The sequence below is a fragment of the Nicotiana sylvestris genome, chromosome 12, assembly GCF_000393655.2.
Source record: "Nicotiana sylvestris chromosome 12, ASM39365v2, whole genome shotgun sequence".
Classification (NCBI taxonomy): Eukaryota; Viridiplantae; Streptophyta; class Magnoliopsida; order Solanales; family Solanaceae; genus Nicotiana; species Nicotiana sylvestris.
Window position 1 is genome coordinate 17,873,068 of NC_091068.1, and position 72,089 is coordinate 17,945,156.

The window sequence follows — 72,089 nt, forward strand, 5'->3', positions numbered from 1 at the left end:
ATGTTCTGCCCAGTTGTTCCGCGTTTGCGGCACAATAGCTGCTTCTACGGTACCGCATATGCGGTCTTTCCTCCGCTTCTGCGGAAATCACTTAATAGGCCAAATCTGCATCTGCGGTCAACTCTCCGCACCTGCGACTCCGCAGGTGCGGTCAAACTACCGCAGCTGCGGTTCCTGACACTTCCTCCCAAATCCGCTTCTACGGCTCCACTTTCGCACGTGCGGCACGCACCTACGGTCCCCAATCCGCAGGTGCAAAAATATCAGAAGCAGCAAATTCAGCAGCTGCAACAAAAATCCAACTTCTCTGTTAACCATCCGAAATCACCCTGAGGCCCCCGGGACCTCAACCAAAAGCACAAACATATCCTAATACCTTATTCAAACTTGTTCCAATCATCAAAACACCTCAAACAACATCAAATCACCCAAAACACATCGGATTTAAGCCAAACTTTCTAAAATCTTCCAAATTACGCTTTTGATAAAAAACCCAACCAAACCACGTCCGAATGACTTGAAATTTTGCACACACATCCCAAATGACACAACGGAACTACGGCAACTCTCGGAATTCCATTCTGACCCCTATTCCAAAATCTCGCCTACCAACCGAAAATCGCCAAAATATCAACTTCGCCAATTCAAGCCTAAATCTACTACAAACCTCCAAAATTCATTCCGATCGTGCTTCTAAGCCACAAATTACCTCCCCAAGCTAACCAAATCATTGGAACTCACATCCGAACCCTCTAACATATAAGTCAACATCTGGTTGACTTTTCCAACTTAAACTCACTCTAAAGAGACTAAGAGTCTCAAACCTTACCAAATCCTTTCCGAACTCGATCCGACCAACCCAATACCACATAACACGGATAAATAAAGCATAACGAAGCAAAAATAGGGAAAATAGAGCCGTAATTCATGAGACGGCTGGCCGGGTCGTCACATCCTCCCCAACTTAAACAAACGTTCGTCCGCAAACGAATCAAGAAACATACCTGAAGCCTCAAACAGGTGAGGATATCTGCTCCGCATCTCCCGCTCGATCTCCCAGGTAGCCTCCTCCATGGGTTGGCCTCTCCACTGCATTTTCACTAAAGCTATATCCTTTGACCTCAACTTTCGAACCTCACGACTCAAAATAGCTACTGGCTCCACATCATAGGTCAAATCATCATCTAAATGAACCGTGATGAAATCTAGAACATGAGACGGATCCCCAATATACTTCCGGAGCATAGAAACATGAAATACCGGATGCACACTCGACAAACTGGGTGGCAAGACAAGCTCATAAGCCACTTCCCCAATCCTCCGAAGCACCTCAAAAGGCCCAATAAACCGCGGACTCAATTTACCTTTCTTTCCAAATATCATAACACCCTCCATGGGGGAAACCTTCAACAGAACCTTCTCGCCAACCATGTAAGACACATCTCAAACCTTCCTGTCAGTATAACTCTTTTGCCTCGACTGCGGTGTACGAAGCCTCTCCTGAATCACCTTCACCTTTTCCAAAGCATCCTACACCAAGTCTGTCCCCAATAGCCTAGCCTCACCGGGCTTAAACCAACCAACGGGAGATCTACACCGCCTCCTATACAAAGTCTCATATGGAGCCATCTGAATATTTGACTAGTAGCTATTGTTATAAGCAAACTCCGCAAGCGGTAGGAACTGATCCCATGACCCTCCAAAATCAATGACACAAGCACGCAACATGTCCTCCAATATCTAAATAGTGCACTCGGACTGCCCGTCTATCTGAGGGTGAAAAATTGTGCTCAACTCAACCTGAGTACCCAACTCTCGCTGCACAGACCTCCAAAACTGCGAAGTAAACTGAGTGCCCCTATCTGAAATGATGGAAACTTGGACACCATGCAACCGAACAATCTCCCGAATATAGATCTCTGCCAACTGCTTTGAAGAATAGGTAGTACACATAGGAATGAAGTACGTGAACTTGGTCAGCCGATACACAATCACCCAAATAGCATCAAACTTCCTCAAAGTCCGTGGAAGTCCAACAACAAAGTCTATAGTGATCCTCTCCCACTTATACTCGGGAATATCCATCTGCTGAAGCAAGCCACCCGATCTCTGATGCTCATATTTCACCTGCTGACAATTGTGACACCGAGCTACAAATCCCACAATGTCTTTCTTCATTCTTCTCCACCAATAATGCTGTCTCAGATCCTGATACATCTTCGTGGCACCCAGATGAATGGAATACCGCTAGTTATGGGCCTCCTGCAGAATCAACTCCCGAAGCCCATCCACATTGGGCACACAAATCCGGCCCTGCATCCTCAACACCCCATCATCACCAATGGTCACGTCTCTGGCATCATCATGCTGAACTCTGTCCTTAAGGACAAGCAAATGCGGATCATCATACTGGCGCTCTCTGATGTGATCATATTAGGAAGACCGAGAAACCACACAAGCCAATACCCGACTGGGCTCCAATATATCTAACCTCACGAACCAATTGGCCAAGGCCTGAACATCAGCTGCAAGAGGTCTCTCCCCAACTGGAATATATGCCAAACTCCCCATACTCACCGCCTTTCAGCTCAAGGCATCGGCCACCACATTGGCCTTTCCCAGATGGTACAATATTGTGATATCATAATCCTTAAGCAACTCCAACCATCTCCACTGCCTCAAATTGAGATCCTTCTGTTTGAACAAATGCTGAAGACTGCGATGATCAATAAACACCTCACAAGATACGCTATACAAGTAATGCCTCCAAATTTTCAACGCGTGAACTATGGCAACCAACTCTAAATCATGAACGGGGTAGTTCTTCTTATGAGGCTTCAACTGATAAGAAGCATAAGCAATAACTCTACCCCCTGCATCAACACACAACCAATCCCAACTCTCGAAGCATCACAATACACAGTATATGAACCTGAAGCTGATGGCAAGACCAACACTGGAGCTTGGTCAAAGGTATCTTGAGCTTCTGAAAGCTCTCCTCACACTCGTCCGACCATACAAATGAAGCACCCTTCTGATTCAACTTGGTCAAGGGCGATGCGATAGATGAGAATCCCTGAACAAAACGGCAATAATAGCCTGCCAAACAAAGAAAGCTGCGAATCTTCGTGGCTAAGGACGGTCTGGGCCAACTCTGAACCGCATCTATCTTCTTCGGATAAACCTGAATACCCTCGCTGGACACCACGTGCCTCAAGAAAGCCACTGAACTGAGCCAAAACTCACACTTAGAGAATTTTGCATAAAGCTTCTCCTCCCTCAATCTCTGCAACACAACTCTTAAATGATCCGCGTGCTCCTCCTGACTACACGAGTACACCAGAATATCATCAATGAAGACTATGAAGAACGAGTCTAAATAAGGCCGGAACACGTTGTTCATCAAATGCATGAACGCTGCTGGGGCATTGGTCGGCCCAAAAGACATCACCAAGAAATCATAATGACCATATCGGGTCCTGAAAGCCGTCTTAAGAATATCTGAATCCCTGATCTTCAACTGGTGATAACCTGAATGGAGATCAATCTTGGAGAACACCCTCGCTCCCTGAAGCTAGTCGAATAAATCATCAATGCGAGGCAAAGGATACTTGTTCTTAATTGTTACCTTGTTCAATTGCCTATAATCAATGCACATTCTCATTGTGCCATCCTTATTCTTCACAAACAGAACCGGCACACCCCAAGGTGACACACTAGGCCGAATGAACCCCTTATCAAGGAGTTCCTAAAGATGCTCATTTAATTTCTTCAACTCCGCTGGTGCCATATGATACGGCGGAATAGAAATGGGCTGAGTGCTCGGCACCAAGTTAATACCAAAATCAATATCCCTGTCCGGTGGCATGCCCGGCAGATCTGCAGGAAATACATCGGGAAAATCCCTCACAACTGGAACAGAGTCAATACTGGGAGCCTCAACTCCGACATCCCTCACAAAGGTTAGATATGAAAGACAACCCTTCCCAACCATACGCTGGGCTTTCAAGAATGAGATCACTCTACTGGGAACATAATCAGTCATACCTCGCCACTCAATCTGTGTGCACACCCGGTATAGCCAATGTGACTGTCTTAGCATGATAGTCTAGAATAGCACGACACGGAGATAACCAATCCATGCCCAAAATGACATTGAAATACACTATACACAATAATAAAAGATCCACACGGGTCTCCAGACCCCCAATAGTCACCACACACGACCGGTACACACGGTTTACAACAATAGTATCTCCCACAAGGGTAGATACATGAACAGGTAAAGCAAGAAACTCACGGGGCATACCCAAATAACGAGCAAAGTATGATGACACATAAGATAAGGTGGAACCGGGATTAAATAATACAGAGGCATCTTTGTGGCAAACTAAAACAATACCTGTAATGACAGCATCTGAAGTAATAGCATTGGGTCTACCTGGGAGTGAATAGAAACGGGACTAACCGCCCCCTGATCGACCTCCCCCTCTAGGGCGACCCCTAGCTAACTGACCTCCACCCCTAGCTGACTGGGCGGGTGGTGGTGAAGTAACTGACGCTGAAGCCGACGACTGACCCCTTTGCTGAGATGAACTCGTAAGACGATGAGGGCATTGCCTCCACATATGACCCATCTCACCACACTCATAACAACTCTTAGGTGCTGGAGAAGGGGACTAAAGGGAACCCCTCGCACCGGAGTGACTAGAAGATGCACTTAGCATAGAAGAGCCTTGAACCAATGGAGCACGAGACGAATTCTGAGCTGGAAGGGCACTAAGTGATGACTGGCCCTACTGGGAACTGTGAAAACCATGACCCGATGATGCCCCACGATAACTTGGGCGAGCAGGTTGAGCATGACTGAATGGACGGCCTCGTTCGTGCTAAAACTGACCTCTCGAAGGAGCACCACTATAACTGCCAGATCCTCGAGGCCTCTTGGCCTCCCTCTCCTTTCACTCCTGGTGACGAACTGACTCAATTTCACGAGCAATATCTACAACTTCCTTGAAAGTAGCACTAGTCACCCTCTCTCTGGTCATTAGAATACGGAGCTGATAAGTAAGACCATCAACAAACTCCTAATCATCGCTCTATCTGTCGGAACCAACCAAATGGCATGATGAGCTAACTCGGAGAAACTCAACTCATACTGCGACACGGTCATCTCCCCTTGACGCAGCCACTCAAACTGCCTACGTAGCTCCATTCTGCGAGACTGCGGCACATACTTCGCCAGAAAGAGAACGAAGAACTGCTGCCAGGTAATGGGTACTATACCAACAGGCATATACCTCTCAAAATCCTCCCACCAAGTGAAATCAACTCCTGAAAATTGATAGGTGGTAAAAGCGACCACGTTGGTCTCCATAATACCTGTTATACGAAGCATCCTCTAACACTTATCCAAAAAGCCCTGGGCATCCTCGCCCTCCGCACCGCTGAAGGTTGGAGGCTGCAATCTACCAAACCTCTCCAACCTATGCTGCTCATCCTCCGGCATGATAGGAACTACATAGTTCTGAGCAGCTGCAACCGGCTGGGCTGGATGTGCCGCCAGCATCTGAAGTCCCTGCATGACCTGCTCAGATGTGCAAGCAACGGGAGTCTGATTGCCTCCCCCGACCTGAGAAGTAGCTGCAGTTGTAGTGGTTGATACCGCCTGAGCTAGGCCAGTGCAAACTGATAAGATCTGGTCCAAGGCCTCCTGAAGACCCGGAATTACAATAGGCACAATGGTGCCTGAGATGGTGCTGCTGGAGCACCCATAACTGGGACCTGATCCTAAACTAGGGTAGTTGGTAGATCCGCAGGTGCTGCCCTAGCTGCTCTGCCCCTACCACGACCATGGCCGCATCCTCGGCCTCTGGTGGCCAAAGTTGGTGGTACTGGTGGTCGTCCATCCTGACTAGTAGCGTGTATACTCACCATTTGGGAGAGAATAGAATAATAGAAGTTTAGTACTCGGATCAACAAATTCGCACGACAAGAATTTCAAGAATATGAAGTTTTTCTTAAAGGTTCTGTAGCCTCTCGAGGATAAATACAGACGTCTCCATACCGATCCGCGAGACTCTACTAAACCTGCTCATGACTCGTGAGACCTATGTAACCTAGGCTCTGATACCAACTTATCACGACCCAAACCCGGACCCGGCCAAGGCCAGCCGACACTTCCCATTTTTCCAATAATTAACAGTTAAGCATTTAAGAAACGGTCTAAACATGATAAAATAAATCCGAAATTATAATGATAACATAAATACGCGGAAGAACACCCATACACGGCCCTAACTGGCGTGTCACTAGTCATGAGCATCTATAAGTCATTATACAAATCCGCTAAGTTAATAAACTAGTACAACTGTCTGAAAGAGATAGAAATGATTTAGAAGTAGAGACATGGGGATGCGGACGCCAACAGCTACCTCGTGAACTCCGAATGTCTACTTGAAGCTGGAGGGATCAACACTCGGGAGTGGAACTAGCTACGCCTGAATCTGCACATAGGGTATAGGGAGTAAAGTGAGTACTCCAACTCAGTGAGTAACAAATGCAAATAAGGACTAAAAGTAAGAAAACATGTCAGGCACAAGACATTCTATAATGAAGCAGTAAAATCATTTAAAAGCAGTAAACCAGTGAAAAGTTAAGTAAACAATCCTTTGTCAACAAGTAAACAGGTCATTGACAGGCAGGTAAGGTAAAGTAAACAAATAGAAGTTCGCCCCTCGTGCACAGTATTAACAAATCCATCCCTCGGGCAACATCTCAGAACAATAACAGCCCCTCAAGCTCAATCTCACATCACAATGGATACCCGCGCTCATTGGGGGTGTGCAGACTCCTGGAGGGGCCCCTTACAGCCCAAGTGCAATATCAAGCCACCTTGTGGAATCATCACTAGGCCCTCGGTCTCATATCAATCAAGCCACCTCGTGGTATACATATATCAGGCCCTCGGCCCCACAATCAGTATCAAATGTTTCCTCACAACATAGGCCATCGGCCTTACTCAGTCAAAAATCCTCACAAGCCACTCGGGCAATAGTAAAACATGATTCTCAGCCCAAAAATATCATTTAAAAGATCATGTAAGTGTTTAAAACAAAGTAAACATGGCTGAGTACGAAAACAGTGAAATATAACATGACTGAATTCAAGTATAAAGTCAAAACAGTGAGGAAATACCAGTAAAAATCCCCGAAGGATTCAAATAGTTGGCACAAGGTCGAAATATGGCATTCATCCCAAATCATGATGATAGCAAATAGATTTCAGGTAAATACGCTGTAAAATAGTCATTCGGGACGGACTAAGTCACAATCCCCAACAGTGCACGACCCCACACTCGTCATCAAGCGTGCGCGTCAATTCAATATAGCACTACGATGTGCAATCCGGGGTTTCAAACCCTCAGAACATCATTTACAATCATTACTTACCTCGAACCGGCTAAATCTCTAGCTTGCGACGCCTTTTCCCCTCGAATCAACCTCCACTCGCGTTGAATCTATCCAAAATCAGAACGAGGACGTCAGAATATGTTAAGGGAACGAAGCCCAAGCAAAAACAATCAATAAAGGGCACAAATCCCGAAATTACCAAAAATTGACCCCGAGCCCACGTCTTGGAATTCAATAATTTTCACATCAATAGGTTCTTTATCTCCCCACGAGTTCATACATATCAAAAGTTCTCAAATCCGACCCCAAATGGTCCTTCAAATCCACAATTAAATGTCTAAGTTTCCAAGCCCTAGTTTCCCCAATTTTAACCTTTGATTTCCATAATTTCTAGCTCTAATCCATGAAATAATAATATAGGAACGAGTTTTAGGTCCAAATTCCTTACCTCAATGAAGTTCTCTTGAAATCCCTCTCTCAAAACGCCCAAAAGGCTCCCAAGCCGAAGTCAAAAATGGTGAAATAACTCAAATTCGCGAAATGAAATAACTTATATGTTTTGCCCAGTTGTTTTGCATCTGCGGTACAATAGCCGCTTCTATAGTACCGCATATGCGGTCTTTCCTCCGCTTCTGCGGAAATCACTTAATGGGCCAAATCCGCATCTGCGGTCAACTCTCCGCATCTGCGGTTCCTGACACTTGCTACCAAATCTGCTTCTGCGGCTCCACTTCTGCACCTGCGGCGCCGCACCTGCGGTCCCCAATCTGCAGGTGCAAAAATATTAGAAGCAGCAAATTCAGCAGCTGCAACAAAAATCCAACTTCTCCGTTAACCATCCGAAATCACCCCGAGGCCCCTGTGACATCAACCAAAAGCACAAACATATCCTAATACCTTATTCAAACTTGTTCCAATCATCAAAACACCTCAAACAACATCAAATCACCCAAAACACATCGGATTCAAGCCAAACTTTCTAAAATCTTCCAAATTACGCTTTCAATCAAAAACCCAACCAAACCACGTCCGAATGACCTGAAATTTTGCACACACATCCCAAATGACACAATGAAACTATTGCAACTCTCGAAATTCCATTCCGACTCCTATATCAAAATCTCGCCTACCAACCGGAAATTGCCAAAATATCAATTTCGCCAGTTCAAGCCTAAATCTACTACGGACCTCCAAAATTCATTTCGATCGCGCTCTTAAGCCACAAATCACCTCCCAAAGCTAACCAAACAATCAGAACTCATATCCGAGCCCTCTAATACATAAGCCAATATCCGGTTGACTTTTCCAACTTAAACTCACTCTAAAGAAACTATGTATCCCAAACCTTACCAAATCTTTTTCGAACTCGATCCGACCAACCCGATACCACATACACGGATAAATAAAGCATAATGAAGCAGAAATTGGGAAAACAAAGCGGTACTTCATGAGACAACTGGCCGGGTCGTCAAACTTCATCACTTTTTGGATCGAATTTTCTAAGGTTATCCTTACCGTTATTGTGAATAAAACACTTACTTCCGAAGGGATGAAAGTAACTGATATTGGAACGTTTACCTTTCCATAATTCATATGGAGTCTTCTTCAGAATAGGCCTTATGAAACATCGGTTGAGAATGTGACATTTTGCACTTACACCTTCTGCCCAAAAGTAATGTTGCAGTGAATGATCTAGTAACATGGTTCTTGCCATATCTTGGAAGGTTCTGTTTTTTCTTTCTACAACCTCATTCTGTTGTGGTGATCATGGTGTAGAGAAATTATGTGTGTATCCTTGGTCATTACAGAAATCTTCAAATGCTCTACTTTCAAATTCTCCTTCATGGTCACTCTAAATTGTTAAGATCAGATATCGTTTTTCTCTTTCAACCTTTTTGAAGAAACTTCAAAATTTCTTAATATTTCATCCTTATGAGATAAGAAAATTACCCAAGTGAAACGTGAATAATCATCAACAATAACAAAAGCATACCTCTTTCCTCCTATACTAGCAGTTCTAGTAGGCCCAAATAAATCCATATGAAGTAATGGCAAGGGTTTGGAAGTAGATACTGTGAGCACGTAATTTTTGCCCTATGAGAATTACTCCCAGAAATTCAAAATAAAACAATTTTCCTTTGTGTGCAATTTTGAGAATTTTTCGTGGCGTTTTTGGTTAATTGTCTGTATTCGGCCGGGCATGTTTATTTTTGTTTTGATTAATGAAAAATACAGAAAAATTACATGTTGCATGTGCATTTAGGATTTAATTTTTACAGATAGGATTAATTAAGTAACTTGTTTTATGAAAATGAGAAATCATAAAAAATAAATGTACTTTGCATTTTTGTTTTAGCATTTAAATGTTGAATTGTGTGATTTTATTATTAATTGGAATTTAATTATATGTGATAAATGTTATTAGTATTTTTAATAAGTTAACTTGGTTTATAATTTTAGAAAATAATTTAGGAAGAAAATAAAAAGAAAAGAAAACAAAAATGAAAAATAGAAGAGAAATCGGACTGGGCCATGTTAATTTTGACCAAATCTAGCCCAAATTTTGTGTCTAACCCGGTCCAACTGATCAGCCCATTCAGACGTCCCAAACGACGTCGTTTATGTCACTTTCAATCAGTGCCGTTAGATTGAATCAATCCAACGACCAGGATCATCTCTCCCTTACCCATTCCCCCAACCCGACCCGTTTACCGAAGATGGATCCGGTCTCAGGAGTGCCTAAACGGCGCCGTTCCACTTAAATGATCAATCTAGGCCGTTGATCTCATCAGATCAAATGGCCAGGATTCGTTTCCCCCTCTAGTATATAAACCTAATCCCTTACCCGTCCCCCCCCTAAGCCAAACCCCTCCCCTTCGTCTCCAAGAACCAGAGACCAAACGACCCCTGAAACCCTAGCCGCCCTCATACCCCTTTGCCTGAAAGCCAGCGGCAACGATGCCGGTGACCACGAAATTCACACCACTGAACCTCCTAACCACCCTCAACATAGATCCCTGCCACTTTAACCTCGAATCATCCCGGTTTGTCTCGAATCTTCAATCGAAGATTCGAGCAAAACCCTAAACCTACCCAACCAGTCCCAAGTTCACACCCCAGCTCCACCTAACCTCCCGCGTCCCTAAACCACCCCTAGTTCCACTCGAATCAAACCAGAGTTTGTCAAATTTCAATTCGAATGAACGAACGCTGAGTTTTCAAATCAAGAGCCTGTATTGAAGATTTGAGGCCGAAATAGGTTTATTCGTGTGTTCTCATTTGAGAACTCGTGATTAAGACCTATTCCTACCAAAATTGAAAGATGCCAGATTTTGTTCAAGCCGAGCTGGTCGTTCATCTTAGGTATTTCTATTACTCTGTTTTATCTCGTTTTTTTAGGCTTCATTCGATATGTGTCTTTTCAGATTAATTTCCTGTCACGTCAATTTGTTTTGGTTTGGTAATTGGTATTGACTCGTTAATTTTAGTCAATTGTTGAAGCTAGTCAGTTTGTCGATTTGTTAGAACATTTTCCAATTTTGCAATCGATAAATTAAGGATTAGTTCATCACAATGTTTGAATCGCTTAGTCAGTCGTCACATTGTTTGGAATTTCTTGGTCAGTTGAAATGCTTTGAAAATACATGAACTTTGTTTTGGTTGTCACCTGAACCTACTGTGTCATTCCCTGTAAGGGTGTTCTGAATCATTAAAATCATTGGCCTTTATTTTGTTGCTATTTGATTCAACCTGGTTCAAGCTTAAGTTGTTGTCGAGTTTGATGAATTGAATCCTACTGTTTAGGGTCTGAAATGAATCTGACGTTGGTATGAATTCAGTGTTGGTATGATAATGTAATTAGATAGTAGTGAGTTATAAGGTTGCATTCAGAACTTAGGAGAATTGGTTATAGCTGCAGTCACAGGGTCTTCAGGGGTATTTTGGGGGTTTAAAAGTTTGGCAAATGGTCTTGCTAAGTAGTCTGTCCAGTAAGTACTAATGTAACATTAAACTAATGCATTTGTTTAGTGTTAGTGGGGAAAAAAACATAATGGTATATGGAGGCTTAAAAGGAATTGATTAAAGTATAGCATTGCCCATACACCTTTGAACTAAATAATGAAATTAGACACTTAGTAGTGGCTGTTTAGGGAATATGATGGGAGACACACATTTTTTAATGATTTAAGTGTTAAAACAGGCTGGAAAAGGGGTCTGCCTGAGGGTAAAATAAACAGGGTAGACCTGAAATGAAAGGGGGGGGGGAATGAAAAGAATAGGGGGAGACCTGAGAAGAGAGGAGCAATCTGAAAAGAGAGAAAAAGATAGAGGAAGAGAAACAGACAGAAAAATAAAAAAAAAATATATCATTGCTCCATCGAGGAAGTTTTCTGACTCTAGTTCGTTTAGGATTAAAATAGCTTAAGTTTCTTGGTATTGTTCTGTAACTAAAACTTGAAAGGTCCAAGAATATGATTTCAAGTTGAATCTGGTTTGTTCGACTGAGTTGGTTGGTTATCTGCTTGGGTTTATTGATTGCTGGGTCGATTCTTGGATTCTTTGGTGTCATTTGTCTTCTGAAAAATCTCCCATTGTCGTTGTTAAACCCTGCTGGATTGGTCATTTGCTGCTACTGTTGCATTGTTGTTGCTAACCTCTTCTTCTTCTCATTCCTTTCTGCCTTCAGGTACACATTCTCAGTTTGAGTTGATGTAGCTCTTTTGGTTCGAAAATGCTGAAATGAAATGATTGCATATTCACCTCTTAACATGTGTGGGTCCAAGTTGTTATGCCAAAAATAGATAATAGTCGATTTGTATTTTCTTAGACTTACTTTAGATTTTACATTGTATAACTGAGCTGAAAATTAGATTGTATAACTTAGACTGATTCTGGACTATAAATTTGGACTACTGGACTCTCATTTGGACTTATATGTTCGTGTTGGTAATTAGGGAGAAATTGAAGTAGTATTAGTACTATTAACAAATCATGTTGAAACTCAGCATAAATGAGAACACTTGTGTCCATACTTTGTCCTTGATAAAAGAGACGAAACAAAATCATCTGTTGAATCAGCTAATGGAGCCATTTAGATCCATTCCTAAGCTTTAACATGGTTAAAATGAATTGATTTCCTCCTTCTTTTAATTGTAATTTTTTGTGAACGAAACTCTTGATAAGGCCCAGTTGTGATGCAATCCATGCCAAGTTGGGGCCAAGAATCACGGTTGGCCAGTTTGAAATTCCGTGGGCCTATACTGAAGTCCAAACGGCCTGAATTCAATTAATGCCACCCCTCTCTTAGATAAAAATATTGATAACTAACTAGGGCCTTTTGTTTTATTTTTAGAGACAAACAAAGATAGAAAACCATAGTCACTCTAGGTTTGCCTTCTAAAATACATTGAGATGAGACTCGCAAAACAAAACACGTAAATTGTGGGGCCCTCGATAATTGTATATATTAAAACACTTAGATTTCGGGACGGGCAGTTTAGCGAATTTCACGGCCTTCCCCAAAATCATAACGCGTTAGTCTCTTAAGGCGCGTATTTTAATAACATTACCTCCCTAAACTCGGATGCGCATTTATGTGACCCAAATCCAAATCCCAACGATGTTAAAGTATGTCCAAAAACTACGGGTGCATTTATGTGACATGGTTCAAGATGTGTTTTAATAACGTTGCAATGTTCTCTAAAAATGAATAAAAGCGGTTAAAGTTTAAATTTACACATAGGTTTATAATTGTTTAAAATCAGATAATTAAGCCGAATATAACAGTTGAGCGACCGTGCTAGAACCACGGAACTCGGGAATGCCTAACACCTTCTCCCGGGTTAACAGAATTCCTTACCCGGATTTCTGTGTTCGCGGACTGTAAAACAGAGTCAACCTTTTCCTTGATTCGGGATTTGAACTGGTGACTTGGGACACCATAAATTATCTCAAGTGGCGACTCTGAATTAAATAATAAATCTCGTTTCGATTGTCCTTTAATTGGAAAAACTCCCCTACACCCTTGCGGGCGCAGGTGAAAAGGAGATGTGACAGCTCTGGCGACTCTGCTGGGGAACGAACCCAGAATCTCTGGTTCAGGGTTCAAGAATTCGAACATAGAATAATTATTATAGTTGGATTTATCCATTATTTGATTTTGTTACATGATCTGGGCCTAATGTGCTAATTGATTGCTTTTACCGCTTTGATATTCCGTGAACTGTATATAAATTATTGTGAAATCCCTCTTCTCTCTGAGTCATCTAAATCATGAAGAAGTGTGCACTTCGTGTGACTTCTTTTCTGTTAGAGTCATATTCTAAATTTAGAACGAGGTTCGGACAAGTTGCAAAGCCGGTGAAGCTTCTGTATTCCCGGTACGCTGCCCCTTTCGGCTCGAGCTGTCCGCTCGGGTAAGCCAGGTCTAGAACAATAAACCCAGGTTTTGAACCTAGAATAACTCAGCTTCATGCCGGATCCATAGTAGGCACGTTTGTTTGCATCATGTGCATTTGACTTTGGAGACTCAACACAGGGGTTGGGTCCGTCTAGGACAAGCAACCTGAAATAAAAAGGACCATCCTGATGCATCCTACTTGTTTTCTGTGCATTTATTTGTTCGGGCTTGCATGCTGACCGGCTTCTGAATCTCGGGAATATCAGAAATTTGAGAAAAGAAAAGAGAGAGAGGAAATAGCAGTGTAGAGAATTAATTACCTATTCTAGAATAAAACCAATGCCAAGTACTGTCAAAACTCTGCCGAAATTTTGAGAAAAACAAAAAGAAAATATTTTATGTTTTTAATTGTTTGTTTTATTCAAAAAAAAAAAAAGCAAATATGCGTGAAAAAAATATATTTTATCTTTGTCTTGTTTTCAAAAACGGAGGAGAAAAATAGTTTGTTTGTTTGTTATAAAAGGGAAAAAGGAAAAAGAATCTTGTTCTAAAAAAATAGCTAGTTTATCGGCCCGAACTACGCCGGTTTGATTCTCACTGGATGTGAGATACGTAGACAACCCTCATCAGGTCCAACCTCCCCTTTTGCAAAAATAGCCAAAAAATATCAAATTTTAATTGTCAACATAAATAAATCGGGTGATGACGTTTTTGTCAAAAATAGCCGAATGTCCCTAAAAGGGACGACGGAAGGCCGATTTTGCATAAATAGCCACCTTTGGTCGTTTTTAAGATTTCGATCGGTTAATCCATATAGCCTTAAAATCCTCGTCTCCGAAGTGCTGAAAGGCCGTATTTGAAAAACCGGGTCCTTCATTTTAGTTTGAAAAAAAAAAAAAAAAAATAGTAGTCTTGTTTTGAATCAAATAAATGTACCTTTTTCTTAATCACCTTAATAAATGTGCAGGATGAGCACAAAGGCAAGCGAATCTTTCACCATACTTAATGAGGTCCCCCTCCAGCTTCACATGTGGTGGAATGATCTAGGAAATGGCAACAAAGAAATAGTGGCTAGAATCCTGGGAGGTCTTGTCGGTCTACTAAATTTCAAGCCAAAGTAGGATGTCATCGAGGCCTTAATACCATTTTGGGACCCGACCCACAATGTGTTTTGCTTTGGGGGTTTTGAGCTTACGCCCACGCTGGAGGAAGTCGCGGGTTATGCGGGTCTGAATGGAAATATGAGGGGTCAGTATTTGTTGTCACCAAGACCGGTATCTCCGCACAAATTTTTGGATTTGCTAAACATCAGCCGGAGTGTTCAGAATGATGATTTGTCGGGAGGATGTTGCACCCTTCAGTTCCTGTATCAGCGTTATGGTAATCCTCGGGGTTTCGAAGAACCAAATCTGGGACTGACCCATGCTGGAAACAGAAGTAAGTGGGAAGCAAGACGAACCTTGGCGTTCATAATGACATTCTTGGGAATCGTGATTTGTCCACGAGAAGATAAGAAAATAGAAGCCGGTCTTGTGGGGATGGTTGATGTTGCGATTAAAAGGGTAGATAGCACTATAGTCCCCTTGATTTTGTCAGAAATTTACCGAGCATTGACTGTGTGCAGGGAGGGAGGAAATTTTTTCCAAGGTTGCAATTTATTACTTTAGTTGTGGATGCAAGAACATCTGTGCCACCGGGCGGGGTACATGAACTATGGGCTGACTGGGTTAAGCTGTATCCAAGAATTTGAAAAGCGGGTAAGGGGTATTGCATTTCCTGAAGGTACCGAAGCTTGGCTCATACGACTGAGGTCATTGACTGCTGATCAAATTGAATGGGCATTTGGGTGGTTGCCCGTTACCGAGGTGCTATATATGTCAGCGGGAGAGTGTCATATTCTTTTAATGGGTGTTCGGAGTATCCAACCGTATGCTCCTCATCAGGTACTACGCCAACTGGGAAGGTTTCAAGTCGTCCCCAAAGATGAAGACTTGAGCAAGCACATCATTGAGTTGAGTCCGAGAGCCGCATTCCCGGAAGATAAAATTCGCAAATTATGGAACGCATGCCGGTTCCTCGAGCCTAATACTATGGTCCGAGATCTGGCTAAAGGTGAGGTGGACCCGAAGTATAATGCGTGGTTTGGGAAAAGGTTTCAGATTCTCCAAAGGCCCGCCAAAAGAGCCCATGTCCAACCGTTTACTAATGATTCACAAGAGCAATGGGGTTGGTTAGCAAAAGAAGAGGGTTACAGGGCAGAAATAGGCAAGCTGAAGCAACAGATTAGAGACCTGGAATTTGAAAATAGTCTGCAAGTTGATGCCGATCAGGGAGAAAAGAACAAATTGGCCCAAGAAAATGAGGCGCTGAAAGCCCAAATTTGACAAATGAGGATAAATGTTGACAACCAACAAAGGAGTCGGTCGGATGAGCGGTTAATAAAAGGGTTGAAAAAGGAAATCAGTGAGTGCCGGGATGATTTGAAGAAATCTGAGGATACCATAGCACAACTCCAGGCACAATGGGCAAAAAGAACAAAAGAGTGCACACAGTACTTACAGCAGGCAAGAAACGATTATGAAAAGACCATTGCCAGTCTAAAAAGGAAGGTGACCACTCTAGAGAGCAAGGTAGCTAAACAAGCCAAGGCTTTTAAAATCGAAAGTAAACACTGCTACAATGTAATGGCCCCGATGGGAGATAAAATACAGCAGTTACAGAAACAACACCTGCATGATTCTCGGGTTTTGAAGGCTGGAGGGGATCAGATAGAACGCCTACTCCTAGAGAAAGATCGAACTAGGGACAAGATTCTGACTATTGCTCATGCTATTACCAGGAAATGTCGGGTGTGTGAAAACATAACCCGCACATCTTTCTTCTCGGCGGTGATGATATTTGTGAAGCAAATCATGTATGAATTGGAACAGCTGGAAAGGAACCTTACACCTAAGCCCGCGGCGAGGTCGAATGACGCCCCGCAGGCACCCAAATTTAAAACTTTAATGTGTTCATAGTTCGAATCTGCATTTTCTTGTTCCTTAGAGTCTGTTGTCTGTTAGAGTCTGTTTTTTCTTTCGCATCAGAGTCTGTCAGAAGTTATTGAGTTCATACTTGGTTTGGTTTTAAGTCTGTTATTTTCCTTTCCAAAAGCGTCTGGTTTGTAATAGAATGTTTATTAATGAAAAATCGAAAATGTCCAAAAATTGTCTCTTTGCTTTTCGCACTTATAGGTCAGAAATACGCACGGTCTGATTCATGCGGGGACATGATACGTAGGCAATCCACATAAGATTCGACCACCATCAAAAAGAAAAAATATATATACATATAGAAAAAATAAAAAATGAGAAAACAAAGAAAATAAAGGAAGGATTGGGAGGCGTTCAAAAGGAGCACAATTATAAGAAGCCGGAATGACGCACGTAACTGAAGCAAATGCATGATAGAAAGGGTTAATTGCCTAGTTGCATTGCATCCTCAATGTGTATTTTCCTATCTGTTGAAAACCCTAACGCTAACAGGTTGCTCCCATTTTGTCCTCTCTCAACTATCCAGAAAGGTGGTTGGTTGTGATTCTAAAGTAACGCTTCCCTGCAACACAAAGGCAAAAGACAATGGCAGAGAACAACAGAACTGAGTGGGTTGGTACCGATGCCCGAAGACAGTTGGTCGAACAGGACTACGGGTTGGTAGAAGAGGTAAAAATGTTGAGACAGCATGTGACAGACATGTATCGGGCATGGATGACTGGGAAAGCACCACCCCCGCCACCGCCTAGCTTCCTGAACTTAATCTTTACCCAAACACCTAACATAATAACGGACGATCCTCCATACTCTCCATATCTACCCACTTATGACAGCTTTCCCAGCCACCCGAGTAGCTCCATCACTCGTCGTTCAACTATATTTTTCCAACGCTACTCCCTTCCCCAACACTACTTCTCTCCACAGGACTCCCAAAAACATGTTTCACTCTCCAAGTACCCAACTCCACAAAATGCCTATCCACCCCTACGAGCACACTAGAAACCCTCTGGATCAGGTTTTAGGCCAAATTAGGCATTTAGGAATGAGAGGTTGCTGAAACGAGAAAAGGCTCTCACCCTTATCGGAGAATCTTATGCAAGTCTGTTTGGAAGACTAAAGTAGGCTGGCCTGATTGAGCCACTCCTCGGATATACTCCAGATCCACGTGCAAGAAGCTTTGATCCTACTACACGATGCGCATACCACTCCAATATCCCAGGGCATAGCATTGAGAGTTGTCATTCGTTGAAAAAGGAAATAGAAAGAATGATTCACAAAGGAGTGATTGCGATCGACTACAGTAATAAAGAGCATGTGAACCTCTTAGGATATTGACTAAAGTTGAAGATGTTGAAGCAGATAGTGGTCTTGATGCGAAGCTCAGTGGCTGAGATGTCGTGCTTGGTAATTGGGAAGACGCTCACTTTCTTGGTCAGCCGGAGCGGAGCTTTGGTGGTTCATTTTGTTGTCATTTTTGTTGTTCGGGTTATTTGCAGCGTTGTAATCCGGACATTGTCTTGTGTCAAACCCTCTTATCCTTCCATTTTTTTCATAGTGGTTTGTTTAGTGTTGTCTAGGTTTGTTCCAAGGTTGTACCCCAGTTGTTTTGCTTGTTTCGTTATACGAACCGTTTCACCGCTTGTCTAATGCAAATTCCGGTCTTTTGTTACCTCCAGTCATCTTCTTTGTTTAGTTCTTTTTATCCTTTTGTTTTGTCTTTGTTCAACGCCAATTCTAGTAACATGACATGCGCGCACAGTTTAGGCCTAATCTTAAAAGTTAATCATAAAGCCATTGGAAGATGATCAGGATACTTAAGGGAAATAAGAACAGTTTGAGATCATTTGAAGCACGAACCATGTGAAACCGTAGGCAGATAAAACATAAACCGTAAAAGCAAAGGTCGTTCATGATAATGAAAGTGAAAGTGTTACCCAAATGGTGATTTATATTTAACAGATGAAGAAAGCAAAGAGGTGGATATGGTTATCAAGTCTGGCACAATCAGAAGATGTGGCGAATGTTTAATTGTGTTGTTTGTGCTTGTCATGTTCTGAAGATTGGAGTGACGAAGGCATTTTATTCTTCTATCTAAACACTTTATCCTTCGTTAACCCTTTGAGCCTTATTGGTTTTCTTTCATACCCCTCATTCGGAATCAGTAGCAAAGACTAGAAAAAGCACGGAAGATAAAGAAAAAAAAAGGAAAAGAAAACAACAGAAACAACAAAACAACAAAAGAGAAAGGAGAAATGAAAAAGAGAACGAAAAATAAAAGAAGATAATAAATAAGTGAAAAGGAAAACAAAAAAAAACAAAAAAAAGGAATTGGGAACTACGTCTGACCTGATTCCTCAAAGAGGATACGTAGGCGCTTCACGGCTCGGTCATAGTGTAACAAAAAATCAAAAATCCCCAAGCAAGAAACTGGGACAGAAGTTGTGTTTGATGTAAAGAAATCTGGTTCCGAAGGTTGTAAATTTTGAACCCAAATTGATTCGTTTTGAGCCGCTAATACTTTCTTTTTTCTAGCCCTATCCAAAATCCCACGTTATGGTTCAAAGAAAGACCTTTTGACCAGTCTTCGAAAGATGTCAAGTCATGCAAATGGAAGTCGAGAATAACACTCTGATCCCCGATAGAAAAGTAATAAAATGAGAGAGTCTTATGGGTGAAAACCTTCACGGGCACCTTGAGGCGGCTATAAGTTGAGAGAAAAACCAAATAAGAGAGGCTTGACAATGAAAACCCTTCGGGCACTACAAGTCGAATAAAGATTGAGAATCAAATAGGAAAGCACCAAACGAAGATTGTGAAAGGCAATTAACGACGGAGGATGGGCCACGTGTGCTTGTCATGGCCAATAGAGTTGGTATCCACATCTGATAGGTTCTACTTTGTAGTTTTCTTGTTAGGAGTCATCTCTTTCTTTTGCCTTTTACTCCGTTCCTTTTACCTTTGTCATTTCCTCTTCTTGAGTCTCTTTGGTCAGAACAAGCGAGAAATGATTTCAAAATTTGCCATCAGCTTTCCAATTATGCAAGACGAAATCTGACTAGTACATCAAAGTGGTATAAGTCAACATGCTTTGAAGTTCGCGCAAAATACCCAAGATTGGTCCATATCACTTTAGGGACAGTGCAACAAAAGGGTGGACCAGTGTCAAGAATGATATCCCCAGCAGAAATCGAGGGTTATAAGGCCAAGGCCAACGGAAAAATCAAGAAAGATCAACGCAGAAAGCAATAGACATAATTGGGAAATTCATAGGAGACTCAAAGGTTGGGGAAATGCTAGTTCACGGACAGTACCACAAAAGAAGATATTGGGTCTGCACCGGAAAAAGATATTTCTGTAACACTGACGATGGAGGAAGTGGTTAATCAATAAACATGCAAGATCTTCAAGTGAAATCAGCTGTCATGAAAAATACATGGGGTCAGATAAGGAGACTGGGAAAATGGTTGAGAGGTTTGTGAATAAGGAATCATCAAGAAGGTCGGAAGGTATCAGCCAAGTTTCAAGATGGTCAGACAACGCATAGATGGGAAAATGGTTGATGGCATCCCCAGCAGGAGTATCATAACCAACCACCATGTTTTAAACTGACCAAATTCTTTTTTCTGATTTGAAATAGGGACAGGAAGTGCTATTGATGACGGAAAGGTACCCACTTGAGGAAGAAGGAAGATAACACCAGTTTTAAGGGAGGTAGTCTTTGAAGGAAGAAGATAACAACAAAAAAGAAAAAAAGAGGAAGACCAATTTTGCAAAAGGAAACAGTTTGCAGAGGAATGAAACACCAGTCTTAAGGGAAGTAGTCTTTGAAGGAGTAAGATAACATATATTTTGAAAAAGTGTTATCCCCAGCAGTTCGCAGAGAAATGAAACACCAGTTTTGAGGGAAGTATTTTTGAAGAAGGAAGACAGTACAAGTTTTGAGGGAAGTAGTTTTGCAGAAAGATAATTCAAGTTAGAAGGAAAATGGTTTAGGAGGCAAGGGGAAACAATGGCGTTTTATTTTCGAAGTTGTTGTTGAAGTCAGGAGCCCGCCTGAAGAGAGGAATGGCGTTTTATTTTTCTAAGTTGTTGTTGAAGTCAGGAGCTCGCCTGAAGAGAGGAATGGCGTTTTATTTTTCGAAGTTGTTGTTGAAGTCAGGAGCCCGCCTGAAGAGAGGAATGGCGTTTTATTTTTCGAAATTGTTGTTGAAGTCAGGAGCCCGCCTAAAGAGAGGAATGTCGTTTTATTTTCGAAGTTGTTGTTGAGGTCAGGAGCCCGCCTGAAGAGAGGAATGGCATTTTATTTTCGAAGTTGTTGTTGAAGTCAGGAGCCCGCCTGAAGAGAGGAATGGCGTTTTATTTTCGAAGTTGTTGAAGTCAGGAGCCCGCCTGAAGAGAGGAATGACATTTTATTTTCTAAGTTGTTGTTAGAGTCAGGAGCCCGCCTGAAGAAGGAATGGCGTTTCATTTTCGAAGTTATTATTGAAGTTAGGAGTCCGCCTGAAGAGAGGAATGGCATTTTATTTTCAAAGTTGTTGTTGAAGTCGGGAGCCCGCCCGTATAACAGAGGAATGCATTGAAGTTTGAAGTCAGTAAAGCGGAGGGTTACAACAAAAATCCCCAGCATAAATTAAAATTCAGAAGTCGGAAGGAAGATAACACTAGTCAGAAGAAGGCAGTTCAAGCTTTGAAGGAAAAATAATTCGAAGCTCACAAGAAGGAAATAAGCAGTTCAAATTCGGCAATCAAGAGAGAATACAAGTCTAGTGAGAAGTAAAGAAACATCAGAAGAAACACAAGGCAACAAGGCAACAACAGCCTCATGACCAAGTTTGAGAATAAATCTTTGTAATTCATAGACCATAGCTTAGTATAACTTCTTTATTTTTATCAAGGTGTAACAAGGAGGTCAGTAAGCAGTATCAGCAGCAATAGCAGTAACAACAAAACCACAGCTTCATGGTAGTCCTAGCTACCGAAACTTTCCGAACTACATTGGTCTGATTCCCTTTTAGCCAGGGATATGTAGGGAACCTTCGAAGTAGAGATTCGGTCAAATCTTTCAAAAAATGCTTCACACACAGTAGCCTAACGGGAAAAAACCGCTCGTATCCGCTCACTTTATCTTTGCACAAAAACTCTTCGTGTTTCCTGACAAAGAGGGGCAGCTGTGAGCACGTGATTTTTGCCCTATGAAAATTACTCCCAGAAATTCAAAATAAAACAATTTTCCTTTGTGTGCAATTTTGAGAATTTTTCGTGGCGTTTTTGGTTAATTGTCTGTATTCTGCCGGGCATGTTTATTTTTGTTTTGATTAATGAAAAATACAGAAAAATTACATGTTGCATGTGCATTTAGGATTTAATTTTTACATATAGGATTAATTAAGTAACTTGTTTTACGAAAATGAGAAATCATAAAAAATAAATGTACTTTGCATTTTTGTTTTAGCATTTAAATGTTGAATTGTGTGATTTTATTATTAATTGGCATTTAATTATATGTAATAAATGTTGTTAGTATTTTTAATAAGTTAACTTGGTTTATAATTTTAGAAAATAATTTAGGAAGAAAATAAAAAGGAAAGAAAACAAAAATGAAAAATAGAAGAGAAATCAGACTGGGCCATGTTAATTTTGACCAAATCCAGCCCAAATTTTGTGTCTAACCCGGTCCAACTAATCAGGCCACTCAGACGTCCCAAACGACGTCGTTTATGTCACTTTCAATCAGTGTCGTTGGATTGAATCAATCCAACGACCAAGATCATCTCTCCCTTACCCATTCCCCCAACCCGACCCCTTTACCGAAGATGGATCCGGTCTCAGGAGTGCCTAAACGGCGCCGTTCCACTTAAATGATCAATCCAGACCGTTGATCTCATTAGATCAAACGGTCAGGATTCGTTTCCCCCTCTAGTATATAAACCTAATCCCTTACCCCCCTCCCCCCAAGCCAAACCCTTCCCCTTCGTCTCCAAGAACCAGAGACCAAACGACCCCTGAAACCCTAGCCGCCCTCATACCCCTTCGCATGAAAGTCGGCAGCAACGATGCCGGTGACCACGAAATTCACACCACTGAACCTCCTAACTACCCTCAACACAGATTCCTACCCTTTTAACCTCGAATCATCCCGGTTTGTCTCGAATTGAAGATTCGAGCAAAACCCTAAACCTACCCAACCAGTCCCAAGTTCACACCCCAGCTCCACCTAACCTCCCTCGTCCCTAAACCACCCCTAGTTCCCCTCGAATCAAACCAGAGTTTGTCAAATCTCAATTCGAATGAACGAATGCTGAGTTTTCAAATCAAGAGCATGTATTGAAGATTTGAGGCCGAAATAGGTTTTATTCGTGTGTTCTCGTTTGAGAACTCGTGATTAAGACCTATTCCGACCAAAATCGAAAGATGCCGGATTTTGTTCAAGCCGAGCTGGTCGTTCATCTTAGGTATTTCTATTCTCTATTTCATCTCGTTTTTTTAGGCTTCATTCGATATGTGTCTTTTCGGATTAATTTCCTGTCACATCAATTTGTTTTGGTTTGGTAATTGGTGTTGACTCATTAATTTTAGTCAATTGTTGAAGCTAGTCAGTTTGTCGATTTATTAGAACATTTTTCGATTTTGCAATCGATAAATTAAGGATTAGTTCATCACAATGTTTGAATCGCTTAGTCAGTCGTCACATTGTTTGGAATTGCTTGGTCAGTTGAAATGTTTTGAAAATACATGAACTTTGTTTTGGTTGTCACCTGAACCTACTGTGTCATTCCCTGTAAGGGTGTTCTGAATCATTAAAATCCTTGACCTTTATTTTGTTGCTATTTGATTCAACCTGGTTCAAGCTTAAGCTGTTGTCGAGTTTGATGAATTGAATCCTACTGTTTAGGGTCAGAAATGAATCTGACGTTGGTTTGAATTCAGTGTTGGTATGATAATGTAATTAGATAGTAGTGAGTTATAAGGTTGCATTCAGAACTTAGGAGAATTGGTTATAGTTGCAGTCACAGGGTCTTCAGGGGTATTTTAGGGGTTTAAAAGTTTGGCAAATGGTCTTGCTAAGTAGTCTGTCCAGTAAGTACTAATGTAACATTAAACTAATGCATTTGTTTAGTGTTAGTGGGGAACAAAACATAATGGTATGTGGAGGCTTAAAAGGAATTGATTAAAGTACCCATACACCTTTGAACTAAATAATGAAATTAGACACTTAGTAGTGGTTGTCAGGGAATATGATGGGAGACACACATTTTTTAATGATTTAAGTGTTAAAACAGACTGGAAAAGGGGTCTGTCTGAGGGTATAATAAATAGGGCAGACCTGAAATGAAAGGGAGGGGGGGAATGAAAAGAATAGGGGGAGACCTGAGAAGAGAGGAGCAATCTGAAAAGAGAGAAAACGATAGAGGAAGAGAAACAAACAGAAAAATAAAAAAAAAATATCATTGCTCCATCGAGGAAGTTTTCTGACTCTAGTTCGTTTAGGATTAAAATAGCTTAAGTTTCTTGGTATTATTCAGTAACTGAAACTTGAAAGGTCCAAGAATATGATTTCAAGTTGAATCTGGTTTGTTCGACTGAGTTGGTTGGTTATCTGCTTGGGTTTATTGATTGCTGGGTCGATTCTTGGATTCTCTGGTGTCATTTGTCTTCTGAAAAATCTCCCATTGTCGTTGTTAAACCCTGCTGGATTGGTCATTTGCTGCTACTGTTGCATTGATGTTGCTAACCTCTTCTTCTTCTCATTCCTTTCTGCCTTCAGGTACACATTCTCAGTTTGAGTTGATGTAGCTCTTTTGGTTCGAAAATGCTGAAATGAAATGATTGCATATTCACATCTTAACATGTGTGGGTCCAAGTTGTTATGCCAAAAATAGATAATAGTCGATTTGTATTTGCTTAGACTTACTTTAGATTTTACATTGTATAACTGAGCTGAAAATTGGATTGTATAACTTAGACTGATTCTGGACTGTAAATTTGGACTACTGGACTCTCATTTGGACTTATATGTTTGTGTTGGTAATTAGGGAGAAATTGAAGCAGTATTAGTACTATTAACAAATCATGTTGAAACTCAGCATAAATGAGAACATTTGTGTCCATACTTTGTCCTTGATAAAAGAAACGAAACAAAATCATCTGTTGAATCAGCTGATGGAGCCATTTAGATCCATTCCAAAGCTTTAACATGGCTAAAATGAATTGATTCCCTCCTTCTTTTAATTGTAATTTTTTGTGAACAAAACTCTTGCTAAGGCCCAGTTGTGACGCAATCCATGCCAAACTGGGGCCAAGAATCACGGTTGGCCAGTTTGAAATTCCGTGGGCCTATACTAAAGTCCAAACGGCCTGAATTCAATTAATGTCACCCCTCTCTTAGATTAAAATATTGATAACTAACTAGGGCCTTTTGTTTTATTTTTAGAGACAAACAAAGATAGAAAACCATTGTCACTCTAGGTTTGCCTTCTAAAATACATTGAGACGAGACTCGCAAAATAAAACACGTAAATTGTGGGGCCCTCGATAATTGTATATATTAAAACACTTAGATTTCGGGACGGGCAGTTTAGTGAATTTCACGGCATTCCCCAAAATCATAATGCGTTAGTCTCTTCAGGCGCGTATTTTAATAACATTACCTCCCTAAACTCGGGTGCGTATTTATGTGACCCAAATCCAAATCCCAACGATGTTAAAGTATGTCCAAAAATCACGGGTGCATTTATGTGACGTGGTTCAAGACGTGTTTTAATAACGTTTCAATGTTCTCTAAAAATGAATAAAAGCGGTTAAAGTTTAAATTTACACATAGGTTTATAATTGTTTAAAATCAAATAATTAAGCTGAATATAACAGTTGAGCGACCGTGCTAGAACCACGGAACTCGGAAATGCCTAACACCTTCTCCCGGGTTAACAGAATTCCTTACCCGGATTTCTATGTTCGCGGACTGTAAAACAGAGTCAACCTTTTCCTCGATTCGGGATTTGAACCGGTGACTTGGGACACCATAAATTATCCCAAGTGGCGACCTTGAATTAAATAATAAATCTCGTTTCGATTGTCTTTTAATTGGAAAAACTCCCCTACGCCCTTGCGGGCGCAAGTGAAAAGGAGGTGTGACAGATACTATATCTTTATTTTTGAAAGAGTTTCAGGTCTGCTTACCAATTTGACATGCATCACAAACATGAGTTCTAGAAGAATTCTGTTTGGGTAGTCCAACAACTAGCTCATGTTTGGACAATTTTTCTATCAAATGCATGCTAGCATGACCAAGTTTCCTATGCCATAGCCATGGATCATCAAACATAGAATTTAAGAAAATATGACCATCTATCTTTTTAAAACCATCAAGGATTTAAAAATTTCCATATCTTTTTCCAGGAAGGACTATTTTACCTAATTCGTCTTCAATAGCACAACTTGTTTTCTTAAAATTTACCTCATATCCCGAGTCGCCTAGTTGGCTTATGCTCAGGAGATTGTAGTTGAGTCCATCGACGAGATAAACTTCAGTGATGTCACAGTTGTTATTGAAGGGAATTGTTCTGGTACCAATTATTTTACCTTTTGAGTCATCCCCAAACTTAATACTTCCTCCATCAATTTTTGTAACTTCTTTGAACAGGTTTTTTGTCGCCTGTCATATGACTGGAATATGCACTGTCTAGATACCACTTTCTTTGCGGCTTATTTTGTAGTGTTCCTGCAAAACAAAGTGATTACTTTCTTTTAGGTACCCAAGCTTGCTTGGGTCCTGGAGTGTTAGTATTACTAGATTCAGAATTATTTTTTGGTTTCCAAACCCATCCTGAAACGTTTGCTTTATGAAAATGACAAAAAAAATATTTTTGCCCACTTTTGTTATAGTAGTGACACGTAACTTCTGACCCACCTTTAGATCTTTCATTAGTGTTAGTACTAGTGGACTTAGTTCTAGCTGGTCATTTTTCAGTTGACTTGTAAGTCGTCTGGTTTGACCTGATAGAACTGTGACTGGTGAATTTGCGCATGCCATTGAGTTGCATTTGCAATTCCTCAAACTCTTCTTGAAGTACTTCTTTTTCGATTTCACATACTTCATGTTTGAGTTTCCATTCTTTAACCTCTTTAGTTAGTCTCTTAAGCTCATTCATCATTTTTTAAAGACTCTTTCAAAGTTAAATCAAGAATATCCTGCAATTCATTGCATCTTTCACAGTTATAAGATCTTACCTCACTTGTTTCATCTCGTGCCATGAAACAATTTTCATTCTCTTCATTCGAAGTGTCCTCATCTATCTAGCATCTTGAGGATTTGTTCATTTCGTTTTCCAGAATCGTCATGAAGCAAAGATTTGCTATCTCTTCGTGGTCTGAACTATCCTCGTCACTCCAGCTTCCAAAGTATTTGTTCTTGTTAAAGCCTCTATAGATCTTCCTTTTCAGTTCTGGGCACTCAGCTTGAATGTGCCCAAATCTTCCACACTCATAGCAATTTCCATCATTCTTGTCATGTTCGTTGTATTGCCTGAATCGACTTAGTGGAATTCTTCCTTTATTTGTATTTCTGAATCTTCTCATTAATCCATCCATGTTTCTTGATAGCATAGCAATCTCTTCTTGTAGAGCTTCAGGATCATCATCAATCTCGTTTTCAGCTATTTCAGTTGAAGTCTTGAATGCAACTATTTTCTTTTTTTCTTCTTGAGATGCGTCTTTTCAAAAGCTATGAGTTCTCCTCGTAGTTCATCATAAGATAATTTGTTTAGATCCTGAGATTCCACTGTGACTACTTTGGTCTGCCAAGTGGTTGGCAGACTTCTGAGAATTTTTCTAACTTGATCACCACTGGTATAAGGCTTGCCAAATGCCTTTAGATCGCTAATTATTTTGCTAAACCTGGCAAACATCTCTTCAATAGATTCTCCTTCTTTCATTGAGAAGAATTCGTAATCATGAACCAACATGTTAATATGTGTTTCCTTTACTTTGTTGGTTCCTTCATATGTGACCTCAAGCTTGTCCCACATTTCTTTGGTTGTGTCACAGCTTGAGATTTTCTCATATTCTTCACCACTTATAATATTATGAAGCAGATTTCTCGCTTTATTGTTAACTTGTACCACTTCCATTTGCTCTTTTGTATATGAATCTATATCTTCAGGATCAACAAGTGGTGGAGTAGCAGCTGGTAAGGGATAGTTCCCCTTTTTGATGACTCTCCAAACTTTGACGTCATAGGCCTTGGCAAAGATCTTCATCCGCACTTTCCAATAAGAGAAATATTGTCCATTGAAGTATGGTGGTCTAACTTGTGAAGTTCCTTCCTGAAAGAGAGCTCTTATGATAACTTGATTTGCCATGATCTTTTCTCACAAGCTGTTAAGCAAAAGTAGAATGTGAGCCTTGCTCTAATACCAATTTTAAGTACAAGAGGGGGGAGGTGAATTGTATATTTTTAAACTTAATCTCTTATTAGTCGACTAGTTTATCAATTAGTCGACTAGATGTAATGACTTAAAAATTATAATAGTAGAAAGTAAAACACAGAAAGTAAGTGCAGAAATAAAAGACACCAGAATTTTATACTGGTTTGGATTCAATGTGAATCCTAGTCCAGTCCCCTTGGGTTACAAGGGAGTTCTCTTTAGTAAATGCGTTTCTCCGAGTACAATGGAAATGACTTGATAACTCAGTTCCTATAACACTCGTCTCTTTTGATACAATGTCTCACTGGTGTTGTACTCTCCTTTTTTCTCTGACTTGTTACACAACAGATCTTAAAGAACTACAATGTTTGTTTGTAGTAAAATAAAGAGAGGGTTTTTTGGTTCGATCAAAGTATGTTTATCTAAGGCTTGAAGCTGGGTATAAATACTTTGGTGAAGATCGTTTGTTGACGAGGTTTGACAACCCAAGAGATTTGATCCTTGGAAAAAGATTGATTCTTTCCAAGATTAAGATTGCTTGTCGTTACTCTTCCTTGATAGCTTTCCTTCAACAGTTGTTTATGATGAAGGTTTATTCCTTGATTGTTGGTCCTTCCGAAATTAGCCGCTCAACAACTCTTCACAGAATCTTCGATCTTCCGGATTTGAATGTGTTGGCCTTGATTAACGCCTTAAGTTTAGGGTTGCTTGATTCTTTCCATCGCAGCTGTCCGTGATCGTTGCTGACTGATTTGTTGATTAATTTCTTTCCTTAGGCATCCAGATTTGTTGATTGATTCGTAATCTTTGCTGATTGATTTCTTTCCTTAAGCATCAAGATTGACTTCAGCGATCTTGTAGTAGCTCCTTGATTCCTTGTTCTTCTGTAATTGATTTTCTACACAGATATATTATTTGCATCATTAAAACTAGATCTAACAACTTTCTCCTTCTTATCTCCATCAGTTTTAGCAGGTTTTTGTTGAGTAGTTTGTCCAGGAAATAGAGCACCAATAGTTTTGAAAGCCATTGCTGAAGCAGCTCCAAATGACAAACCTAATAATAATAAAAAAAAAATTAAAAAAAAAAAAAAAGCAAAACACATATATACGTACCATTAGCAAGAAACTCTTAAGAAATTGAAAAACAACATCAATGTATCAAAATACCATTAGAAAACTCTTTGTATATTTTCTTTTTCTAAACAAAAACTGTAAAAAAAAAAAATCATTTGTTTACTAGGAAAAAATATCATAAACAAGAGAATAAAGATTAGTTATAGAAGATCTATAAATTGTTAAATCACCTGTAGAAGATCTTACGAAAAAATTTATGTAGATGATCTTACTAGTTATTTATATTTTGTTTTTGGTTGTCCATGTAAATTATAAACATATTAAAAAAACAAGGCATTAATAATTTTACAACAGAAATCTTTTATGACATACCCCATAAAATACCATCACTGGAATCTCTAGAATTCTGATTGCCGTATGCATAAAATTAGCGGATAATGTTAGATCAAAACAATAAAAGGGGAGAAATTCAAAAATAGTCAGATTTACAATTGGTCGTTCAAAAATAGCTCAGTTTTTAAAATAATCGAAATTTAGCTATTTTTCTATAAAGATAAATCTGAACGAAAACACTGTTCAAAACCCGGAAAATACACCAGTATATTATGTTGGAGTTCCAGTATAAATATACTTGAACTCTAGCATATTATACTGGAGTTCCAGGATAAGTATGCTGGAACTCCAGCATAATATGATGGAGTTCCAGCATAAGTACACTAGAACTCCAGCATAATATACTGGAGTTCCAGCAAGTATACTGGTCCAGCATAATATACTGAAGTTTGGAGCACCGGTGCTCCAGTCTCCAGTATATTATACCGGAGCCAACAAAGTTACCGGTCCAGCTTAATATGCTGGAGTTCATATACAGGTGCATCGAACTCCAGTATATTATGCTAGACCGGTCTCTGTTGCAGCAAAATAGTGGCTATTTTTCATTGACTTGATAAACGCTGGCTATTTTTGAATGACCAGTCCGAAAATTGGCTATACCGTGCTATTAGGTAAAGGAACCATTGCATCAGAGGTGGATCCAGGATTTTCAATAGTAACTGATTTTATATTAAAATATTTATAGATATTTAGTGAATTTTTCAAACACATATATATTTGAACAAAAGTTTATTTGGTTCACGCAAATTGTATGTCGCAAGGTGGATTCGCATAAACGCTTAACAACGAACACAAAAAAATTAAAGAGAAGATCACAAGAATATAAATTAGGAGAAAATCAAGTAACAGAATCAAATATCAAATATATAGGTTTAAGAAATTGCTAACCAGCCATGTCGATTTCTTAATTAATGAGATAGGTGACATATATGATTCTTTTTATATAATGAGTGGAGTATGTTCCAAGAAATTTTATTGGAGTAACCTTCAAGTAATTTTGCCCTCATATGGAACTTCAAAGTTCAAACTTATTAAAACTCCCACATTAATGTAAGAAAGGCAGAAGTATAATCCTATGCCAATAGAAATAATATTATTGGAATAGTTTAAATCATGGGCAAAAAAAATAGCAAAAGATGGTATCTACCGATTAAATTTGTATTATTTTATACTATTTTTTTTTTAATTTTATTTATTGTTGATGAGGATCAATTTTCTTTTACTCGAGTAAACAACGTTTGCTATAGATTCATTACTAAATTTGCCTTAAATATTATCTAACATTGTCTACTGGTTAAGATAGTCAAACTGACTTCTAATCATATTATGGTTTACTTTGCATTTGGTAAACGCCTAAAATACAAACGCTTAGAAGTTAACATTAAATCACCCAAAAATCATAAGTTAGTCACCCTAACTAATAATTTTTCAGCTATTCTTTTAGTTTGAGTTTTTTTACTATTTTATCCTTAATATTTTTAACTGCTTAAACTTATAGATGGCGGTTAACATGCCATCAAATAGAGGTGTTTAGTTCAAATTTCATAACCATCCAAAAGAAACAAAAAAAAAAAATACCATCTATTTGATCATATAAAAGAATGGAAAAATGCATAAGTATCCTCTGACTTATATCCGGATTTTCAACTACACACTTTATCTATGCGGGAATCTTATTACTCCACTAAATTATTTTTAAATTGAATAAATATCACCCTAAAACTAGACAACCAAACTCCTTGCAAGTGGTGAAGTACACGCGCTGTTACATGTATTTTTAGTATTTTTTTATTCTTTCTTCTTTTTCTTATCTTTTTTTCTTATTTCTTATTATTCCCTTTTTTGGTTATTTCATTCTCTTTCTTTTTGTTTGGTCACCGGCGACATAAAATGGTAGTCGTCGGAATTTCAAGAACACCATTTTTTCCGGCGATTTTTTTTTCTGACGACAGATTTTTATCCCGATCTGAGTATATTTTGTTTTGCTTATGAATAGATCTTTTTGAGAGTTTAATTTGTGTGTGAAAAGGATAGAAAGAGAAAAAATAAAAACAGAATAAATGGAAGAAAAATGGTTAGACAAAGTCGTCGGTGAATGAATATCCGCCGGAATTAGAGAAGAAACGAAAAAATATGTAAAAGAAAAAGACAAAGAAAAAGGAAAAGAAAAAGGAAAAGGGAAAAAAGTAAGAAAAAATGGTAAAAAGGCAAAAAGAAAAATCTGAAAATCATTTTTTCTTACTTCTCACTCTCCCAAAGAGAGTGGAATACATACACTCTGTCACGTTAGCTTTAAGGGTGCAAATAATTCTACTTTAAAATAATTTAGGAGGGTAATAAAAACCACACAAAGATAGAGTGTATAATTGAAAATTCGGATAAAGATCAGAGGGGGTACTTACGCATTTTTCCTAAAAGAATCAAATTGATGGTTATATTTTTCAAGTCAACTCGGTCAATACGTGTACATTCTCATTTTAATTTATCACATAACCATAATAAATTAGTGTAATTAGGTGTAAACATACCATGTAAGTAAATATTTACCCATTATACTTACGGGTAAATAAGTGCATGTTCTCAATACGTGCACTTATTGCTGGTCAATAAGTGTACATTCTCATTTGTTTTATTATGCAGTATTTGTTAAGAAACTAAATCAAAATAACAATATGAAACAAGAAAATAGACAAGAATATAGAAAGCAAGAGATGAGAGCTTCTTATTTCTTTCAAGTGTTTCGAGTGTTTCGAGTATTTCAAGTATCTACAATATCACTTCTCATCCTCTATTTATAGTATTACATAGAAGTATACAAAAGAATGTCATAAACATGACATTAAATATTTGAGATCACGGAGGAAGATCATGGGGAGATTATGGAGGTATGGGAGTTACAACCATAACTCCATAAGTATTGGAGTAGTGGGAGTTATGGAGATAATGGAGAAGAGTAGTGGGTATTACTCTTTTATGAGTTATCGACATCCGTCAATAAATAATTATTTATAACACTCCCCCTTGGATGTCCAAGGATAATATGCCTCGTTAAAACCTTACTAAGAAAAAACCTTGTAGGAAAAATATTTTAGTGAAGGAAAAAGAGTACACTTATCTTGTAATACGCATTACTTGCTAACTCATTAAAAACCTTGCAAGGAAAATCCAGTGGGATAAAACCTTAGCCAAGGAAAAAAGAGTACAGCGCGTATTTGTCTCCCCCTGATGAAAACATCACTTTATTTTCCGGAGACGACGAATTCCAAGCTTGACAACATCTATAATGTTGAGACAGTCAATGCCTTACTGAATTATCTCGCCAAATTATCACTTGAACGAATTTGTTGAACATCTACTTCATTATTCTGTTGAAGATTGTCTATTCAAAGAAACTTTGGCTAAATGTGCTTTGTCTTCTTCAATATATCATTCTTTCAATTGAGCTATGCAAGCAGCACCGTCTTCAATATTATTGGAATCTTCTCTTCAAAAAAATCACACGTCTCATTCGTGTTGCGTCACTTAATTTATAAGATGTTAGTATCTTGGTATGAAGAACGAACTTCATGTAATGCCCTGCATTTACATAACCAACAAAACTTTGATAATATTTGTTAGAATAAATAAATATATCAATGATTCTCTTGTAATATATTACTAATTGCATTCCAGTGTCTCCATATCGAATTAAAGTTAAATCTTGCTAGTATAACGTTATACTCAAGGTTCTAGCAAGAAACATAAGTGCACTCAGTGCACTAAGACACAAAAATAAATCATGTATGTCATACATGGATGGCTGAAGCTTTATTTAACAAAAGGCAAAATACATAAGTTACCCCCTAAACTATGGACCAAATCTCTGTTACACACTTTCTGACCACGAAAATCATCTTACACACTCAACCTTTCTTGAGTGTGTCTAATACACACCTTTTTTTCTTGACCAATTTTTCAAAATATGTATAAAGTCACGCACTAATAAGATTGTGACACGTGGTATTATTCTTTTAAAAATTAAAATATGTAAAATTACAATTATACCCTTTACCATCTTCCCCCTTGCATCTCTTTCTCTTCGCCGGCGACAACAACCAGACCTCTGCCATCTAATTCAAACAAAAAATAGAAGCCCCAATCAAATGCTCCTAGCTTCTAATTTCTAAATATTTTCGAGATACAAAATTCGAGTACCAAATATTGGAATCTTTTGCAAAAAACTTATTAAGATTTGATCCAAACGCCAAAAATAATTAGTTGTACTAGAATATTGGTTCCTCTTAAGCAAACCTACAACCCTCTCCAATGGTATATAATGGTAAATGGGTTCCTTCATGGTTGCCCCCAACAGGTGTAAGGGGAAAAAGGAAGAGAAGAGAAGAGAAAAAGGTGCTTCAATAGTGAAGGTATGGTAATTTTTCGACAGGTGAGTGTTGATTGATTTTAGGATGGTGGAGAAGTTGTGGAGCATCAATGGTGGACGATGGAGAGGTCTGGATGGGCTCTCGACGGGCAGGTGGTGGATTAGTTTAGAAAAATAAAAAAGAAAGAAACTAAAAAAAGGAAAGAAAGAAAGAAATTTTATTGTAATCGTTGGATAAATTTCACTAAATCTGAACCATTTAAATAAAATATCAGACATATAATTTTTTAATGTTCAGATGCCTCATTTTGTTTGTAAACACGCGCTAGCCACGTAGGCAAAGAGGTGTGTATTAGACACACTCTGGAAAGGTTGAGTGTGTAAGATGATTTTCGTAGTCAGAAAGTGTGTAACAGGGATTTGGTCCAAAGATCAGGGGGTAACTTATGCATTTTGCCTTAACAAAATTTTCGGGAACCTCTATATGCTTCAGAACAATTTAAATCCTTCAAAGATTTTCATTATACACATATCAGGTTTTTCATGTATTGCCATATTAAAACCTGAAAATAATTTCATCCACCACAGGAGAACCTGTCTCCAACTAATGCCAGGATATTTACGACAAATCATGTGCCACAAGTCGTCTTTATGTTTAGCGACTTGATTTTTCATTTCACCTTTTGCACAATGGACTATCCGTCCAATTTCATATTTTTTAGGTGAAGTGAATTTTATTGCGTATTTTTTATTTGGCCAATCATTTATCTGTCCAAATTTCATGACAGATTTGAGCTTAAGATCCTGGTCAATATTAATAATATTGAGCGCTACATTATATAAACAATATTGTCAATGATCATTTTACATCGGTTCCATCATCACAAAATAAATACATAACTTATCGAGATCTCATTATTTTCAGGTACCTAAGCCTCTCCCATGAGGTCTTATAAAGTGTTATGTCATGGTGTTCCTATAAAGCACTTGCCTCCTTATTATGATCATATTTAACAGTTGCTCTTCTCCTTCTTCAAGGAGTTTTATCTTTGGAACCGATTAGTCTATTACGCTTCATCCGCGCCATAAACTTTGTCCATCATGGACGTTATTCTATTTGGATCACTAGCAACTGAAATATGACATTTAGTTTTGGGTCAGCAGATGCGCCTAACAATATTTTGCAAATGAATTATCACTTGAACTTCAAGTTCCCATTTTTTTACGAGGATCTAGATGTATTTATAATAATTCATTCGGCGTATCACTTTTTTAGCTACCCATTTTCTCCCCCTAATGTTGGGATCACCAACACATATCCCAACCTTCTTTGGGAACCCATCTTTGTGCATTGTGGTGGGATAATTAAATCATATAATACATCTATATTTCCAGATAAAACTTATTTGGTTCCTGACCCTGAACCAATTGTAATATGGAGAATTTATCATAGCTTGGCTAGATGCGTACAAGTGCTGTTGTATGTTAAATAATACATCTCATAACCAATGGTTTAGCTATAATTGGAGGCATACAATTTCTGCTAAACCAAGTTGGATTTAAACCAGCATTATCAAGATAAAGTATCATAGTTTATATTTTGAAATTGTGCTCTAATAATTTGAGCAATCAACCTTGCAAAATCCACACTACAAATTGACAGCAAACACAAATGTGACCATACAATAGAGACATCTATTAAATTCATATAATAATAAACGATCCACATGGCAGGTGACTGGGCCCATATATATCACCTTTTATTCGTTCCAGAAGTCAAGGGATTCAATCCCAACCTTAACTGGTATATCATGAGAATAAGCAGCATAAGAGAATTCTTGAAGAACTTTCTATTTCTTCAATATATGCCAATGTGAATTCTCAATCAATTTTTTGCATCATAATTGAACCGGGATGGCCAACCGATCATGCCAACTATTGTTTATTTCAGTAAATATTTAATTTACTATGGCATGTGATTCTATCATCATGCTTATACATTTGTAGTACAAATAGAAGAAAAGTTGGGTAACCTTTCATATTTACCCTGTATGATTATAGTAATATGAAGATATTCAATCTTCCTTTCATCTATCGTCTCAATATGTCAACTATTTTGGCTAATATATTTGAAACTCAAAAATTCCTTTTGAGACTTACTACAATATCAATGTCATGGACAATTTTATTTATCCGAGTAGTAATAAATTAGCTTTTCTAGAGCTCTTAATTGATTTTGTACTACAAGACTTCTTTTTTTCACTATCCATATGGTAAATGTCTTCTTCATCGGAGAAAAATTAAATTATTATAGTCATGGCCAATCATCATAAGCAAAATCAGTTCTTGCTTTACTTTTGCTTTTAATAACTTTTTATAAGGCATGTCAAAATATTTTGGCGTACCACATGTACGCGGCCAATGACATATTCATGTAACCACATAGTGATATTTATTATCTTTCTTTCTCTCAAACCTCCCTTAGAGGTGAGTTGTGGTGTGTATCCAATCATTCATTATACGTATTTATTCATTACTTTTATCACATATTGTTACATTCACCGTCAGGAATGAATCTGCATTCTCAATGCTTATCACAAGTCACATTCTCTTCAAAGAATGGAGTATAATTATCATGACGTGCTTTATATATTTTTCCATACCAATTTGATGGTAAACATTGCCTTCACATTTTAAAGGATTATTTTAAGAACCCTTATTGTTCTCATTTTACAATTACCATAATAATGACTATTATTATTTGATCAATGACACGTCCATGTTCATTGGTCAACCACTTGTCTTCATTAGACTTATTATGCACCGCTACAACATTCACTTCAAGAATGGTGCAAATCAAGTGGGACAAGGTTCATGCATTTTTATGAAAAATACATTATTTTTCTTTAGTCATTATTATATCATCAATATGGTGCATTGAGACTCAAACCCAATGTCTTACCCATATAAAGTCATGTTAGGCCATATTGCGTTGAAACTTGAATCCAACGTCTTTTCATCAACATAGTGCGTTGGGACTTGAACCCACCGTCTTACACTCAATTAATGACATAATATGCCAAAGTAGACTCACCCTTGAGCCTTTCAATGTATACTACTTTTAATAATAATAAAAGTAAACTCATATATGTGTTACACAAGCCATAACAATAAGTATCTATTTACTGGTAATAAAGGAATCAAAGTTCTTCAAATCACTTTGCAAAAGCTGGCGTAGCTCCTTCATTTATGTACATCTTTGGTCTCTGGTTTAGTATGTAACATTTGGTTGCATCATTATATGCTTCTGATTTTCATATAAGATCTAACCTGAACATTAGGTGAAAGAGATTAGACTAAACTTACAATAAATATTAGAAAGAAAAACATGGAGTAGTAATTAGTTTACATCTAAGTATTTTCAACTTTACAAAGTAATACTTAGTATTGGAAACATTCATGACAAATAAAGAACATTTGATAAAAACTAACAAGAAAATGAATTAATTATAAAAAAAAATTAGAAAATGTATCTTAGTATTATGTGCCTTTTCACGATGTACTAGTCTCCTCAACCTTGTTATTCCTTCTATTATATTTCATACCATTATTTGAAATTGCTAAATGGAAAAGAAAAACTCATCTCTTCCAGAGGAATATCAGGCACAACAGACATATGCTTTTTCTGATGTAAGACAATTTTGTAGATGTAGTAACTCAATTGGATAGAGACTCGTGTTGATAACGTGTTAAGAAACTAAATCAAAATAACAATATGAAACAAGAAAATAGATAAAAATGTAGAAAGCAAGAGATGAGAGCTTCTTATTTCTTTCAAGTATTTCAAGTATCTACATTATCACTTCTCATCCTCTATTTATGCCATAAACATGACATTAAACGTTTGAGATCATGGATGAAGATCATGGGGAGGTTATGGAGGTATGAGAGTTACAACCATAACTCCATAAGTATTGGAATAGTGGGGGTTATGGAGATAATAAAAAAGAGCAGCGGGTATTACACTTTTATGAGTTATGAACATCCACCAATAAATAATTATTTATAACAGTATTTGGTTTGAAAAAAGAAGATAGCAACCAAAGAATTGATTTTTTAAGCATATTAAAGCAACATGAACACACAAATCGAGCCTAGTTTTATCTCATGGATTAAAATGTAAAAATAAATTGTTTCTTTTTCTTGTCTACAAACATCTTATTGCTACCTAAAGATAACATAATACAAAACTAAACAAAAATTAATTGATCTCAAATTCACCTCCAAACTAATTCAAATATTCATAAGAAATAAAACAAAAAAGAATCTTATCTATTCCAAAGTTTTTTCGAATTATATGTAATATAGGGGAAAGTGAAATGGGGGAAGAGAATACAAGGCGGGAAATCGTACTCTATAATTGAAAAATAGTCACTGTTATGAAATTTTTAAATTTCACGGGGGAACTTCATAACATACGTGTGAAATTTGATACTCCATGACAATGGTTGTCTTTCAATTACAATGCTAAAAAGTAACTATTTGAAATTTATTGGGCAAGTTACACATTTGGCCGGTCGGCAAAAATAATTACACCCACTTGCCATACAAAACATATACATTATATATATATATAATATACTATCGTCTATTATTTTATAGAGCGGCTACACAGTGTCATTTTTTCAATTTTATCTCTATTTTGGTCAGATGACAAACATCTAAGGCACAAGAACGGGTAAAAATAGCACGGTATAGCCAGTTTTCGGACTGGTTATTCAAAAATAGCCGGCGTTTACCAAGTCAATGAAAAATAACCATTATTTTGCTGCAACAGAGATCGGTCCAGCACAATATACTGGAGTTCGGTGCACCTGTGTATGAACTCCAGCATATTACGCTGGACCGGTATACTTTGCTGGCTCCAGTATAATATACTGGAGACTGGAGCACCGGTGCTCCAAACTCAAGTATATTATGCTGGACCGGTATACTTGCCGGAACTCCAGTATATTATGCTGGAGTCCTAGTGTACTTATGCTAGAACTCCATCATATTATGCTGGAGGTCCAGCATACTTATTCTGGAACTCCAGTATAATATGTTGGAGTTCAAGTATACTTATGCTGGAACTCCAACATTACATATTGGCGTATTTTCCGAGTTTTGAATAGTGTTTTCGCTCAAATTTATCTTTACATGAAAAGTGGCTAAATTTCGATTACTTTTGAAACTGGGCTATTTTTGAACGATCAGTTGTAAATCTGGCTATTTTTGAATTTCTCCCCAAGATAGGGACATTTGCATCTATACCCGCTTTTTGTGTCACGTTTTATCTTGTGCCCGCTTTGCAAAACAATTGCAAGGGTACCCGCTTTTTCGCATAACTTCAGCATACAGGGCTGAAGTAGCAAAGGCAATCACGCAAAACTTCAGCATTCTAGTAGTCGGGCCTGAGTTCAGCTCAAGAGCTGAAGTTTTTGTTTTATAACTATCGAACTTCAGCTCTAGAGCTGAAGTTTTTGTTTGCAAGCTTCAGCTCTAGAGCTGAAGATTTTATTTGTAAGCTTCAGCTCTAGAGGTGAAGTTTTTATTTTGTAACTGTCGAGCTTCAGCTCTAGAGCTGAAGTTTTTGTTTGTAACTGGCGAACTTCAGCTCTAGAGCTGAAAATTTTTGTTTTGTAACTGTCGAACTTCAGCTCTAGAGCTGAAGTTTTTTTTTTTGTAACTGGTCTAGAGCTGAAGTTTTTGTTTTTGTAACTGGCGAACTTCAGCTCTAGAGCTGAAGTCTGCTTTTCCAGTTTTTGCACTGATTTCTTAAGTGCATTGGCGAAAAAGCTTAAGAAGAATAGCACTGCTTTGGAGAATCATCATCGAATTTATGTCCCTCCAGGTATTGCCTTAAAACGTGAGAAGGATGAACCGCTTCGAGTCAATATACTCTTCAAGCACATTCAGGTAAATATGAATTGTGATTAACACAAAGCACTTTAGAACTGAAGTGTAAATTCCATTATCGATTGACAGTATAAGAGATTTCAGGACGATACATACAATAGAATGAAAGAGGAATTCTTATATTCCCTGGAGGTTTTAATTTGTTCCCATTGCTTTTTCGTTCATAGGAAATGCTTAGTGGCAACACTGCGGTGATTGCAGAAGCAGGGGATTCATGGTTTAATTGTAAGAAACTGCATCTTCTTGAAAACTGCGGGTAAGCTAGACTCGACTTTATTCTGAATTGTGCTTGTGATAAGTCGTATATGCATATGTCCCTGATTTTCCAGTATTATGAACTAAATTCTTGTGTTTATAATAATAAGAAGCACCAACAGCAGCAGAAGAAAGAAGAAGAAGAAGAAGAAGAAGAAGAAGAAGAAGAAGAAGAAGAAGAAGAAGAAGGAGGAGGAGGAGGAGGAGGAGGAGGAGGAGGAGGAGGAGGAGGAGGAGAAAGGGGTTGAAGTTATTTAAAAGCAATTTTTACATTCTTATTCCATATAGGAAACTATATTACTCTCAATGTTTAAGGTTTGATTTAATTACATTTAGTATACCTAATTACCAATTCTATACCATAATGTGTTTTAACTGTACAGTTAATGTACTGTATATCACTCCTTAATTAACGCTACCGTATATTCCTCCAAATCCCCACCCTCCCTCCCACGTTTCTCTCTCCCAAACTCACACCCTCACCCATGTATCTCCCCACACCCACGTTTCAAACCCATTATTCACTCTGCTAAAACCATAGAAACATATGTAACACCATTCCATTAACGTCCAATTTTAAGCTTTTTTCTTCTAAAACCAATCAAATCTTCAAAGTTCATACACACATTTACCTTCAGCTTCAAATTTTCTCAATGAAAAAGAATAAACCTTCAAAGAGACAAGAGAACAACAATTCCACCATTGATAGCCATTAAAAAGCTTTGAAGCTTTGAATTCAAATTTGGGTTTTCAAAAATTATTATTTATTTTGATTGGGTGTTGTTGTAAATAATTGGGAATATATTTTGGAGTTTATATCTCAATTTTGAGGGGTTTTGATGAAGATTTAGACTTGGTTTTGACTGAATTTCAGATTGAAACTCGAAGAAGAAGAAGAAGAAGAAGAAAAAGAAGAAGAAGAAGAAGAAGAAGAAGAAGAAGAAGAAGAAGAAGAAGAAGAAGAAGAAGAAGAAGAAGAAGAAGAAGACATGACATACATTATATTACAGCAATTATAGATAAATTGTAGATAAATTGTAGACTGTTTTTTGCAGAATATTTGTAAAAGTTTTAGTCGCTTTTTATTTGTGTAAACAGAAAAAAACATCTACAATCAGAATACAAATAATCTACAATTTATCTACAAAATATCTACAAACTGGGTACATTGAATTTTAATATCCCAATTCTCATTCAATTGTAGCTTAATTGGTATTTTCGACATAATTACGTTTTTTGCAGAAGATTTTGTAGAAGTTTTAGTCGTTTTGGATTTGTGAAAACAGAAAACAATGCATCTACAATCAGAATACAAATAATCTACAAAATATCTACAAACTGGGTACATTGAATTCTAATATCCCAATTCCCATTTCAATTGTAACATAATTGGCATTTTCGACATATTGCGTTTTTTGTAGAAGTTTTGGTCGTTTTTGATTTGTGAAAATAGAAAACAAAGCATCTACAATCAGAATACAAATAATCTACAATTTATCTACAAAATATCTACAAACTGGGTACATTTAATTATAATATCCCAATTCCCATTCGATTGTAGTTTAATTGGAATTTTCGACATAATTGCATTTTTTGCAAAAGATTTGTAGAATTTTTTTTCTTTTTGATCTCTCAAAGAGAAAAATAATAATTAGAGATATCTAAATAAGGAATTTTAATGCTACAATGATTCCTTATTTAATGAAATATCTGGAAGAATATTTACTTCCATAATTGTAGCGCACCTAAATAGGAATATCTGGAAGAATATTTAGTTCCAGATTTGTAGCGCGCCTAATTAGGAAGGAATCAGCTCCTAATAATTGGTATTTAATTAATGGTATAATATTTGTAGAATAACTGTGAACATGGCGGGTAAATATGAAACTATGCACATTTTTGGTAATAAGGTTTCATATATGGTATATGAAGAAAAAAGTTTCTATTAAAAAGTAGGTACAAGTTAAAAGTTTTAAAAAAATAGGTATAGGTTAAATGGAGGCGACCAAATAGGACGCCCCGTGCAATTTTTACGAGCGAACATGTGATTTTCAACCGGCCCAATATAATAGAAACTGAATGGTGGCCCAGAAAGGATGAGGCCCAGTCAAGAGCGAGCCTAATTTGATTCCTTTTTCAGTCATGGTAAAGAAATACTAGTATTTTTTATATTAATTTAATAATAATTTTTACTTCTCAAAGTGAAACCAACATTTAGGAAAACGGAAGGAGAAAAAAAAAGAATTCTAGCCTCTATCTGAATAAATAATTTCTCCACATTTTTTTAAATAAAGCTACAATATTTAAATTTATATCACATGTATGGAATTACTTATAGATTCCCTTTGACTAGCTTCATTATTAATTTACATCGTACCACAACAAAACAAAACTTGAAACAATAATTGGTATAAAAAGTCCAACTAAATTGATTTAACATTAATTTATTAATATAACGCGTTTAAACCAAGAAAGTGTAATTAAATATTTTAATGTCTGATCATTCAACTTATAAAGGAAAGACTGGAGACTTTCATTTTTTTTCCTTGTTTGGACAACAAAGCAAGGTTTTTGAAGTAGGAAATTGGAGTATATGTTGTCTAATTAATTATGGAAAGTAAATTATTGGCACAAATATCAAAATTTTGTTAATAAGTTCTCAATCACTGCCGGCTTTCAATTTTTTAAAAGTCTTAATTAGCAATAATTATCCTTTTTTTATTTTTTCTACTTCTTTTTTTAAAAAAAATCTTTTTTCCCCGATAAGTTCAGATAAGCAGTTTGGCTGAATACGTTTGTCCATTCATGCCATAAGCTAAGGGGACCATACATTGCCATTTCTATAATCCTATAATTATATTACGTATAGATATGACAAGTATATCAATCTTATCGTCCAATAATATTTATTTTTTTGAATTTTTTTAAAACAAAAATGATAAAATAATTTTTTTTAACGGGTGTATCAAAAACTTAAACCACAAATAAATTAAAGCAGGCAAAGATATTACTTATGACTTGCACTTGGACGAAAAATTGTGTAAAATGGAAAAGAGAAAGGGATTGCAGATGCAAATTAATGAAATACTTTAATTATTTATACTTTAAGGAGGGACCAGCACAAAATTTATTAAAACAAAATAAAGAAACTTAAAAAGTTTGCCTATTATTTGACTATCTCAATTTAATTTCAAATGCCTATCTACACTAACAACCATATCAACCAGCTACTTAAGTACAACCATTTGGTGTCAAAACTATATCATATATCTGATTGTTCCCTATCTCACCCTCATTGAGTAGACATTACAATTATAATTGCTAAAGAAGATCTTTATAATAATAATAATGTCTTTAGAAAAAGAATGACATCAGTTAGGTCTCAACTATCCCATTACGGGATCTTTTTTTAAAAATAAACAAATTTTGATACTAAAATAATATATGGCATCTTTACAGAATAACGGGCCGGATTCGCTATTTACTTTTCTTAATCGGTATACATATATTATACATCGGTTAAACACATATTATATGTAATACATATATTATACATCTACTAGCTATTTTTAGTTTAAGAGATCAGGTGAAAAACTTTTTAGGTTAATTCTTCAAATATTAAACTCCATAAGAACCATATATTCAAGTTTGTATCAGTGAGTCCTACAAACAGTGGCGAAGCTAGAAATTCTTTCAGGATGTTCAGACTTGAAAAAAGTAAAAAAAACAAAAAAAAACAAAGAGTGTTCAATATATGTTATATACAAAAAAAAATTAATATATATATATATATATATATATATATGTTATATACATCTAAAATTTAATATTTACCTACAGCTTGTTTGGATGGTTGTTACCCATTGTATTGTATCATATTGTTACTTTAAATACGATGTTTGTTTTGATTGTTACTTAAATTTTATTGTATCGTATCGTTAAATCCGTCGTTACATAACGACGAAATGTGCCACTTTATGTAACGACCGATTTGGTATGGTCGCATCGTTACCTTGTTGTCACGACCCGGATTTTCCACATCTCGGGAGTCGTGATGGCGCCTACTAATGAGAGCTAGGCAAGCAAATCCTTAACTACTTACTTCATTATCGAATTACTTATTTTTAACAAATATAAGTCGATAACATGAAAACAACGGAACTTTAAATAATTAAGCGGAAGATAACAATTAAATGTATGAGATCTACATCTATTACAAATACTTAAGTCATAACCACCCAAAACCTGGTGTTACAGTATCACAGATGGTCTAAGATTTACTACATACAAAGTCTGAAGAAATAATAATAACTGTTTCTGAATGTAAGGAAAATGAAATAGGAAAGTAGGGATAGAGGGAGACGCCAGGGCCTGCGGACGCCTGCAGGTCTACCTTGGATCTCCGCGTGGACTGAAGGTAGCCTCCACACTATGGTCCAAAAGCTGCTCTGGAATCTGCACATAGTGCAGAGTGTAGTATCAGCACAACCGACCCCATGTGCTGGTAAGTGTCTAGCCTAACCTCGGCGAAGTAGTGACGAGGCTAGGACTAGACTACCAAATAAACCTGTGCAGTTCAAATATATACAGCGGAAAAGAAATATAGCCAGTCAATATGGGAGGGGGAGCATGTTGTGGGGGAGATAACAATTCCGAATAGAAAGACATCAAATAATAAAAGAAGAACATAACTCGGATATCAACAAAGAATCAGAAATCCACAAATGCACGGCATCACCCTTCGTGCTTTTACTCTCGTCCACACCAAAGTAATTATATAATAAAAGTGTGCACGGTATCACCCTTCGTGCTTTTACTCTCTTTCCTCACCATATAATCAATAAAATCAGCACGGAATGGTATATCGTGCGGCACGACATCACCCTTTGTGATTTACTCTCTTTCCTCACAATCGTAAACGGCATCACCCTTCGTGTTTTACACTCTTCCTCTCAAAACAAATAATACACGGCATCACCCTTCGTGCTTTAACACTCTTCCTCACCCAAACAACAATTACAAATAATGGGGCAAGGGAATAAACAAGATTATAATAGTAATCCCGGCAAGGGAACAACAATTTAACAATTAAGTCCCGGCAAGGGAGCAACATCAATAATATCAACATCCCGGCAAGGGAGATAACCAATAAAGCAACAATATCCCGGCAAGGGAACAATTTAGTGACTTCTTTCTCTTATTCACTTTTACTTCACAACTCACATTACCACTTGAGCCAATGCTCCAAAGGGTTCAATCAACTCATACACTTTCACAATTCGTAATATAACTTGAGTCAATGCTCCTCGATGTTCAAAGGTCACAATTCCTTCCACAAACTTCTCACAACAAATAGAAATCAACTCTAAAGCATGGATAATACAACGAAGTCATGAAAATCACAATATAAGACTCACGGGCATGCCTGACACCAACGTATAGATACTCGTCACCATGTCTATACGTCGTACTCAACAATTATCACATAGCAAATAGGACTCGGCTCCTAATCCCTCAAGTTAAGGTTAGACCAAACACTTACCTCGAACTTCCACGGCCAACTCAAGCCTCAAACACCGTCTTTCCTTTCGAATTTGGCTCTAAATCAATTGTATCTATACATAATCGACTTCATAATATCAATAAACTCTAAACAATCCAATTCCAATGCTTAATTATAGCTTTCTAATCATTCTTCCCAAAAAGTTAAAAATTGAACCCAGGCTCGCTTGGTCAAAAAACGAGGTTCGGACCAAAACCCAATCACCCATTCACCCACGAGCCCGAATATATAATTTGTTTTCAAATCCGACCCCAAAACAAGGTCTAAATCACAAATAATCATAAAGCCCTAACTCTACCCAAATCCCTAATTTTCTACCCTTAATTACATGATTTAAGCCTAGAAATCTAATGATGTTAATGAAATTTGAAGAAAATAAGTCTAAGATTATATATCTATGAATTGGTGGTGGAATCCCCTTTCAAAAATCGCCCAATTTGGAGTTAAGATGAAGAAGTTATGAGTTTTGGTGTAAATCCCGTAATGGCTACTGTTCTGGTCTTTTAAAATAACTGGGTGAAATTACTCATCGCGTTCGCGATAAACTCAACACGTTGACGATGGGTTAGGCCTAATAAGCCTTCGCATTTGCGGAAGCGGGCTCGCGTTCGTGGAGAAGAAACTCCTCGAGCCTCGCGTTTGCGTCCAATGGGTCGCGTTTGCGTAAGTAAAATGCCCCTCCCCCTGCCCAGGCTCACTATCCATCGCATTGGCGTGAGCTGTGTCGCGTTCGCGAAGGGTATCCCTCCTTAGCCTCGCGTTCGCGACTCCAGCTTCGCGTTCCTGAAGAAGAAGTTTGGCTCCTGGGAAATTTGCCTTACGCGATCGCGAGTGGACCCACGCGAACGCGAAGAACAAAATCCCTAGGCACTGAACAATAAAAACCTACAACTTTTCATAAGTCCATAACCTTCTAAAACACCCCCGAGCCCTTGGGGCTCCTAACCAAACATATGTACTAACTCAAAAACATCATACGAACTTTTCCGTGTGATCAAATCGCCAAAATAACCTCAATAACAACGAATTAAACCTCAAAACCAAAGAACTTCCTCAAACTTCTTAAAACATAATTTTTTGAAATTTAGGTCCGAATCACATCTGTTTTTCACCAAATTCCACAGAATCATCTTAAATCATATATAAAACCTGTACCGGGCGCTGGAACCAAAATATGGGCTCGATACCATCATGTTCTAATCAAATTTTATTTCAAATTCTTTTAAACAATTTCAGAAAATAATTTTCTTTGAAAATTCATTTCTCGGGCTTGGGACCTCGGAATTCGATTTCGGGCATACGTCCAAGTCCCATATTTTCCTACGGACCCTCCGGGACCGTCAAATCATAAGTCCGGGTCCGTTTACCTAAAATGTTGACCGGAGTCAAATTAACTCATTTTACAATCAAAATTTATCATTTTTCACAGATTTTCACATATAAGCCTTCCGGCTACGCGCCTGGATTGCGCACGCAAATCGAGGTGATGCTACATGAGGTTTTCAACGCCTCGGAAACACATATTTCAATTTAAAAGCAAGTGATGACCTTTTGGGTCATCACATCCTCCACCTCTAAAACAACCGTTCGTCCTCGAATGGACAGAAGAAGGAAGTACCTGAGTGAGGAAAAAGATGGGGATAACGGCTTCGCATATCGGACTCGGACTCCCAGGTCACTGCCTCAGGAGGCTGACCTCTTCACTGAACACGAACAGAAGGAAAAGTCTTTGACCTCAACTGACGAACCTGCCAGTCTAGAATAGCCACCGGCTCCTCCTCATAAGACAAGTCCTTGTCCAACTGGACAGTGTTGAAATCTAACACGTGGGATGGATCGCCGTGATATTTTCAAAGCATGGACACATGAAACACTGGATGCACGAATGATAAGCTCAGTGGCAATGCAAATCTATAAGCCACCTCTCCCACTCGATCAAGAATCTCAAACGAGCCAATAAACCTAGGGCTAAGCTTGCCCTTCTTCCCAAATCTCATTATGCCCTTCATAGGCGACACTCGGAGCAATACCCGCTCACCGACCATGAAAGCCAAATCTCGAACCTTGCGGTCGGCATAACTCTTTTGTCTAGACTGAGTTATACGAAGCCTATCCTGAATAATCCTGACCTTATCCAAGGCCTCCTGAACCAGATCCGTACCCAACAACCGAACCTCTCCCGGCTCAAACCATCCAACCGGAGACAGACACCGCCTACCATATAAAGACTCGTAAGGAGCCATCTGGATACTCCACTGGTAGCTGTTGTTGTAGGCATGTAAGCACGTGATTTTTGCCCTATATGAGAATTACTCCCAAAAAATTCAAAAATAAAATAATTTTTCTTGGTGTGCAATTTTGTGATATTTTGTGATATTTTTGAATAACTATTTGTATGTTTGTCTGTGCATGTTTATTTGTTAAATTATTAAAAATACAAAAATATGTCACATTTTGCATGTAGGATTTAATTCTACAATTGTTAGTAATTAAGTTTGTTTTACAAAAAAATAAAAATCACAAAAATAGGCATCGTTTGCATTTTTAGCATTTAATGTCCAAATATACAATTTTATGCTTAATTATTACTTAATTGTTATGGGGAGTTAAGTTGCGCTTTTATAACTTAATTTAGTTCTTAATAATAGTTTAAGTATTTCTATAATTTAGTTTAAGGAAAATAAAAGAGGAAAGAGAGCAAAAAATAAAGAAAATCGGAATTAGGCTCAAATTTAAGTCATAGGTCCAAAGAGACCCAATCTTCCAAAAACGACCCAGTCCATTTCAAACTGGGTCGACCCGGTCCGCCCCATTAACCCAAATACCCAACACCCTTCTTTATTTTTCAAAACACAAAAACAAAACAAAACCCTAAAAACAAAAAAGGGATCCCCCCCAACCTTGGTTTCTTCTTCTCCATCTCCAAAATAATGACCTCCCATGGCTGCCCTTACCTTCTTCTTCGACCACTCGCTTCCAGACCCAGCACCATCGTCACCCCAAGCCACGAAGCCCAAGCCATGGCAGCTTCTCCTTCACTCGTGTACACACCCCATAGACACACCGAACGACCCCGTCTTCGACGCCAAGATCAAGCTTGAGCTCCCATGGCGATTTTTCCTTCTCGACGACCAGCGTCGTCCCCAGTTGCTTCTTGCTGCCTCTGTGTCATCCGCTTTAAGCTCGAGCTGCTGCTCCATTTTTTCCCATAGCTGCTGAACGCAGCAGCAGTAGACGACCACTGCTCCTTTTCCTCCATTGATGCTGCGTAAACCAGCTGTTTCTTCCATCTTTCATCGACGCCGCTGTCAAGCATTTGCCCCCGCGTCCAGCTCCCTCGTCCATGGATGTTGCTGCTACTGTTTCAGTCTTCTTCCTCATCGACGACCTTAGTCGTTGAACGCAGCAACATGTCGACGCCCATAGCTGCTTCAGCTGCGTCCGCCACTGTCCGTCGTCCCCAACTGCTTCATGCTGCTCCATCATCTTCGTCTTCGTCGTTGTTTTGAATCGGTTAGTTGGTTTATGTTTCAAATTTCGTCCATATTTTTGTTCGTTGTTTTTCGGATCCAAAATCGATAAATGATTCAATTCTTGTTTTGTTTGTCCGTCGTTGAAATAATTTTTTAGTTTGTTCATATGTTTTGTTGAATTAATTTTCAAATTTCAAATGGAAATTAATTAATTTGTTTTTCATGTTTGTTTTATTGTTTAGGTAAAAATTTGTTAGTTTAATGTTTGTTAGATTCAAATTGAAATTTAATTGATTATTTCTTCAATTTGTTTCATGTTGTTATGTATTTTCCAGAAAATTATTAATGTTGTTTGAGTCATTTAATCCGTCATGTTTGTTGTTTTAAAAAATAGATTCATTCATGTTCATACTTTGTTTGGTTGATCTTGAATCCGAAATTTGTATAGTTTGATTTCTTGTTTATCATTTATGATTATTTCTTGAATTTGTCTCATAATCTTGTTTAAGTTTAATATAGGAATTGTTGGTTGTAATGTTGTTAGAGTTGATTTTAAGTTCAATATTATTGAATTTAGAAATCTGAATATACTTGTTTGTTGTTGTTGTTGTTGAATCTGAAAATAGGTTTGTTTGTTGCTAAAAATATTGTTCAATCAAATTATAGTTGTTCTTTGTTGTCATGTTCATGTGATTTGTTGTTTGAATTTGTGTAGAAATTGGTCATATTGGCTATGTTTTGGTTGAGTTTGATTAATTGATTGGTTATAGCTGATGAGGGTAGTTTGGTAAATTGTAGTACGTCCGGGGGTAAAATAGTAATTGCAATAAGGTCGGAGGGGTAGTTTAGGAATTGTACATTTTGTAATTTCTTATGTTAAGTATGGGGGACAAAAGGTAATGGGGTATAGCTGATATATTTGTTTAATATAAATGGGGGACAAGACAAAATGTAGTGGAGGGGAATATGGTAATTGTTTATGGTAGACATGGGGGACAAAATATAATGGAGTGGGGTTGATATATTTATTTAATGTAGTGGGGATGAGTGGGAAGATAATGGGTTTGGTAGGAGAAAATGGGTTGATTTTAATTGATTAAAGGATTCTGGGATGGGATATATATAGAAGTCTTGAATCAGAATAAGAAGAGGGAACGGAGAGAATACAGAAAAAAAATAAACGAATCTGAAGAATTGAGAGAGAGAATTAAAACACAAACAGAAAAAAAACTGAATATTTAAGAGAGAAAAATTCCGAAAATATTCAAACTCTCAAATAAAAAAAACTAAAAAAAAATCTTCTGCTTTCTTTTATTGTTTGAAATTAGCATTAATTGTTGTTGTGTAAGCTTTTGTTTTGGGATTAATACTCCACCGGTTTGCAAACTCTGTTCCTGGGTTGTTACTGCTGCTGGACTGTTGTTGCTGTGCTGTATTGTTATTACTGCTGCTGATTCTCATCTTCATTTTCTTTTGCTTCCAATATCAGGTACACAACTGACACGCTGGTTATTGTAATCTGAAATATGAAGCATGAATACGAAAAATGAAGAGTTGAAATTCCAAATTTATTTTAATTATATTCTGAATTTTATTTGTATGTATAGTTTGCAAAAAATCAGAAGTGTAGCTATTTAATACATATAGTGGAACATCCGACGATAGCTTAACGATTGAACTATCTATATATTGCCTAAAAATAAATAAATGGTGTAGTAACTCCGTTAAGTAAAACGAATATGCCATCTAGTAGGAACTTGGTAGAAATATTGTTTAGTTAAATAATATTGGTTAATAAAAGGAGCTGTGACAAGGCAAACTCTGCTAAAGGCAAAAACTGATCCCACGAGCCTCCAAAGTCAATGACACAAGCTCAAAGCATATCCTCCAAAATCTGAATAGTTCGCTCGGACTGCCTGTCCGTCTGAGGATGAAATATGTGCTCAACTTAACTCGCGTGCCCAACTTTTGCTGAACTGCTCTCCAAAAATGGGAGGTAAACTGCGTACCTCGATCCGAAATGATAGACTCGGGAACACCATGAAGGCGAATAATCTCCCGAATATAGATCTCAGCTAACCTTTTGGAAGAATAAGAGACTGCCACAGGAATGAAATGCGCTGACTTGGTCAGCCTATCAACAATAACCCACACTACATCGAACTTTCTCTGAGTCCGTGGGAGACCAACAACAAAGTCCATAGTGATACGCTCCCACTTCCACTCGGGAAGCTCAATCCTCTGAAATGGACCACCAGTCCTCTGATGCTTGTACTTAACCTGCTGACAATTCAAACACCGAGCCACAAATGCTACGATATCCTTCTTCATTCTCTACCACTATTAATGCTGCCACAAATCCTAATACATCTTCGCAGCGCCCGGATGAATAGAGTGCTGGGAACTATAGGCCTCCTCTAAAATCAACTCTCGAAGCCCATCCACATTAGGCACACAAACTCGACCCTACAATCTCAAAACTCCATCATCACCTAAGGTAACCTGCTTGGCACCTCCGTGTTGCATCGTATCTCTAAGTACACACAAATGGGGATCATCATACTGCCGATCTCGAATACGCTCTAATAATGAAGAACGAGTGACTGTGCAAGCTAACACACGGCTGGGCTCAGAAACATCCAACCTCACGAACTGATTGGCCAAAGCCTGAACATCCAAAGCAAGCGGTCTCTCACCGACCGGAATATAAGCAAGACTGCCCATACTGGCTGACTTCCTACTCAAAACATCGGCCACCACATTGGCCTTTCCCGGGTTATATAAGGTAGTGATATCATAATCTTTCAACAACTCCAACTTCCTCCTCTGCCTCAAATTCAACTCCTTTTGCTTGAACAAATACTGAAGACTCTTGTGATCCATGAACACCTCACATGCCACGCCATACAGATAATGCCTCCAAATCTTCAACGCGTGAACAATGGCTATCAACTCCAAATCATGAACCAGATAGTTCTTCTCATGAATCTTCAACTGTCGCGAAGTATAAGCAATGACCTTTCCATCCTGCATTAACACTGCACCAAGTCCAATATGAGATGTATCACAATAGACTGTATAAGGCCCTGAACCTGTGGGCAATACCAACACTGGTGCCATAGTCAGAGGTGTCTTGAGCTTCTGAAAGCTTGCCTCACACTAATCAGACCATATGAACTGGGCACTCTTTTGGGTCAACCTAGTCATCGGGGCTGCGATGGATGAAAACCCCTCCATGAACCGACGATAGTAGCCTACCAACCCCAAGAAATTCTGAATCTCTGTAGCTGATGCTAGTCTAGGCCAGTTCTTGACTGCCTCAATCTTCTTCGGATCAACCTAAATACCCTCCGCTAATACAACATGCACAGGAATGCAACTGAACTCAACCAAAACTTACATTTCGAGAACTTAGCATATAACCGACTATCCCTCAAGGTTAGAAGAGCCACTCTAAGATGCTGCTCATGCTCCTCCTGGCTACGGGAATAGATCAAAATATCATCAATGAAGACTATCACGAACGAATCCAAGTAAGGCCTGAACACTCGGTTCATCAAATCCATAAAAGCTGCTGGGGAATTTGTCAACCCGAATGACATCACCAAGAACTCATAATGCTCGTACCGAGTGCGGAAAGCTATCTTAGGGACATCGGATGCCCTAATCCTCAACTGATGGTAGCCAGATCTCAAGTCAATCTTCGAAAATACCTTGGCACCCTGAAGCTGATCAAACAAATCATCAATCCTCGGCAATGGATACTTATTCTTGATTGTAATCTTGTTCAACTGCCGGTAATCGATACATATTCTCATCGATCCGTCCTTCTTCTTAACAAACAACACCGGCGCACCCCAAGGAGAAACACTGGGTCTAATGAAACCTTTCTCAAGAAAGTCTTGCAACTGCTCCTTCAACTCTTTCAACTCAGGCGGGGCCATACGATACGGCGGGATAGAAATGGGATGAGTGCCCGGAACCAAATCAATACAAAAGTCAATATCCCTGTCGGGTGGCATACACGGCAGGTCTGAAGGAAAAACCTCAGGTAACTCACGAATAACGGGCACAGAATCAATAAAAGGAACCTCATCACTAGAATTACGTACATATTCCAAATAGGCCAAACACCCCTTCTCGGCCATATGTTGAACCTTCATATAAGAGATAACATTACGAGTAGAATGTCTAGGAGTCCCTCGCCACTCTAAACGAGGCAAACCCGGTAAGGCTAAGGTCACAGTCTTGGCATGACAGTCCAAGATAGTGTGGTAAGGTGATAACCAGTCCATCCCCAATATAACATCGGAATCGACCATGTCTAGAAGCAACAAATCTACTCGAGTCTCAAGACCCCCAATTACAACTACACAAGAGCGATGGACTCGATCTACCATAATAGAATCACCCACCGGTGTAGACATATAAACAAGACTACTCAATAAATTACTAGGCATGACCAAATACGGTGCAAAATAAGATGACACATACGAGTATGTATACCCTGGGTTAAATAACACTAAAGCATCTCTATCACAAACTAGAACAGTACCTATGATAACCGCATCTGAAGCCTCAGCCTCGAGCCTGGCTGGAAGAGCATAACATCGGAGCTGGGCCCACCACCCTAGACTACCTCTTTGGGATGGACTGCAGCTGGCTGGCCTCCATCTCTAGTGGCCTGAGCTCCACCTCTAGAACCTCTACCTCCACCTCTAGCTGGCTGGGCGGGCTGTGGAACACCTGGTGCCTGAAACATAACACGGGAACCCTGATGCTGAGAGCTACTCGGTGCTCGAGGGCAAAACCTAGCAATGTGACCCATATCACCACAAGTGTAACAAGCCCTCGGCTGTTGAGACTGCTGGCCCTGACGACCTGAATGACCACCCTGAAAACTCTTAAGCGGCGGTGCACTGATAGGAGCAGGTAGTGCACTGTAGGACTGCTAATCAGAATACTGCATCTGAGAACCACGACCACCTAAAGTACCGTGAGAAACCTGAAGTGTTGAATGGAAAGGCCTAAGAGGATGGCCTCTACCATATGAATCCCTACCTCCAGATGAGGTACCACTGAATCGGTCTGAATGACGGGGCCTCTTGTCTGACCCATGACCACCTCCCTGCGACAGAATCATCTCCATTCTCCTGGCCACATTGGCCGCCTCCTGAAAAGTAATCTCACTCCCAGCCTCCCTAGCCATCTGAAGATGAATCAGCTGAATAAGACCGTCAATAAACCTCCTCACCCACTCTCTCTCGGTAGGAAGTATGATAAGAACATGACGAGCCAAGTCAATGAATCTAGTCTCATACTGGGTAAAAATCATAGAACACTGCTGGAGAAGCTCAAACTACCTCCGATAGGCCTCTCTCTGAGTAATGGGGAGAAACTTCTCTAGAAATAGCTGTGCAAACTGCTCCCAAGTCAAGGCTGGCGATCCGGCTGGTCTAGCCAAGTGATAATCTCTCCACCAAGTCTTGGCGGATCCAAACAAGCGAAATGTAGCAAAATTGACCCCATTAGTCTCAATTATCCCCATGTTCCTGAGAACCTCATGGCAGCTTTCTAGATATCCTGGGGATCCTCAGTAGATGCACCGCTGAAAGTAGTAGTGAAGAGCTTAGTGAACCTATCCAGCCTCCACAAAGCATCGACAGACATAGCTTCTCCATCATCGGTCTGAGCTACCACACCCGGCTGAACTGCTCCGATTGGCTGAACTGCTAGAGTCTGAATCTGGGGAGCTACCTGCTCCGGAGTGCGAGTAGTAGGAGTCTGGGCTCCTCCTCTATCCTGAGAGACGGCTGGTGCTACAGGAAGCAAGCCTGCTAGGGTGACACTCTCCATGAGGCCCACCAGACGTACCAGAGCATCCTAAAGAACTGGGGTAACAATAAACCCCTCTGGGACCTGAGCTGGGCCCACCGGAACTGCTGGGACCGGAACCTCATCATCAAAGTCAACTTGAGGCTCCGCCGCTGGTGCTGCTGCTCGGGGCTGAGCTCTGCCCCTACCTTAGCCTCTAGCACGGCCTCGGCCTCACCCTCTGTTGCTGGAGGCTCGGGCTGCTGTTCAGTGGATGAGGAAGCGCGTGTTCTCGCCATCTGCGAAAGAACAGAGTAGAAATTCAATTAGCATTGAGAAACCAAACTGCACAATAGGAAAGAATAAATGTGAAGTTTTTCCTAATTCTGTAGCCTCTGGGGGATAAATACAGACGTCTCTGTACCGATCCCTCAGACTCTACTAAGCCTGTTTGTGAACTGTGAGATCCATGTAACCTAGATCTCTGATACCAACTTGTCACGACTCGGATTTTCCACCTCCCGGGAGTCGTGATGGCACCTACTAATGAGAACTAGGCAAGTCAATCCTTAACTACTTACTTCATTATCGACTTACTTCTTTTTTACAAATATAAGTCGATAACATGAAAACAGCGGAACATTAAATAATTAAACGGAAGATAACAATTAAATGTCTAAAATCTGCATCTATTACAAATACTTAAGTCTTAACCACCCAAAACCCGGTGTCACAGTATCACAAATGGTCTAAGATTTACTACATACAAAGTTTGAAGAAATAATAATACACTGTTTCTGAATGTAAGGAAAATGAAACAGGAAAGTAGGGATAGAGGGAGACGACAGGGCCTGTGGTCGCCTGCAGGTCTACCTTGGATCTCCGCGTGGACTGAAGGTAGCCTCCACACTATAGTCCAAAAGCTACTCCGAAATCTCCACATAGTGCAGAGTGTAGTATTAGCACAACCGACCCCATGTGCTGTAAGTGCCTAGCCTAACCTCGACGAAGTAGTGACGAGACTAAGACCAAACTACCAAATAAACCTGTGTAGTTCAAATATATACAGCGAAAAAGAAATATAGCCAGTCAATATGGGAGGGGGAACATGCTGTGGGGAAGATAACAATTCCGAATAGAAAGACATCAAGTAATAAAAGAAGACCATAACTCGGATATCAACAAAGAATCAGAAATCCACAAATGCACAGCATCACCCTTCGTGCTTTTACTCTCGTCCACACCAAAGCAATTATATAATAAAAGTGTGCACGGCATCACCCTTCGTGCTTTTACTCTCTTTCCTCACCATATAATCAATAAAATCAGCACGGAATGGTATATCGTGCGGCACGACATCACCCTTTGTGATTTACTCTCTTTCCTCACAATCGTAAACGGCATCACCCTTCATGTTTTACACTCTTCCTCTCAAAACAAACAATACACGGCATCACCCTTCGTGCTTTAACACTCTTCCTCACCCAAACAACAATTACAAATAATGGGGCAAGGGAATAAACAAGATTATAATAGTAATCCCAGCAAGAGAACAACAATTTAACAATTAAGTCCCGGCAATGGGAGCAACATCAATAATATTAACATCCCGGCAAGGGAGATAACCAATAAAGCAACAATATCCCGACAAGGGAACAATTTAGTGACTTCTTTCTCTTATTCACTTTTACTTCACAACTCACATTACCACTTGAGCCAATGCTCCAAAGGGTTCAATCAACTCATACACTTTCACAATTCGTAATATAACTTGAGCCAATGCTCCTCGATGTTCAAAGGTCACAATTCCTTCCACAAACTTCTCACAACAAATAGAAATCAACTCTAAAGCATGGATAATACAACGAAGTCATGAAAATAACAATATAAGACTCACGGGCATGCCTGACACCAACGTATAGATACTCGTCACCATGTCTATACGTCGTACTCAACAATTATCACATAGCAAATAGGACTCGGCTCCTAATCCCTCAAGTTAAGGTTAGACCAAACACTTACCTCGAACTTCCACGACCAACTCAAGCCTCAAACACCGCCTTTCATTTCGAATTTGGCTCTAAATCAATTGTATCTATACATAATCAACTTCATAATATCAATAAACTTTAAACAATCCAATTCCAATGCTTAATTATAGCTTTCTAATCATTCTTCCCAAAAAGTTAAAAATTGACCCCAGGCCCGCTTGGTCAAAAAACGAGGTTCGGACCAAAACCCGATCACCCATTCACCCACGAGCCCGAATATATAATTTGTTTTCAAATCCGACCCCAAAACGAGGTCTAAATCACAAATAATCATAAAGCCCTTACTCTACCCAAATCCCTAATTTTCTACCCTTAATTACATGATTTAAGCCTAGAAATCTAATGATGTTAATAAAATTTGAAGAAAATGAGTCTAAGATTACATACCTATGAATTGGTGGTGGAATCCGCTTTCAAAAATCGCCCAATTTAGAGTTAAGATGAAGAAGTTATGAGTTTTGGTGTAAATCTCGTAATGGCTACTGTTCTGGTCTTTTAAAATAACTGGGTGAAATTACTCATCGCGTTCGCGATAAACTCAACACGTTCACGATGGGTTAGGCCTAATAAGCCTTCGCATTCACGAAAGCCGGCTCGCATTCGTGGAGAAGAAACTCCTCGAGCCTCGCGTTTGCGTCCAATGGGTCATGTTCGCGTCCAATTGGTCGCGTTTGCGTAGGTAAAATGCCCCTCCCCCTGCCCAGGCTCACTAGACATCGCGTTCGCGTGAGTTGTGTCGCGTTCGCGTGAGTTGTGTCGCGTTCGCGAAGGGTATCCCTCCTTAGCCTCGCGTTCGCGACTCTAGCTTCGCGTTCGTGAAGAAAAAGTTTGGCTCATGGGAAATTTGCCTTACGCGTTCGCGAGTGGACCCACGCGAACGCGAAGAACAAAATCCCTGGGCACTAAACAGCAAAAACCTGCAACTTTTCATATGTCCAAAACCTTCCGAAACACACCTGAGCCCTCGGGGCTCCTAACCAAAAATCCGTACTAACTCAACAACATCATACGAATTTTTTCGTGCGATCAAATCACCAAAATAACCTCAATAACAACGAATTAAACCTTAAAACCAAAGAACTTCCTCAAACTTCTTAAAACATATTTTTTTGTAATTTGGTCCGAATCACGTCAAACGACATCCGTTTTTCACCAAATTCCACAGAATCATCTTAAATCATATATAAGACTTGTACCGGGCGCCGGAACCAAAATACAGGCCCGATAAAATCACGTTCTAATCTAATTTCATTTCAAATTCCTTTAAACAATTTCAGAAAATAATTTTCTTTGAAAATCATTTCTCGGGCTTGGGACCTCGGAATTCGATTCCGGGCATACGCCCAAGTCCCATATTTTCCTACGGACCCTCCGAGACCGTCAAATCATGGGTCCGGGTCTGTTATCTAAAACGTTGACCGAAGTCAAATTAACTCATTTTACAGTCAAAATTTATTATTTTTCACAGATTTTCACATATAAGCCTTCCGGCTGCGCGCCCGGATTGCGCACGCAAATCGAGGTGATGCTGCATGAGGTTTTCAAGGCCTCAGAAACACAGATTTCAATTTAAAAGCAAGTGATGACCCAAAGGGTCATCAGACTTGTCTTTTTCTCTCAATCTCACCCTTTTTTATTATTAAATAATTTTATTTTATTATTTACCCTATCCTTTTCTATAGTAATTTTACCATGTATCATAATTTTTCTTTACAATATTACAAGTTTATTCTTCATATTGCTGGTGCATGATATCATAAAATGATGGCAAACGATACAATCTATCCAAATATTATTTTTATCAAGCTATACAGTATAATACAATACAATACGATACAATACATTATGAAACTATTCGTAAACCATCCATACAAGCTGTTATATACACACTATAACAAAAAAAAAAGATGTTATCCATACAAAAGATGGTTTCGCCCCTGCCTACAAAAAAAAAAAGTGTAGGTCAATTCTCATTATCCTTTTTTTTCCATTTTGCAATCTCCAACTTATGTAATGAAATTTACGTAATTTACAACAATAGTTCAAGATTATAAAAGTAAACAAATTTAAGGGACATGGTGCACCTTTTAAAGAAAAGGGTATTAACTATTAAGTTGAAGAAGTTAGATGAAATATCTTAATTTTACTTTTATATTGATTCAATATTTTCATAGTAAATAGCAATAAGTTATAGTAATTGAATAATTTCTTAATATCAAGAAACTTCCAAAATTAAATAATTTTCTTTTGACATACGAAAACTAAATTTCATCGTCCTAACAATTGCAAGTTGTTTCAATTTGAAAGTAACTTTATTCCCTATATATCCATCAATGATAAGTGGAATTGCTATAATTGGTCAAACAACATAATGCAGGTCTCAATGTGAAAAAATCCACAAAGAAAATATAGGCTAATTGCATTTACTAAAACAGCGGTCAAACTAATCTGTGCATCAACCCTGTTATGATCGAGGATATAATTATTTTCTCCACTAGCTCTCGATGAAGGAAAATAATTTACTTATAATCTCAAATTAAATATTCTATTTCCTCTCTTTTCTTGCTTGTACCGTGGGAATAACTAGTTAAATCCATTAATCAATTAGATCTACCTCCCTAAAAGAGAGTTTATACACGACAGCGAAAAATAATTATAAGTAATAGTTCATAAAATATATTATTGGTAACCCAAAAAATAAAGTAGGTTATCCGCTACAGCAAAAAATAGTAATAGTGAAAATATTCATTGTAAATTCAAAAAATAATGTGTGTATACTCTTTCACACAGATGCCCCATTGAAGAAGTCTAAGAGGTTAGTTATGGACTTATGGTGGGGCAAGGAGAGGTAGGGACAAGCCAAAAAGTATTGAGGAAAGTTGATTAGGCATGGCATGTATGGCACATCTTGAGCCTGCTGAGTACATTACTCTTGATAGGAGGGTGTAGAGGTCGAGAATTAGGGTAGTTGGGTATAAAGTATTTGAGCGTAATTCCTTTTCGTACCTATAATGTTTTTCTAACATGTAGTACTAGTGTATTCTCGTATTTCTTATTTTTAGATTTCTAATACTACCTGTTGTTTCTTTTACTTCGGCCTATGGTTAATGCTTCTCTTTACATGAACTTTTCTCTATTATATTTCCTTTTCTAAATTGCTATGATTATGTTTTTCTTGAGCGATGGTCTATCAGAAACAATTTATCTACCTTCACAAAGTAGGAGTAAGGTTTGCATACATTACCCTCTCAGATCTTACTTATGGGACTACACTGGCTATGTTATTTGTTTATCCGTTTTATCTATTTAGGGGTCTCGAAGGGTCTGATGGCCATAAAGGGGACTGGTGGTGGCACGAAGAGGTTCAAAGGAAAGTGGAAGCCAAGAGAGAGGCATATTTGAAGCTAGTAAATAGTATAGACGAGGGGAAAAGGAGTGCTAACAGGGAGGGGTATAAGAAGGCTAGGAAGGAGGCGAAATTGGCAGTTATTGTGGCTAAGACCGTGGCGTTTAGTCGTTTATACAAAGAAATTGGGGATAAAGGTAGGGACAAGAAGTTGTACAGGCTGGCAAAGGTGAGGGAGCGGAAGGCCCGGGATTTGGACCAAGTGAGGTGCATAAAAGACGAGGAGGGTAGAGTTTTATTGGAGGGGGCACAGATTAGACAGAGATGGCAGTCTTACTCCCATAAACTCTTGAATGAAGAAGGATATAGGAGCATTGTGTTGGGAGTTGGAGTACTCGGAGCGACAACAAGATTTTAGGTACTGTAGACGCATACGAGTGGGGGAGGTTGTAGGGGCTATGCGCAGGATGAATAGGGGTAGAGCGACTGGGCCGGACGAGATCCCGATAGAATTCTAGAAGAGCATGGGTAAGGAGGGCTTTGAAGGGCTTGCTAGGTTGTTTAACGTCATTTTTAGGACGAAGAAAATGCCCGAAGAGTGGAGGCGTAGTACGATGATCCCGTTGTACAAGAACAGGGGATGTCCAAAACTACAACAACTATAGGGGTATCAAGTTGTTAAGCCACACGATGAAAGTGTGGGAAAGGGTGATTAAAGGGAGGTTGAGGAGACGTGTGTCCATTTTCGAGAACCAGTTTAGTTTCATGCCGGGACGATCAACTACTGAGGCCATTCACATTGTGCGGAGATTGGTGAAGCAGTATAGGACGGTGAAGAAGGATTTGCATATGGTGTTCATTGACCTGGAGAAAGCCTATGACAAAGTCCCGAGAGGGATTCTGTGGATATGTTTGGAGGCTAGAGGAATGCTTGTAGCATATATTAGAGTGATTCAGGACATGTATGATGGAGCTAAAACACAGGTTAGGACAGCAGGAGGAGACTCTAACTATTTTTCGGTTAAGATGGGGTTGCATCAGGGATCAGCACTTAGCCCGAATTTGTTTTCCCTGGCAATAGATTCTTTGACGTGACACATTCAAGGGGAGGTGCCTTGGTGCTTGTTATTTGTGGATGAAATAGTCCTGATTGATGAGATGCGAGGTGGCGTTAACGAGAAGCTGGAGGTCTGGAGACATACTCTGGAGTCTAAGGGTTTCAAGTTGAGCAGGACCAAGACAGAGTAGTTGGAGTGCAAGTTCAGCGGTTTTACCCAGGAGGCGGACGGGGATGTGAGGCTCGATACGCAAGTCATTCCCAGGACAGAGAGTTTCAAGTATCTAGGGTCTATAATTCAGAAGGATGGAGAGATAGACGAGGATGTCACACACCGTATCGGAGCAGGATGGATGAAGTGGAGGCTCGCTTCCGGTGTCTTGTGTGATAAGAATATGCCGTTGAGACTTAAGGGTAAGTTCTACAAGGTAGTGATTAGACCGACTATGTTGTATGGGGCAGAGTGTTAGCCAGTGAAACACTTCCATATCCAGCAGATGAAAGTAGCGAAAATGAGGATCTTGAGATGGATGTGTGGGCATACTAGCTTGGATAGAATTATGAATGAAGTTATTCAGGACAAGGTGGGAGTGGTTCATATGGAGGCAAAGCTACGCGAGGTGAGGTTGAGATGGTTCGGGCATGTTAAGAGGAGAAGCACAGATGCCTCAGTCATGAGATGTGAGAGGTTGGCCTTGGGAGGTAAGAGGAGGGGTAGAGGTAGGCCAAATAAGTCTTGGGGATTGGTGATCAGGCGGGACATGGCGCAGCTTGAGCTAACCGAGGACATGACCCTAGATAGAAGGGTGTAGAGGTTAAAGATTAGGGTAGAAGGTTAGTAGGTAGTCGTGTGTTTCCCTTTGTCTTCTCTAGTTCGATAATATTAGTGCTAGTATGGTACCCTTTTTTCCTTAATTTGCTATATTCGCATGTCTTGTTCCGTTATTACTTGTCATCGGTAATTCCGTAGTTTGCTAGCAGTACTTCGTTCATATTCTCGTTTGTTGCTTTGGATTTAATTTTCTAAATATATTATCTTGCTATTGCTTATTATCGGTACCTCTTTCATATTCTCTGTTGCTATCTTCGATTTAGTTTTCTAATTATTTGTCTTGTTATTACTTGTTATCAGGGCTTCTTTCACCTTCTTTAGCCGAGGGTCTATTCGAAAACAGTCTCTCTGCCCTTCCAGGATAAGGGTAAAGCTGCGTACATTACCCTCCCCAGACCCCACTTGTAACATTACACTGGGTGATTGTTGTTGTTGTACTCTTCTACTCCTCCCTCCCCAAACCCAAAAAAATAGAAAAAGGAAGGTTGAGAGAGAGAAAGAAAACTGAAAGCCTTATAAAAATTAAAACTTGTGTTAGACTAGAAAGGCAAATGCAAGATGACAACAATTGGTGAAGTATTCCTTGTGTCTAGCTAGCTTCGTGGATATTGGACAGTACGTGTACGCAAATGTCTGTATTTATGTTATCCATTAGTGCGTACCACTTTGCCTACTCAATCAAAATTATATTATATTCTTTTTCATCGCGCACCTCAACTATTTTATACTTCTTGTTGATACATGCACAAATATTTTAAATATAATAAACTGACTATAGTTCAATAATAAAGCTTTTATTTATTTGCAAGGCATCTGACTTAAATAAAGTCGACTATTACGATATCACGGTTTAGTTGCTTATATATGAGTTTTACTTAAAAAATATGTAATCTCCGGAGGTGGATTTCAATAGTTTTTAACTGAACTTTCTATTTTTAAGATTGGATGCTCAATTAATATTTTTGTGTATAATTACTAATTCCCAACATAGAAATTATAATGTTTGACTAAACAATAGTTGATGTTTAAGCACCCATAAGGTTCATAGTAGATCCGACATTGGTAGTTTCCTCTTGTTTTAGTGTAGGTTGCCGTAAGCTATATTAGTTTAAGCAATAACGAGATTGAAATATTTAAAGTTTAAATTATTGAATCCAGTTTTCATGGAGATCAATTATACTTTGATATATATTGCTGACGGGGTAACTCTATACGTTGATATTTGATAAAATTAAAATTTATATTATGTTTTCTAATACATACAATTGGTATTGTCGACATTGCCACTTTCGGTAGACGTGTTATTTTATACACTTCACATATCTATCTTGGCATGTACTATTTGTTTAACCAGAAAATAGGAATTTCGGTCAAAGCTTAATTTTAGAAGAACTCGGATTACTGATAATCAAATGAGGAAATAATTATGCAATGGAAAAAGAAGAATTGAATTGAAAAGTAACTGAGTAAGCAAAATAAGGCAAAGTAAATCAGTGTATTCCAATAATAATATGTCTCTTACAAATGTTATTTCTCTCCTTTTATAGCTATTTCTAAGTACTACGTTTCTTTCCTCTCATAATAGAGCCATTATGAGCAATTAATGGTATTAATGTAACGTTATAATTGACAATCGTAAATGTTTCGTGAAGATTCTATAACGTTTCCCATCATTAATGCTCATTAATTACAGATAATATATATGTACTTTTTGCTATCTAGGTTCATTCCTTCGATGTCTCTTCAAATTACCAAGAGATCCGAGTAACCATTCCTACTTGTTTTCTTGAATCTTTGCCCGTACCTATTAAGGTTCGTGTCTCTTTGAATACTCTTTGCTAGCTGTCATTCCTTCATTGATCCATGTGTCTTGACATGTCAGCACATAATTAATTTCAAATGTTAAGTTATTTTTTTCCAATACAAATAGTCCCCCCACTTGTCATTTATTTAGCAATTGAATATTTGGAAAGTGGATCTCATTAAAGCGGGTATTTTTGTCGTCATTCCACATATCATTAAACCTTCTCCAGAACTGATGCTTCGCATGTCACTTCTATTTAATGCATGTGACACGTGGTGACTTTTGATTGGTTCTGCAACCCTTCAGCGCCTTTTAAGGCTCTTTTACGGCTACATCAATTACGAAGTGACAGTTTTCATTATGATGTTCCCATCATTACCTTTTTGTTTGACAGTTGCTTTTGAGTATAAATATATCCTTTGTCTTTTCTTTCTCAGAAAAGTTTTCCATCTTTGAGTATTCAATCTTCTCTACTTCCTCGTAAACTATGTCTTCTTCGAACCCTGATCCCCAAAAAGTTCCTATTGTAGATGAACTTCACCTTGCTCCCACTAGAAGCAGGAGAGGGGGAAGATTGCATAGTCTAGGGTCGGTTTCTATTAGAGGTTCTTCTTCTTCTCTACCTAGTTCCACTCTTCCTTCATCTTCTAGAACTAGGGCTTATCTGGCACATAGGTCTTCTGCCAGAAGTAGGTATTCCAATGAGCCAATCCGTGAACCTACAGTAGACAAAATTATCCCTTCTAAACTCTCTTTTTATACTGATAGAGAATCGATCAGGAACCAGGTTTCCTTTATATCCTCTCATGATCATGCTGATGTTTTCCCTTCAAAGATTACTGAAGGTTTGATCTCTGTTGTTCGTAAAGATTTTCATTGGAGGTTCGATTTCCCAATTATGATCCCTAACGCAAATCAAAGGATTACTTCTTTCAAAGCTGGTTATTCCTTTGTGTATACGTACCCCTTTACTTTAGGCTTTAGGCCCCTTATTGATCCAATCATTATTGAATTCTGCCTTTTTTCAATGTGTGTTTAGGACAAATTAGCCTTATTGTATGGAGGGTTGTTGCATGTTTAAGGTATTTGGATAATTTGGCTCAATTGCCTTTCACCTTTTTCATTTGATCCATCTCTACTACCCTAAGTTGTTTTACGACATGAGATTTTTACTTTGGTGGCGAGGAGTAAGAGGGTTTTAATCAGCCCTGAGGATGATAAGGATAGTGGCGGGTATGCCAGATTTGTTGCTTCTCCTACGGTAGGATTAGTAGATGAATAAAATATACCATTCCCTGAAAAGTGGAATTTTGCACATAAGTTTTCTTCACAACTTTTTTTCTTCTCTTTTTCCCTTTTTTTAGAAAGGGTTTGTACTTCCCGTCACTGTTTCTCTTTTCTTTTTTCAGCAACCATGGGCATTGTTGAAGAGATTCCCAATTTTCGTGGTTGGGTAGAGAAATTGTTGACCATTGCTCCGATGGAAGTTAGATCTTGGAAATACCTTTCAAACAGGTTTGGTTGGAAGGTTAAGACTCACAGTAAAAACTTTATTCCTTTCCTTCTATTTTTATTCATTCTTTCTTTAGAATGTATTTGACCCTTTTTTTATCAGGGTTTCCTATTCATGGTGTAACCGCTGAGTCAATCGCAGCTTCTAGACTTTCTTTGGCAAGAGCTCAGGAGATAATCTTGAGTTCTTCATCGAAAAGAAAAGCTGACAAACCCCAGGATTTTGAAGAGGAGGGCGAATGGGATGGAAGTTCTTTGGTTAGAAGGTCGCGGGTTAGAAGACTCGTCATTTCGGATGATGAAGTTACTCCTCCTCGTTCTGTTCCCGTGACCGAGCCTGTTAAAGCCACTTTAGTGAGTTATGACAAAGAGACTCCCATGGCAGCTCGTGACTCTCACGAACAACTTTTTTTGTGTGTGTTTGATAATAAAGGCTTTGATTTGGTGTCTGAGGAAGTACCTCTTGCCTCTTTCCCCGTATCTGTCCCAATGGAATGCTCTTTGCCAGTTCTTACTGTTGCTATTTCTGCTCCGCCTCAAGCCATTATGACTTCCTCTACAGTCCCTGCTACTAATATTTCTCAAACTGAAGTTGGTTCATCAAGTGGAAGTAGAGTGATGACAAATTACCATTGAGGTTCCTGCCGATGGTAATCTTCTGAAGAAGTCAGGCCAAGCTGACGTATGGTTGAAACCCTTGATTGGTCTAGTTGAAAAGTCCAAGCTAGAAAGTCATAGTTCTTTGACTTGGATGAATTATATCGTGCAATCATCACTGAAGGTATAGACTTCTTTTTATGTTCTATTCCATTTTCCTTTTGCTAAGATCAGTATCCCTTTTTTTATGTAGATCAATCTCATCGGTACGGAGATGATGAAATGGGTTTCCCATACAGAGCAATTGATGCATGATTACCAGATTGAGGCAGATAATTGAAAAGAGCAATATGAAAATCTTCAGCTTGAGAAGAAAGTTTTAGAAGAAAACAAATGTACCTTAGAGCAACAACTAAGAGTCATGGCATCGGAGCTAGCAGTCGAGAAAGCTTTCTCCAACCAGGCGGGCAAAGATAAAAACCTTCTCGAGTCATCTTTTGTTGAACAACTCTCTAAAGCTACTGAAGAGACAAGAGGCCTGAAGGCTCTGTTGAATGAGAAAGAGGTTTATGCTGGTGAGCTTGTTCAAACACTCACCCAGACCCAAGAAGATCTCCGAGTGTCTTCTAATAAGGTCAAGTTTTTGAAGAGTTCTCTTGCCCCTTTACAGTCTTCTTACGATGCTGCTTTGGCTTAGAGGGAGGAGCTCAAGAGTGAAATTGATCATTGGAAAAGAGAATACGAGGCTCTTGAAGACAAGGCAGCTGTTGAAGTAAGTTGGGCCATTTTGAACACGCATCATGATACTCTTATGGAGGTAATCCAGGAAGGTTTTAACTTGGATGTTGAGTTAGCAAAGATTAAGGAAACAATAGAAAAAACTCAGAAAAGCCAAACCTTTGCTTCACCCATGGCTGATACTCCCGAAAATGTTGAAGCTAATCCTGGTGTGGTGGATGTCCCAGCTCCTTCTGATCAAATCGAGCCTACTGTTGCTGATGATGCCATCTTGAATTCTTCTTCAGAACCTACTCCACAGTGAAAGTTTGTTTGTGAAGTTTAACTTTTTTTTGTTGGTGGAACTTTTGGTGGCTTTACCCCTAGTCCCATTTGGGGGTAATGTTTTTTGGTAACAACATATCCCCAGGTCTTTTCGGGGATTTTGTGATGACAATTAAGTTAGGACTAAGTTTATACTTAGTTTTAACTGAATATTATAAAAATTTTATTTCAACTTATAATACCTTCGACTTGAGTTTCTGTTATACTCTTGTAATGATTTGCCCTTGCTTTGTTTCTTTGTAAGTTCAGGGTCTTGATTCCATTCTAATTTAAATATGCGGTTTTTTTGTTTTACCCCTTTTAACTTTGTGCATTTAGAAATGCTTAGTTAATTTCATGGATTTTTTTAATCAAACATGAATTATAAAAGAGGGCCTTTTTATATACGACACTTAATGAAGAAGACGTCTCAACTTCATAATGGTGTAAACATACGAAAGGAGAAATATGAACACATATGTTTCTTGAAATAATTTTGATAAAGGTTTTCATTCGAACTTTGTCAAGCTTTAATAACACTTTACATGTATTTAAGTATCTTCTATAACTCTTTTGTAACTATTTTCCTTATAACAGATTTGTAAAAAAAGAAAATCCAAGGGTTTCTTTATGACCCATGGCTAAATACTGTCTTTAACCTAAACATTCGTAGGAGTTTGAAATTTGTAACCATGAGTGTATTAATCATATATTTTTGGATCAGGCTTGCGTTTTATGGCTCGTGACTTTGCTCTAAACTTGATATTTGTTGAGTAGACTTTAGGCTTGACTTTGAAATTTAATTGTTTCAACCTTATTTTCCTTCCATATACATATATCATATGTATATTATATAGTCCCCCAAGTGTTTGAGCTTTGAAGCATGAAATCTCGAACACTTGATTATTCCTTCCATGCGGTCCTTTTCCTGAAAAGGAAAAACATACGAGACTTGGAGGTACAATTTAGATGAAGACTACTTAACTCATTACATTTCCATCAGAATAGTTGTAACCCTACTTGGAATTATGTTCTTTCCGCGTGTCTTTCAGGTCGAAATTTATCATTTAGGGTGGGCTAGCTTTTTGCCTATCATCTAAAATTTTAACAATTCAAAAATAAAAATCATGAGTGGGGATACCTGACCGTTGGTATTTCCTTCCCTTAGAAATAGTACTTCTTTAGATGAACAACATTCAAATTTGAAGGTAGAATCTTGCCATCCAATATTTCAAGCTTGTATGCACCTTTTCCTGCGATACCGTGAATCTTGTAAGGCCCTTCCCAATTTGGACTTAACTTCCTTGCATTGGCTGCCCTCGTGGATTGGAAAACTTTCTTGAGTACGTAGTCCCCAATCTTGAAGTATTCGAGACGAGCTTTCCGATTGTAATACCGCTCAATAACTTGTTTTTGCGTTGCCACCTTTATTAAGGCAGTTTCCCTCCTTTCTTCAAGTAAATCCAAATTTACTCGCATCTCTTCTTCATTCGACTCTTTAGTAGCTTGAGTATATTTCGTACTTGGCTCCCCTATTTCGACTGGAATTAAGGCTTCAGCTCCGTATACAAGTGAAAACAGTATTTCTCCCGTACTTGTTTTTGCTGTTGTTCGGTAAGCCCACAAGACTCCAAGTAGTACTTCTGGCCACTTATCCTTTGACTCTTCTAGTCTTTTCTTTAAGTTGTTGATAATAACTTTATTTGTTGATTCAACTTGTCCATTGGCCACTAGATGGTAAGGTGTTGAGGTAATCCTTTTAATTTGCTAACTTTGTAAGAATTTTGTGATTTGTGCACCTATGAATTGCGGGCCGTTATCACACACGATCTCTTTTGGAACCCTTATCCGGCATATGATGTTTCGCCAGATTAAGTCTCTGACCTCTTTTTCTCGTACCTGTTTCAAGGCTACTGCCTCTACCTACTTAGTAAAATAGTCGGTGAGTACTAACAGAAAGCTTGCCTTACCTTTGGCTTGTGGAAGTGGACCTACGATATCCATCGCCCACTTCATAAAAGGCCATGGTGTAATGACTGGATGTAATAATTCAGTTGGTCGATGCATGTTGTTGCCATATCTTTGGCACTTGTCACATTTAGCCATAAAATTCTCCGCTTTTTCTTCCATTTTTAGCCAATAATAGCCAGCTCTAATTATGGTTTTTACCAAAGATCTTCCTCCAGCGTGATTTCCACAATGTCCCTCGTGTATTTCTCTCATCATATATTCCGTTTGAGAAGGCCCGAGACATCTTGCTAGGGGGCCACCGAACATTTTCCGATATAAATTGCCCTGATTTAAACAGTAACGAGCAGCCTTTTGGTGAAGTGCCTGAGCCTTTTTATTATCTTCAAGTAATATTCCGTACTGCAAAAAATTGACAATCTCGTTTCTCCAATCCCAAGTTAGGTCATTGTAATTTAACTCGTTTTTATCTTGATCAAGCACTGAATGAAATAAATGTATTACGGAAGCGTTTTCTTCATTTGTTACTTCCGCAGCGGATGCAAGATTAGCTAAAGCATTTGCCTCGACATTCTCTTCCCTTGGTATCTACATGACTTGCCATGTTTGAAATTGTTTGACCAAATCTCGTGCCTTTTCTAGGTATTGTTGCATCTTTGCTTCTCTAGCTGTATAAGTCCCCTGCATTTGGTTAACCATGAGCTGTGAATCGCTTTTGATTATGACCTTCTCTATTCTGAGCTCTTGTGCCAATTCTAAACCTGCAATCATAGCTTCATATTTTGCTTCATTATTGGTGATAGGATGACATTTTATGGCTTGTCATATGGTTTCTCCCGCAGGTGGTACCAAGACAATGCCTAGACCTGCTCCTTTTACATTTGACGAACCGTCAGTAAATAAGGTCCAAGTAACTGAATTAGACCTGTTAAATACCTGCATTTCTTTTTCTGCTTCCAATTGTATCCCTTGGCTAAAATCTGCTAAAACTTGTGACTTTATTGTAGTTCTAGGTTGATATGTAATGTCATATTCACTTAGCTCTATAGCCCACTTTGGCTAATCTACCCGATAATTCTTGTTTATGCAATATATTACGTAAGGGGTAGGCAGTTACTACAGAGATAGGATAACATTGGAAATAAGGTCTCAATTTCCTAGAAGTCATAATTAATGCTAGTGCAAGTTTCTCTAAATGAGGATATCGAGATTCAACATCTAATAAAGATTTTCTAACGTAATAAATCGGAGATTGTTTACCTTGGTCCTCTCGAACTAATACGGAACTTACCGCTACTTGTGAAATAGCAAGGTTGACAAGCAATTTCTCTCCTTCTTTCGATTTGGCTAGCAATGGAGGATTTGACAGGTACGCTTTTAAATCTTTAAGCGCTTGTTGACATTCTTTAGACCATTCAAATTGATTTTGCTTTTGTAGAGATGAAAAGAATTTGAAGCACTTTTTCGATGACCTGGAAATAAACCTTCCCAAGGTTGTTATTCTTCCACTCAACCTTTGTACTTCTTTTTTGATCGTAAGCATATCCGGAATTTCCTCAATAGCTTTAATCTGCGCAGGATTTACTTCAATGTCATGGTTAGAAACAAGAAATCCCAAGAACTTACCTGATGACACGCCAAATGCACATTTCTCAGGATTTAACTTCATGTTAAATTTGCGAAGAATATGAAATGTATCAATCAAGTGCTGAATATGATCCCCTGCTTGTCGTGATTTCACTGGCATATCATCTACATACACCTTCATGGTTTTCCTAGATGTTCTTGAAACATTTTGGTCACTAGCCTTTGGTATGTGTCCCAGCATTCTTTAAGCCAAACAGCATAATTTTGTAACACTAAGTCCCCATGTCTGTGATAAAAGAAATTTTCTCTTCAACTAGAGGATCTATTTTAATCTGATTAAACTTAATAATTTATGCCCTGCAGTAGCATCAATTAGTTGATCTATGTGCGGTAATGGAAAAGAATCTTTAGGGAAAGATTTATTTAGATCAGTATAATCTACACAAACTCGCCACTTACTGTGAGCACGTGATTTTTGCCTCACATGAATTACTCCAAAAGAATTCTCAAATTAGACTTTTTCTTTAATTATGTGTTATTCTAGGAATTACTGTGCAATTTTCTTGATTGTTTGCATATTTAATTTTAAATTAAAAATACCAAAATATAGCATCTGCACTTAGGATTTGATTTTACATTTTTGGTTAATTTAGTAAAATGTTATTTTTACAAAAAATGAAAAATGCACAAAAAATAACGTACTTTACATTTTTAAAGTGTTTAATGTCAAATTATGTGATTGTTTTATTTTTAGTATTTAATTATTTGTGATAAATATTATTTGAAGTGGATTAGTATTTTAAGTCAATTTAGGTTTTATAATTTGAGTTGGGATTTTGGTTTTAATTTTTTTAGACAATTTAGGAAGAAAATAATTAATAAAAGAAAAGGAAATCGGAATTGGGCCAAAATTAATTTAATCCCCAAGGCCCAAATCCTTACAGCGCAATTCAAACACCCATGTACCTGGTCCAACCCGACCCAATCCCCAGCCCTAAACCAAACAGCCCCGTTTTGTTAAGCGACTCAATCGGGACCGTTGGTTTCCATCCATCCAACGGTCCAGATTAAGTCTTTGAAATTAATATGTCATACCCCCTCATACCCTTAAACCCATCTCCATTCCCAAATC

General features: G+C 38.5%; 2 protein-coding genes across 2 annotated transcripts; one reads left to right on the forward strand and one right to left on the reverse strand.

Annotated features, from left to right (window-relative positions):
• Positions 1-27,137: 27,137 nt before the first annotated feature.
• On the reverse strand, positions 27,138-28,201 carry LOC138882738 (uncharacterized). The gene is made up of 2 exons (XM_070163366.1): positions 27,658-28,201; positions 27,138-27,496 (listed from the first exon to the last, which is right to left on the reverse strand). The coding sequence occupies exons 1-2, from the start codon at positions 28,199-28,201 to the stop codon at positions 27,138-27,140; spliced, it is 903 nt and encodes a 300-aa protein (XP_070019467.1).
• Positions 28,202-61,249: 33,048 nt separating this feature from the next.
• LOC138882740 (secreted RxLR effector protein 78-like) lies at positions 61,250-61,654 on the forward strand. Its single transcript, XM_070163367.1, has one exon. It carries the CDS (start codon positions 61,250-61,252, stop codon positions 61,652-61,654), a length of 405 nt encoding a protein of 134 aa, XP_070019468.1.
• The last annotated feature ends 10,435 nt before the right edge of the window (positions 61,655-72,089 follow it).

What these genes read in the sequence shown, in the direction of transcription:
- LOC138882740 (XM_070163367.1), top strand. Translation starts at nt 61,250, where the DNA reads ATGAAAGTGTGGGAAAGGGTGATTAAAGGGAGGTTGAGGAGACGTGTG.
- LOC138882738 (XM_070163366.1), bottom strand. Translation starts at nt 28,201, where the DNA reads ATGGCAAATCAAGTTATCATAAGAGCTCTCTTTCAGGAAGGAACTTCA. An exon ending in AGTTAGAAAAATTCTCAGAA is followed by an intron (nt 27,497 to 27,657) that starts GTCTGCCAACCA and finishes CAACTGAAATAG; the next exon opens with CTGAAAACGAGATTGATGAT.